The 72,089-nt window shown below is 35.6% G+C and overlaps 1 protein-coding gene and 1 pseudogene across 1 annotated transcript; one reads left to right on the top strand and one right to left on the bottom strand.

Moving 5' to 3' along the window:
* The first annotated feature begins 30,396 nt into the window (after positions 1 to 30,396).
* On the top strand, positions 30,397 to 53,424 carry FAM174A (family with sequence similarity 174 member A). Its single transcript, XM_045998673.1, has 2 exons — positions 30,397 to 31,027; positions 53,286 to 53,424. Exons 1-2 carry the CDS (start codon positions 30,588 to 30,590, stop codon positions 53,422 to 53,424), a joined length of 579 nt encoding a protein of 192 aa, XP_045854629.1. The 5' UTR covers positions 30,397 to 30,587.
* On the bottom strand, positions 52,995 to 53,148 carry LOC123939432 (annotated as a pseudogene).
* Positions 53,425 to 72,089: the final 18,665 nt, after the last annotated feature.

Genomic DNA, 72,089 nt, shown 5'->3' with positions numbered 1-72,089 from the left:
GAGCAGGAAGCTCCTTGTGGGGCTGGATCCCAGGACCTGAAGATCATGACCTGAGCTGAAGGCACATGCTTAACCACCTAAGCCACCCAGACGTCTCAACATAACTTTTATATTCACTGGGAAACAGAAATATCCATTTAACTCACTTTGTTGCAATATTCGCTTTATTGCATTCTGGAATGGAACCCACACTATTTCTGGGTATGTCTGTATTGAAAATCACCTTCTTGGAAAACCACTTTTGGTCTAAAAGGGTTCTGCTTCTTGAAGATAACTGTGGTTCAATTTCAGATGATATTGGGTAGCCTTTTTTCAAATCTTTTGGAAATTTTTAAATTTTTAAATTTTCTGTGGAGAGTTGAAGAGTGTATAGAAGTGAGAGTGGGAGTGGAAAGGTGGGAGTAAGCTGATAATAAGCTATGATTGAAGAATGTTATGCTAACCGTGAACTTCAAGTTTTTTATTCAGTTCTATGGCAAATGGCAGCAGCTTCTCCTACAGGTTATGTACATCACAGGTTTGGTAGCGGTAAAACACAGATTGGGTCGCCATTTGGCTTCATGGGTTGCAGTTAGTCCTCATAGGTTTCAATTTTTCTCTGTTCTCCCCAGCTACACATCCAGCTTTCCTTCTAGACTGATGGCCTCACTGATCTTTTGAGACTGGAGACCGAGCATAAGACGCATAGGCAGCAGCCTTGCATAGATTTCTACACCAGCTCCCACAATTGTACGAGGTAGAAGTCTCTATGATGAATCTCTACTCTACATCACTCAGAGTGATTCTATTTCTCAGGCCAAAACCTGACAGATAAAGCAGTGATGCAGTGACATGAAGAAATTAATCAAAGGGATTAATGTCCAAACACTCTCAAAGGCAGTTAGCTGAAGAACCTGGAAGCCTTTATCTTTGAGTGGATTTCATGGCCCTGAATTCATACCTCTATAGTCCTTATTTTATTTTAGAGACTATACAATAATACTGAGTTTCTCCAAAAGTAGAAAGAATATAGCTTCTCATAGCTACTCCTTCAGATATGTACTCTCAAGCCCACTGGAGTCTTCAGTCTGAAGTGACTTGGTTATTTTCTCTGCCTACTTGCAACTATTTGGAGAGATTGTCCCTCAGGCTATTTTAGCACCCTTTAAAAAACAAAACAAAACAAAACAAAAAACTATCATAGGCTTTCTCTCCATTAATTGAGTGACGTCTATACAGTATAGCAATTCACTGCAAACTTGTGAAGGAAAAGATGCTCACAATTTCTTTTCCTTCCTTAAAGAAGGAAGCCTAGCTGCGCTATCTCTAGCCGAAGCACAGTAGAGCAGTGACCACATCTTCTTGCACAGCACTAAATCACCCATAATATGGAAGGGAGCAGTGGATATTAGCCCTCTGCCTAGGAGCTACCAGACAGTCATTTCCTTTTATTTCAGCAAACCTAGTTTTTGGTAAATTGGGCACTTCATTTTTCTTTCCTGACAGCTATATCTGAGTCACAGGTCCATTATGCAGGGCCCTTCTTTTTCCTTACAGTGTTATCAATTACTCTGTAAGTATTAACTGAATACATATCATGCACCTAACTTAGAACTAAGTCTAGGCCTTGCCTGGAATGAGATATGTGATGAGGGAAGACTTTTTAGTTGGTCTGAGGACACAGCATATTCTTGAGGATGCAGGCTACCTAAAGTTTATAAACTTTTAAAATTTTACCTAACCTGTCACTGCTAGAGTTTTGTGTGGGAAACAGGACTCTCATTCTTTTCTCCAAGTTAACCCTTAAAGCCTCCATTACAGCACAATATGTAGCTGGAAAGTAGTGGTTTATAGTTGACCTCTATGGTATGCTCATTAGATAAGGGGTGCCAAAGGCATGGGCTTCAACTTATCCACTAAACATAGATTCAAATAATTATTCTATAGATTGCAATGTAGATTGGGGGATCCTTTTTAGGGCATAAAAAGAAAAATCAATTCCTTTTCAAACTTTTTTCCCTATTCATCAGCACATCCTACCACAACACAGTAATATAGTGAGCAACCCATTCATACCTAGTAGCAGCAAAGGAGCAGTATCTATGTTAACTTACAACAAATGCAAGTTTAAAACTAAAAGAAATCAAAAAAGGGATTATATAAATGACTGCAATTTTACTAAAAGACAAAGCTTAGTTGTACATACACACATCCAAAATATACTGGCGTGCACTAAAACACTTCCCAAGGTAGAAACTCATAATTCCGTTTGTAAGTAGAAGACATAGTAGACAATTTCTAAGTCGTATATTCAATTTTGTTAGAGTACCTGAATAAGCAACTGCAAAACAGTTCATTTAGTGAAAGCAGTGATACCAAAATATGTTTTGAAACCTAAAAGGGGAAAAAAAGAGCTTCCCCACTTCACCATCCAAGTAAAATACTTTGGAGCCATTTTTCAATATTGGTTCTCTTAGTACTATATTAAGAATACATTAGCAGCTTTTAAACCTAAATAATAAGTATTTACAACAAAAAACTACAAAATATGTTGTTAAAGAAACGTTTCTGAAATCATTTTAAAACTATGGACCATGTTAAAAAAAAACATAAAACAAACAAAATGATTTATATGTTGTCTCAGTCACTATTGTTATTTATTCATTTATATTTGCACTCTTGGTACTTTTGGAAATGATTTATGGCAACTTACAAAAATACACAGTACAACAAAATACGTAAGAAAAGAAGTGAAGAATTTGTGACAAAGTAAATAAAGGTAGAAATAAAAGAATAAATTCAAAAGTTACACAAAATGCATGCCCTGGAGAACAATAGCAAACATCAAGCCTCTAATTTGATAGTTCACTGTCTATAACAGTAAAACCAGACAAAACACAACCAGTTCCTTGACCCATTGCTTCAAATATAGTGAAGATAGGCTAGTTTCTCAAAAAAGCATATTTATTGTTCATATGGCGACCAAAGGTAAATATCTTCATTAGGCAAAGTGATATGTTTTGTTTCTGCTATTTTTTAATGTGTGTGCATGTATGCATAATTTTAATGTATTCAACTTAGGCACATTTAAATATGTATGCATTTCTGGAGTACTGAAGTCCAAGTACACAGCACACAGCGTTCTAGTTTTTAGCTTAATCCAATTATAGATTTTAAAATATCAGGTGAGATGATTCTTAATGATTTCTTAATTATAGACCATTTGAACATCTGGTGAAAATAAGAGACTATCCATTAAAATTCAGAAATATAAAATTTGTATACAATTTTATAAAGCTCTTGAAACTCCTTTACCCAAGGTTAAGAATCTCTGAGCTAGAAAAACAGATGGATTACTTAATTTTCAGGAAATCCTTTGTATTTATTTCCACAAAGATTTTCAGACATTGAGCAATAGTGAGTTTGAGGTTATTTTGCCTGATAAGCTCTAGTGCATGGATTCTGTGCTCTTAAACCAAAGCCAGACAGGAGTTTATAGTTAAAGCAGGGAGGAGAAACAGCAGAGCTTTAAGAGAGAGAGAGAGAGAGATAAAGACAGAATAAAAATGATACACACACACACACACACACACACACACACACAATGCTTAATTTAACAGGTCTTTCTTCTCTGCACTGAGGACATATAATAGTTCCCGGGGTCTCCACAGAGCTATTGGGAAAACATACCATTGAATGAAAGCATAAATAGTGAAAGCTTTGAGGTCTGTAGGAAAAATGATGGCAATAATATTAGTCTAGAAAAGATGTGCAGCTCATTTTAGTCACACTTCCTGATTTTTTTAAAGTGTGTATCTCTGTGTATTCTTCAGCAAATTTGTGGGTACAAAAAATATTTGTACCCACAAATATTTACTAATGAATGATCATAGTACATATTCCAATATACGTGTCATTGCTGGAAACAAAGCAGTAAATTGTTGGAACACATGTACCAAAAGGTAATATATGCCTTTGGTTCTAGAAGACCTGATGTGAATTTATTCTTTCTGACATTAATTACTTAATTGATTCAGTTGGCTCCAAACTTAAGAAAATGGATTTCTGTCGTTTGCCTAAAGAGAATGTGTCCTATTCTATCTGTAAAGGACATGCTCAAGAAAGTGGCAAAAGTGGCAGCAAGTCGAAATTTTTCCTACCAAACTCATTTTTTTAAAAAAAGGATCAAAATATGAGTTCTGCATAAAAATTGGTGATGAGGTCATCTACATTGATCCCAAATAGCGTTTATCTTAGGTATTATATATGTATGACATAAATTTAGAGATTATTCTGATAAAAACAGACTTGTGATTTACATGGACCAATGAATTCCTTTTTTAACCTTTCAAACAGATTTTATTTATTTTTCAGACAGAGAGAGAGAGCATGCACAAGCAGGGAGAGCTGCAGGGAAAGGAAGAAGGAGGAACCCCACTGATCAAGGAGCCTGATTTGGAACTCAAACCCAGAACCTTGGGATCATGACCTGGGCTGAAAGCAGACGTTTAACTGATTGAGCCTCCCAGGTGTCCCTGAATTCCTTTTTTTTTTTATTTAACTATCTTGATTTTTGGTCACTTTTAATCAAAGAGATAAAGGACAAAGTAAGGTAAACAAAAGTTCTGCATTATTTAATATTCTTGTCAACAGAAATTTCAACAGTGAGGAATAATATAGAATTCCGTAATGAAATCATTGTACTTCAAATAAAGAAGTTGACATAAAAAGGCCAGACTACAAATTGTCACGAACATAGTTTACTGAACATTTTATATGGGATATCCATGACTAGGACCATAATATACAGAAAGTAGAAGCTTGCCTTAATAAAAATGGATGCATTTCTTTCAACCAAACTTATTCTGCTTTCCCTTGTTACTATCACTCATCTTTCAGATCTATACTTAAATGTCTCTTTTTCAGAAAACCTTCCTTCACCTGACAAACTAAACCAGAGTGCTGTTATGATTTCTAGTTTTACCTTTTACTTCTGTATAGCTTTTCATTACTAATTAAATTTCTGTACCTTTGTAGAATCATTTCATAACAGTACTCCTCACCCCTAGAAACTAAGTCTTGTGAGTGTTGTTTTCTTCCTTCTTTTCTTCTTTACTAGATCACCCTTGTGCTTGCTCAAACTCTCACTCCCTCTCTTGCTCTCATTCATTCATGCTAGCTTGCATTTGCTCTCTCTCTCTCTCTCTCTCTCTCATTTGGTTTGTTTTTGGGTTTGGTTTCCATCGTATCCTCAGCACCCAATATCGTGTCTGAAACTTGGAAGGCAGTAAGTCAGTTATTTGTTAAACTGAGGAAATGAATGGAAGAATAGCTGGATGAAGAATGGGTAGCTGGTTTAATATCCATGCACTATCTCCTCCCAGACTGTAGGCTGCCTTTAGTTTTGTTCACTGTTTCTTTCACTCTGCATAAGATTTTACCTTGATATAGTCCCAAAAGTTCATTTTTGCTTTTGTTTCTCTTGCTGCAGGAGATGTGTCTAGTAAGAAGTTGCTACAACCCATGTGAAAGAGGTTGCTGTCTGTGTTCTCCTCTAGGATTCTGATGGTTTCTGGTATCACATTTAGGTCTTTCATCCATTTCAAATTTATATTTGTATATAGTGTTAAGAAAGTGGTCTGGTTTTATTCTTCTGCACATGGTTGCCCAATTTTCCTAACACCGTTTGTTGAAGAGGCTGTCTTTTTTACACTGGATATTCTTTCCTGCTTTGTCAAAGATTAGTTGACCACAGAGCTGTGAGGGTCCATTTCTGGGTTGTCTATTTTGTTCCACAGCTCTATGCGTCTGTTTTTGTGCCAGTACCACACTGTCTTGATGACTATATCTTTGTAAAATAGCTTGAAGTCTGGAATTGTGATGCTTTCAGTTTTGCTTTTCTTTCTTGGGGCTGCTTTGGCTAATCACAATCTTTTGTGGTTCCATACAAATTTTAGGATCGTTCATTCTAGTTCTGTGAAAAATGCTGATGGTATTTTGATAGGGATTGCATTAAATGTATAATTGCTTTGGGTAGTACAGACATTTTAACAATGTTTGTCTTCTAATCCATGAGCATGGGATGGTCTTCATTTCTTTGCATCCTCTTCAATTTCTTTCTTAAGTGTTCTGTAGTTTTCAGAGTACAGATCTTTTACTTCTTAAGTTAGATTTATTCCTAAGTATCTTACTGTTTTCAGTGCAGTTGCAAATGGGATCAATTCCTTGATTTCTTTTTCTGCTGCTTCGTTGTTGGTGTATAAAAATGCCCCAGATTTCTGCACATTGATTTTATATTCTGTGACTTTGCTGAATTCATATATGAGTTACAGCAAATTTTGGGTGGAGTCTTGCCATCTATAAATAGTGAAAGTTTGATTTCCTCCTTGCCAATTTAGATGTCTTTTCTTTTTATTGTCTGATTGCTCAGTCTAAGACTTCCAGTAACATGTTAAATAGTAATAGTGAAAGTGGACATCCTTGTTTTTTCTGATAAAGGATTAGTACCCAAAATCTACAAAGAAATTATTAAACTCAACACTCAAAAAACAAATAACCCAGCTAAGAAATGGGCAGAAGACATGAACACATACTTTTCCAAAAAAGACAACCAGATGGCTAACAAACACATGAAAAGATGTTCAACATCACTTATCATAAGGGAAATACAAATCAAAACCACAATGAGATACCATCTCACACCTGTCAGGATGGCTAAAATTAACCACACAAGAAACAACAGGTGTTGGTGAAGATGCAGAAAAAGGGGAACTCTCTTGTATTGTTGATGGGAATGCAAACTGGTACAGCCACTCTGGAGAACAGTATGGAGGTTCCTCAAAATGTTAAAAATAGAATTACCCTGTGATCTAGCAATTGTACTAATAGGTATTTACCTAAAGGATACAAAAATACAAACTCGAGAGATATACATGAATCCTGACATTATAGTACCATTGTCAACAATAGCCTACCTATGGAGAAAAACCAAATGTTCACTGAGTGATGTATATATATATCACTATTATATATATATAAATATTAAATATGTATTAAAAATATATATAAATGGACTATTACTCAGCCATCAAAAAGAACGAAATCTTGCCATATGCAATGACATGAGTGGAGCTACAGTATATTACACTAAACAAAATAAGTCAGAGAAAGAAAAATAACATGATTTCACTCATATGTGGAATTTAAGAAAGAAAACAGATGACTATATAAGAAGGAGGAAAGGAAAAAAAAAAGAGAGGATACAAAACCATATGAGACTCTTAACAACAGACAATAAACTGAGGTTGATGGCGGGAGGTGGGGAGGAGATGGGGTAGACAGGTTATGGGTACTAAGGAGGGCGTTTGTTAGAATAAGCACTGGGTGTGGTATGTAAGTGATGAATCAGTGAATTCTACCCCAGAACCAACATTGCACTGTATGTTAACTACCTAAAATTTAAAATAAAAAGATAATACAAATAATATACATGCCCTAAAAAAATACATATTAATAATCACTTCTCAGTCCCAGTTCCAGAGCCCTGGATTATCAAAATCAAACTAAAGCAATGATTTGACTGTATCATTGAATTTTTACTACATATATAATATGACGCAGAACAGGTGCTTTCAACAAGTCAGCTGCTATGGATCACATGTTTTTTTCATAGACTACATTTTTCCTGTTGTTTCCTCCTAGGCAAATCCTTAAATTTAAGTAGCAAGGAACAAGGTCTGAACTCACTGGGAGTAAATTAGTTGCCAGTTACTATTTGTTAAATATAAAATAGAAAGAGAAAATTGCATTGAAGTTTTAAGATTGATGCTGGAGGGATGGGAATAACATTGAGTGCATGCGGTGTGTCAGGCATATCTTATATAGTTTCACAATAAATTGTAAAAGAGGTGGGAATTAATATCCCCATTTGGTAGAAAAAGAAATCTAATTTAAAGTTTAAATAAACAGAGTGGAGCAGCAGAAGCATGCTGGGCCCATAAAGTTTAAATAACTCACCCAAATAACTAATCACTACTTAGCATGTGTTAATTACAGAATGGTGTGCAACATTTGTATGACTCTAAAATGCAAACATGAGCTTTCCACTATAATAAACAGCCTCCTTAGAAAAATTATAATTTGGATGTCTATTTTATTATTCCAATCAGCCTAGTTTAATAAATACATATGTGTGCTAATCTTTCATAGCAAAATTTAAAATGATTTAAAATTATCTTTATTAGAAATAGGCAAGAAATATAAAAGCATCTGAGGGGTGTTCACTTTTAAGGAAAGGGCAACAAAAATAAGTATTATGCAAAGAATATGTAAAAATGAGTGCAAAGTTTACAGAGCTACAAAGACAAACTCTTTTATGAATCTCTTTAATAAATGTATCCAAGTAATGCAGTACCCAGCATAACCAAAAAAAGATAGAGTTTCAATAATAGACATACACATACAAGATGCAGTGTAAATATAAAAAGCTGGGTTATAAAAGAGCATTCATTATATGATCACATTCATTACACAGATAAGGATAATGATAGAGAAATACCATATTTAATCAATTCTAAAATGCTTATTTTGCTGGTGTTTTCATGGTTGCTCTCAGATCCATTTCTCACCCATCTCTTGCTCTGCTGGCCCTGCAAACTCTATTCCCTAGGCTTCTTCCCAGCTGACTTCCTTGTTTCAACTAATAGAAGGTACCCAAGAGCAACTGGTGGAGGCAAAGGGAAAAGGCAATGCAAGTGCTCAAATGACAACACCTCATCCCATTACATGTCTACCTTAAAAGTGAGAGCAGCTTGGGGCGCCTGGGTGGCTCAGTGGGCTAAAGCCTCTGCCTTCGGCTCAGGTCATGGTCCCAGGATCCTGAGATCAAGCCCCATATCCGGCTCTCTGCTCAGCAGGGAGCCTGCTTCCTTCCCCTCTCTCTTCCCCTCTCTCTCTCTCTGCCTACTTGTGATCTCTCTCTTTCAAATAAATAAATAAAATCTTAAAAAAAAAAGTGAGAGCAGCTTTCCTCAGTGGCAAATCTCTGGTCATCTTACCTACATCTGTTTTGCCTTTTTAGTTCTCTAAAAATTCTCCAAGTAGTTTTCTATTAATTCTTTCTATTGAATTTCTTAACATTATTTCTATTTTCTGATTAGATGCTAACTGATGCTCACATTGCTTTGTTATTCTAACATCTCCAAAATTGGAGTGGATCTTAGCATTTTTGTTGATGAGATAGCAAAACTGACTTATCTGCAACTGCCTGTGTGTGCATCAAAACTTACAGAATGAGTATCAGTAGCTTAAAAGAAGACCTCAGAGAAGACAATAGAATACTTTTTTAAAAATATATTTTATTGAGAGAGAGAGAGCATGTAAGTGGAGGAAGGGGCAGAGGAAGAGGGAGAGAGAATCTCAAGCAGACTCTCTGCTGAGCATGGAGCCTCACACAGGGCTCAATCCCATCATCCTGAGATCATGACATGAGCCAAAACCAAGAGTCGGCAGCCTAACCAACTGAGCCACTCACGTATTCCAGAACACTCTTTTAAGAAACACTGCATCATCTATGCCCTTATAGTCCAGCAGATATTATGGGTAAAAGCATGTACAAGGACCCCTCTGAGACAAACAATGCATCAGCAGAATTTGTATTTCATGTAAAGACAATTTAGGAGTATCTTAACCAATTTGTTTTGCTCATATTTTCTTCCTTCTGCATGCATGTACAACTGTGATCTGTGATTGGAGTTATTTGCTAAATTACCAAAAAAGGTAAAAATAATGTGTCATGGACAAGGATTTTATCATAATTTTAATTGGAAGCATATTTATTTTCTTTCTTAGTGTTCATAAAATAATGGAACATCTTATAATTGATGGTATCTTACATTGGATAAAATATGTACAGACCCTGTACTAGAGGGATTATTTCCAAGTTCAGTATAGGGGTTTATATGACTTTGTAGTTCTCTTATAACTTTACTTCCTTAATACTTTCTAAGTTATTATGTTAAAGTATTGTAAAAGTATTTTTTTACAATAAGAAAAATCTTTTTTTACAGTAAAATCTGTATTAAAGCTATATTAATCTGTCAAAATCTGTATTAAAGCTGTATTCCAGACTCCTTGCTTATGTAGCAGAGTCTGCATTCAAACTTAGTTTCCTAATATTTTTCTGTTACTCTCTTAGGTTAATCAACTGGTGGTTCCTTTTCTCATTAAAGGACTAATCATTATTGACATTTTATTTTAATGTTAAGATGTTTAGGATGATCTCTTATTTAAAAGGTATGCTATACTTGGGCACCTGGGTGGCTCAGTGGGTTAAGCCGCTGCCTTTGGCTCAGGTCATGATCTCGGGGTCCTGGGATCGAGTCCCACGTCAGGCTCTCTGCTCAGCAGGGAGACTGCTTCCCTCTCTCTCTCTCTCTCTCTCTCTGCCTGCCTATCTACTTGTGATCTCTCTCTGTCAAATAAATAAATAAAATCTTTAAAAAAAAGTATGCTATATTTAAGTTTGACTATTATCCAATAAATTGATCCTGGCAAAGGGATGGACCCCAAATCTAGAGTGTTAAGGTAATATTTCAAGAAACACAAAGATCTTCATAATGCAGAACACATTCTAGGACAACAAACTCTGGAGAGAATTGAGAATCACAGGTTCATATCTTCCTAATAATTTCTCTGTTTGTCAAGATGATGAGATGGAGATAATACAGGAACATACAGAGTAATTGCAAAATTCCAGGCACTGTTAAAAATACTTTATATAAATTTACTCATTTTATGTAACAACCCAGTACTATTATATTATCCTCGGCTTGTATATAAAGACTACTACAAGAAGCTAGAATTACTTGGAGAAAGAAGGACAATAAAAATACTTAATAGCAGAATGTAAACCTTTACAGTTCTTGTAGAGATTGTCCCTAATCTTAGTGTCTGCCATGTATCCTGGACACTGTGAACTAAATTAAGATCAGCAAAATTACGAAAAACTGAAAGGATACAGTCTTACTCTATGAATGACAATCATAAAATGTAAGAATCTTTGTCATCATTTATTTTTAAAAAATCATTTCATAAAGGAAAAGCTTTGTTCCAGGGTAGATAAAAATAGACATGAAAATAGACCTCACTACTGCTGCATAACAAATTATTGCAAAATTTAGTAGCCTAAGAGAAGAAACTTCATAGGGTCACACAGTTTCTGAGGGTCAGAAATCCAGAAGTAGCTTATCCATGTGTCTATGGCTCAGGGTATCTCATGAGGCTGCAATCAAGTTGTTGGGTGGTCTGCATCTCTATGAATGGAACTGGAGAATCTGTTTCCAAGCCCACTCACATGGCTATTAGTAAGAGGTTTTAGTTCCTCACTATGTGGGCCTCTACAGGGCTTCCCCCAGATGGAGTGATCTGAGAGAGAAAGCAACAGAGAGTGAGAGAGTAAGAAAGTTGGAAGCTATAATCTCTTATAACTTAAACACAGAAGTGACATACCATTCCCTCTGTAATACTTGATTCACCAAGCAGACCGAGTCCACTATAATTCACAAAGCTATGAATACCAGGAGGCATTAGGGGCCATCTTTAAGGCTGGCTACACAAAGCTCTTGACATGAAATCTAAAGATTTGGGTTAATAAAATCATTTGGGTGGTAGGGGAGGATGAAACTTCTTCCCTTCCCTTCTCCCAAATTTCTATAATTAGAAAATATCATCCTTGCTCTTCCCTTAGAGGTACTGGATATACTCCCGAATTTGTCTATTCCTTGGTAGATAGTGTATTTGAGAAATGAGGCACTGAATGCTCCCTAAAATCCTGAATTCCCCTGCTTCTGTGCACTTTCCAGCTAAAGCAATGAATTTACTAGAAAAGCCTATTGTTAATCAGAAGGCGAAGCAGTTTTCTTACTGGGAAGAACTGAACAGAACAGCAGAGCAATTGCACCTTTGAGATGCTACATTCTTCATTCTCCTCAAAGTTCCCATTTATCCTCTGGGATCCATGAAATAGTTTAGCTCTTCGAGGACTTACGAATTCCTCTTTGATGTTTTCTTGAAAAGTTTTCTATATGCTTCAAGACAGAACACCGAATTAAGTTAGCCCCAAGGTGAACCTACACTCTAGGCTGAGAATTCACAATCTGTTCTTTATTCACTCTTAATTAGTAGTAGAAATGATGCAGTCTAGAATGACAATATGGTGTGTGGTTTACTATCGTATACAGAGGGTTTTATAAAGTATAACCTTGTTTTAAGCTTGCCTCTTTAAACAAGATTTTTTAATAAGATACACATTTTTCAGTGCATTATTAGGTACACCAATGCATAGAGTTTTAGAATAGACTCGCAATCCAGGACAATTGAAAAAAAGCAACAAGTATTTCTGCACTAAGCTCTACTGCTTAGAGTGACTACTTATATGGAACAAATGTAGTTCAAACATCAGCCTGTCTCTTCTTCATTATTTTAAGAGAGAGGCTCTTTTTTCCCTTATTGATTTTTCTCTGCTCATTACGGATCATTTCATCTCCCTTTGATTTGTTTCTCTTACCGATTTGGTACTTCTTGTAGGTGCTTCACTTCTCACTAATGGCAATTGCTGGCAATTGACCAAATATGACATGACTACTGAATCGAAACTTTTTACATCATTATAGCTCAATACTGGTAAATGCAGTTTTATATTCTCCAAATTAGCTCTTCCAACAGTATTAAAAAATGTAGAGGTTACCAAGGACAAAATCATAATAAAAATCCCCAACAATAAAATCACAGTTTAGATCTCTCCTGATACTGTAAGATAAAATAATTTTGCTTATCTAGAATTATGTAAAGAAGAAGATTGCATAGACATCCCTGTACTTGATGAATATCTATGTTCATTCACTGGGATTTTTATTCTACTTGGTAACAGAACTACAAAAATTAAATTAATACTATATGGAACTGTTTGGCCATTGAATAAAACCAAAGAAAGCACTGATTTTTTTTCTTTTTTAGACATTGCATTTGTCAAATCCAACTTTTTCAAAGTAATTAATTGCTAATTTAGTCCATCTTGTTAGTATGGAAAACAGATTATACCTATTGTTTCCTAACCTGTTTGTATGGCTTATCAGAGTTACTGACTTTTCATTTTTTCCTAAAGTTTGCATTTGCAATGTAACATTCTACAGAATATATGCCTGTAGCAGAAAATGGAAATACATTCCTTTGTGAAATGTGCATATTTTGGAAACATGGATAGTGAGATACAGGAAGGATGAGGCATTAAGAGATGTTAAGAGGGAAGAAGCTAAAACAAAATCTAAAAAAATCAAAGAGTATGATGTATTTCATAAGTATTTTTGCTATGCTTATGAGGGCTCTAGAAATGATATATACATCTCATAACAGGACACACTAACAGAAACTGTAGAAAATATAAGATGCAGAGCTGTATGTTGAGATTTAAATTTTTATTTGAATACAGACCTTTTCCTTTTTCTACTTGAGCATTTAAGTACATGATCATTTATATGAATGATGTAAGGCAACACCTTCTTAATGACTTCTTTTTCCATTCTCCTCACTGGTTTCATTGTACTTTACTCCCCTCCCTGAATCCCTAGCCTGCAAACATGCTCGGTCCTTTCCACTCCTTCCAGAAAATGGACAAAATGATCAATGTATTTCAGCTTCCACTTCTTTCTCCTTTTTTGAAATAGACTCTCAAGAGTAATCTACATCCACTTTTTTCACTCTTCTGTCTCTAGTGAGTCTTGAATTCACTGCACTGTATTTTTTTCCTCTACCACTCCACTGAAACTTGAAATTGACTCCTGGATTGTGAAGTAGACTACTTTTCACCTGTGTTGCTTTCTTTGTGATACCTGTTTTCCTAATTCTCCCCTCTTTTAGCTTAACTGCCAGTACTATTTTGATTTTCCTTCTTAATACTTAAAATTATTTATCTGGTGGCTTACCATCAGTTTTTCATCTGCTTTCTTGTCCACAGATAACCAACCATCTTTGTTCCTGTTTTATATGGCCCCTTCCATGATATCCACTATATAAAATTATTTCTCCATTATTAAAATTTCTCCTGAATGCAAGGCTCATTTTAGTTGACTTAATAGACTCTAAACATCTATACAGTTCTTCAATAGAAATGTCAAGTATATTAGGTACAAAAATAATATTAATAACTATTATATTAATGTTATGATAGAAAGAAATAGTATTATATTTCATATACAGTATCTGTTTTTAATTTCTATAATAATCCTATCAAAAGAATTGCTCCAAATGTTTTATCATGAATGAAACTAAGAAAGATTAAGTAATATGTACAGTGTCAAAAACCAGTAAGAGCAAGTGCAGTGATTTAAAGTTCACTATTTCATTTGAATTTCATTGCTAAATTCTACTGCTTCCCAAAATAAATTTTATGTAGAATGAAACCTGCTTTTCTGTCTTGTTTAAAGCTCAGTTAAGAGTTGCAGCATCCAATAATCATTCATACCTGAAGTCGAAGAGATCATTCTGACCACAATAATACCCACATGTAATTTATCTATGAATTTTGATAAATTGGTGCCAAAAGTGTCTTTATATAAATTCTTTCCCCCCCTACCCTTGTTGAGACTTTTATCTCGTTCTAAGTCATTTTCCACTCATTACCTGAGTTATTCATAAACTTAAAAGACTTCTCATATTATTCCCTTGAACAAAAGCTTTCAATTATTCTAATTGCATACAGGATAAAGTTCATGCTCCCAATCATCTCTTTCACATCCCCATTATCGATTCTAGTTAGATCCCTTGCCACTCAGTCCCATGCCCTTTGGATTTTGATTCACTCTATCATTGTTTGGTGTGTGAAAATGCCAGTCATTTCACACCTTCTCTTGTTCTTTTGCTAAGTTCTTCCTTCTGTCCTTATTTTCTTCCCTGACACAGTTCATCTCTATTCACTACTGATATATTTGGATTTAAATAAGTTGGTTATATATGTATCTTCCAAAATAAACTGACAAGTTTTCAGGTAAGAGTCAGCTATTCATTTTCACAGATCCCCTCTTCTTCCCCTAGAGGCTCCATTGTCTAGAATTTCTAGGACATAAAAGCTCAGACTGAGATCGTTTTTTTACTATTGTTGGATAGTAAGAGAAAGTTTCAACATTCATATATGAAGTTTTAATATCCTAGGGAGAGTATAAAAGTGAGAATAATCATAACTTTTAAATAAATTACAATGTGACAATGATATATGCAAAAATCTCACCATAACCTAGGAACATTTCAAACAGTTATAACATGGAATTGCCTTTAAACATTTTTGAAACAGAAAAATAGAAAAACAGATTGTACCTAATGGAACTCAGAAAAGCATCACATTTCTTAAAATCTATAGCTGTATTTTTTTTTTTTTTTTCAGAGAGAGAGAGAGAGAGAGCGTGAGCAGGGAGAGGGCCAAAGGGAAAGGGAGAGAGAGATTCTTTTTTTTAATAAACATATAATGTTTATCCCCAGGGGTACAGGTCTGTGAATCGCCAGGTGTAAACACTTCACAGCATTCACCATAGCACATACCCTCCCCAATGTCCATAACCCCACCCCCTGGTACCAACCCCCTCCCCACAGCAACCCTGTTTGTTTTGTGAGATAAAGTCACTTACGGTTTGTCTCCCTCCCAATCCCATCTCATTTCATTTATTCTTATCCTACCCCGCTAACCCCCCATGCTGCATCTCCACTTTCTCATATCAGGGAGATCATATGATAGTTGTCTTTCTCTGATTGACTTATTTCACTAAGCATGATACCCTCTAGTTCCATCCACGTCGTCGCAAATGGCAAGATTTCATTTCTTTTGATGGCTGCATAGTATTCCATTGTGTATATACACCACATCTTCTTTATCCAGTCATCTGTTGATGGACATCTAGGTTCTTTCCATAGTTTGGATATTGTAGACATTGCTGCTATAAACATTCGGGTGCATGTGCCCCTTCGGATCACTACGTTTGTATCTTTAGGGTAAATACCCAGTAGTGCAATTGCTGGGTCATAGGGTAGTTCTATTTTCAACATTTTGAGGCACCTCCATGATGTTTTCCAGAGTGGTTGCACCAGCTTGCATTCCCACCAACAGTGTAGGAGGGTTCCCCTTTCTCCGCATCCTCGCCAGCATCTGTCATTTCCTGACTTGTTAATTTTAGCCATTCTGACTGGTGTGAGGTGATATCTCATTGTGGTTTTGATTTGTATTTCCCTGATGCCGAGTGACGTGGAGCACTTTTTCATGTGTCTGTTGGCCATCTGGATGTTTTCTTTGCAGAAATGTCTGTTCATGTCTTCTGCCCATTTCTTGATTGGATTGTTCTTTGGGTGTTGAGTTTGCTAAGTTCCTTATAGATTTGGGACACTAGCTCTTTATCTGATACGTCATTTGCAAATATCTTCTCCCATTCTGTCAGTTGTCTTTTGGTTTTGTTAACTGTTTCCTTTGCTGTGCAAAAGCTTTGGATCTTGATGAAATCCCAATAGCTCATATTTGCCCTTGCTTCCCTTGCCTTCGGCAATGTTCCTAGGAAGACTTTGCTGTGGCTGAGGTAGAAGAGGCTGCTGCCTGTGTTCTCCTCAAGGATTTTGATGGATTCCTTTCTCACGTTGAGGTCCTTCATCCATTTTGAGTCTATTTTCATGTGTGGTGTGAGGAAATGGTCCAATTTCATTTTTCTGCATGTGACTGTCCAATTTTCCCAACACCATTTATTGAAGAAGCTGTCTTTTTTCCATTGGACATTCTTTCCTGCTTTGTCAAAGATTAGTTGACCATAGACTTGAGGGTCTATTTCTGGGCTCTCTATTCTGTTCCATTGAACTATGTGTCTGTTGTTGTGCCAGTACCATACTGTCTTGATGATGACAGCTTTGTAATAGGGGAGAGAGAGATTCTTAAGCAGGCTCCATGCTCCATGCAGAGCCTGATGTAGGGTTCTATCTCAGGACAGTGAGATCATGACCTGAGCCAAAATCAAGAGTCTGATGCTTAACTGACTAAGCCACCCACACACCCCACTATAAATGTTTTAAAAATTAAGGACAACTCTACAAAAATACAAACTGACTCAAAAACATTACAACCATGCAAGGGAATAATGGAATGAATAAAAGTCTTATTTTAGCAGAATTCATAAAAAACAAAAAAGAAAAGAACGCATAAGAAACTTAATAACATAGAATGTAAAATCAACCAAGATAAATAAGACAAATAGGAGCTTATTATAGTAAATTTCTTAAAATTAAATATTAAATAGATTAAATATTAAATAGATTAAATATTTGCTTTGCACTTAGGAGCCCCCTTAATTTAATAATAAATACATTTAAATACCAGAATAAAAAGTCATCTTAGAACTCTTCCAACAATGAGAGGTAAACAGGAATGGAGTTTATCTGAATAAAGAGATACATGTTTTCCTACATCATCCTATTTCAGAGGATGTTTGCACTGAGTCAAAGGTCAAAAAGACGCATGGGTGGCTCAGTGGGTTAAAGCCTCTGCCTTAGGCTCAGGTCACGATCCCAGGGTCCTGGGATAGAGCCCCACATCGGGCTCTCTGCTCGGCGGGGAGCCTGCTTCCCCCTTTCTCTCTGCCTGCCTCTCTGCCTACTTGTGATCTCTGTCTGTCAAACAAATAAAAAAATAAAATATTTAAAAGAGCAGAAAGAAGTGCTATTAGTTAAGATTTACTATCTAGCCATTTTGCATTTGAAGGAAACTAACTTATCATGATAAAACTATATTCGGGGGGGGGGCACTGGGCGGCTGGGTGGCTCAGTCCCTTAAGCATCTGCAGGTTATGATCCCAGGGCTCTGGGATTGAGCCCCACAGCAGGCTTCCTGCTCAACTCAAGGAGGTTGGGGGCTGCTTCTCCCTCTCCCACTCCTCCTACTTGTGCTCCTTTTTTCTTTCTGTCAAATAAATAAATAAAATATTTAAAAGAAAAAAAAAACTGTATCCAAAAAACAAATGTACACTCTGTGTATTTTACAAGTAAAACACTAGAACCAATTCCATTTAAGTGAGATGGGGGCGGGGAGGATAAGGGTGTCCATTAACAACACTAGAATTTCAGAATTTGACATTGTATTAGAGGTCATAATTGGAGCCATATATCAACTAAAATAAATATTTAAATTTTAAACATAATAAGGCAACTTTTTATTATTTCCAAGAATATAATACTTAACTAACTAAAAAAATAAAATTATGCTAAGAAAAAAATACTATTAGATGTTCTAGGAGAGTTTAGTGAAGTTCCAGGCAAATACTGATATATCTTTCAAATACTAAATCTTTTTGAAAGTGAAAAAATAATTCAAATTTACAATAACAGCAAAAACTATAAAACACACAGACACAAACCAAACAAGAAATGTGTAAACCTATAAAACAAACTGCAAATCTTTGTTTAAATATATAAAACTTAAGGGAAATATATACTACACTTTTAGATGAAAAGATTTGATATCATAAAAGCAAAATGATGCAACAGTAAATGCCAAACTCAGTAAAATTCTCAGAGGGTTTTTCATGGGAGGGAACAACAAATTTATTAGATGGCTTATCTGAATGAGTAAATGTTCAAGAATATCCAGGAAATTTCTGAAAAAGAAGAAAATTAAAATAAATCTGAAATTTTAAAAAATATGGTATTGATGTAATAATGGACAAAGAGGTCAAAAGAAGCAAGTGAGGAGTTAAGAAAAAACATACAAACATATAAAGGAGATTTGTATATGAAAAGGAGAAAAATTTACTTCAATAGGGACTAAATAATAGGGGGATAATTCCAGTCTTATGCAATAATGAAAAATAAACTATAAATGACTAATTTAAAATTTTATGTAAAACATGCAGTATTAGAAAAAATATATATTTTAATGTGCCTAAGACTTTTCTAACCATGATGTGAACAAGATGCTGTAAAGATAGATTTGATATTAAAACTGTAAACTTCTGTATATTACCAGAACTATAAATAAAATTAAAAGAAGTGACACAGGAACAAATATTTTCAACATAAATAAAAGAGTTAATATCCACGATACATAAAGTTTCCACAAGTCATAGTGAAACAGGCTGTTTTAGAAATCAAGAACCAATTTTCACACAAAACGCAGAGATGAAAGTAAAGAATGCTTATCACTGCAGTGCTGCTAATGAGAAAATATTATAAACCCTCCACATGTTCATCAGTCAGAGAATTTAGATATATTTAGCATAGTAAGAATGTTTTAAGGCATAAGTTTTGTGAAAGATTGGCTTGTTTCATATTCTTTCCAAAAGTCTGTAAATGTCTCTTTAAGTATTTTGGTGGCTATATAAGTTTACTTCATTATTATTTCGACATGCATATCTTTTATAACTATGGGGGTGAGCACTTTCTTATATGCTTATTGGTCATACTGGATACTCTCTTTTGTCAAGAGCCTATTCAAGTTTTGCTCATTTTTCCATGTTCTTTTTCTTATAGATTTGTAGGAGCTCTCTCTATATATTTAGATATAAATTCCTTGATAAAAGTATGTATTGAAATATTTCCTTTCAGAGTAAAACTTGCTTTTTCTTTCTCTCAGTGGTCTTTTCATAACAGAAGTTCTTAGATGTAATGAACACCAATATCAACAAATATTAACACCAACATCAACAGAAATGAGCACATACCCACAGAATGACATGTACAAAATTGGCCATATTAGCTTTATTCATAATAGTCAAATTTAGAAACCATTCAAATGTCCATCAGCAAGAGAAGGAATTAAATTATAAACAATAAAATGGTGTATCAATAAAAGAGAAATTATAGCTACCTGCAACAACACAGCCCAATCTCACAACCAGAGCTAAAATATCTCTAGCAGCACAGACACAGATCTATACTCAAGGACAGTGATGGACTGAACAAAGACAGAAAAAAAATGCATACCATTTAATCCACTTTATGTGAAATTCAACAACAGGCAAAATTAATCAGTGGTAAGAGAAGCTAGAATAGTGTTTACTGGTGGTTCTCAGCTAGGAGTGTTTGCGTCCCCCAGGGGACACGGTACAATGTCTAGTGGTTGCCATTTCAAGGGGAAAGGGTGCAGAGGGAAGGGCAGGCATGCTGCCTATTTAGATACTGCCTTTCCTTTTCTTATTTTTCCTGCCTTGGACAGATACCTAAGAAGCAAGGGTGAATAATTAATTTAATCCATTAATGTCTAGAAAGCAAGCATCAAAACTGGGAATGGAAAGTAGGAATGAAGAAAGGAAAAGTCTAAAACAAGGCAGAACTAAAACTCTTGTTTCATAATATTAAAAGGGAATATAGGCATTGATAAGAAGGGAGAATAGAATGAGGCAAGAGTCCATTTTTTTATACTTAGTATTTCTGCTTCTTTCTTCCTAGTAATTTTTTGTTTCTCCTTTATGCTACCAATATTATCTGTTTCCTAAGGATATTTATTACACTTAAATTGTGAAATAGCTTCTTTATTAATTCTGGTTTGTTTAGGCTGCAGTATTACCCTTTATAGATCTGTTCTTCAGACTTCTGATTAATTTTTTCCTGTAAACTGTCAGAGCTGGAGAAGAATCTAGGGATGCATTAACTCTGGCCACTCCAGATCCTCTGAATGATATGGAATGCCCAAGGCAGAGGGTGCCTGTGGTATCTCGGCATTCAAGCACCTCCATTTGCTATCCCATCAAAATGTGCCCTAATGGTTAGCAAATATCTTTATAGCTCTTTACAGGGGACTATTTTTCCAGGAGATCACTATATAAATACAGTAGTTCTTAAAATGGACCGTACTTTATAATAACCTGGGATGCTTTACAAAATATGCCTCAGTCCCAGTCCCAGAGAATCTCACTTACTTGGTTTTTTTTTTTTTTGGCCCTCACATCAGAATCTTTTTAAGTTCCCTATATGATTCTAATGTGTACCCAAGATTAAAACTAATTTTACAATCAGAAGATTCAATTTATAGAAAATAACTCATCAGCCTGTTTTAATCTTTTCTTAGTAGCCTACTGTAGTGGTTCTTAAACTATAGCATGCTTCCAGATTATGCAGTGGGCTTCTAAAATTAGAGATTGCTGGGCTCAGCCCGAAGTTCCAGATTCAATAGCTTCAACTGGCACCTGAGAACATTCATTTCTAACAAGTCTCCAGGTCATGCTGATGCTATGTGCTCCACTCTCTAATAGAACAACTGTCCTACCATTGATGATTTATACTTATGGCTAACTTATAAAAAGTACATTAATATGTTGCTGGTAATTACTTTAGCACTTTCTAAACAAAATTATTTAAGATTGTGAATACAGCATGAACATAATTTTAAGTTTATTGCATTAAGGTTTTTGTTTAAGAAAATGACTTTAAACTTTGGGGCACTTAAGAAATTAAGAAGAAAAATCCTAGAATGCTGAAAAACTCACATCAGAAGTTACTGTTCTGACCTGAAAATTTGGAAATGATACACAAAATTAATCTATTAACCTTTGTAGTTATCTTAAAGTTTTTCTATATTTTCTTAGTACTTGAAAGTATGCACATGAACACATCATTTCCTCATAAACCTCCATGAAAGATAATTTTAAACTTGCTATAATAATCACAGCAGAAATTAAGCTATTAGATTTTTATTTATTATCTGTATTAAATAAACCAAATAAAATAATCACTTTGGAGAATGTTTTGTGAGGAATATGCCTGAAATAACAAATAGTGAGAGTTTATTAAACGATCTTGAAGATGTAGGATAATTATTTGTCTTGTTACATCATAACTCTCTAAAAATGCTAAGCCATAAATTGACTTATGCACTTGGTGTTCAGATCATATAATGTAAGATTTGTGTGATGTCCTTTAACACTGCATATTGTTTTTCAGAGCTAAAAGCTAAAAAATGCTAATGAATATTAAATATTTTAGGTCACTACTGTGACCACACCTAATGACTTATTTATGTTTTTTAAGCTTTGTAAAACAGAAGCTTCAAACCTGTAAAACTTTCACTTTCCCAAGTGCATTCTGAATGAGTCAGTCTTATATGGAATCCTAGCCTGGAAGTGTATGCAATGGCATTATGCTGCTAACAATCCTGTCTTTCAAGGCGGCTGTCCAAAAATGACAATGAAGACTACAGAGCTAACACAACCATTTTACTGAATCTAAACTTAGTGGGCTAGAAACTTGAAATGGTTTTATTTTTTCCTGTTCTTTGCCTTCAACTAGCCTCTATCAAAAGTCTCTTTCTCCACTTTTCACCTGAAGAACACCTTTGAGTCCCTAGTAGGATAAAATGGATATTGTCCTTTAAATAAACTGCAGAGTATTCTGGTCTCCATGTGTCCCCAGATTTCCTTAGAACACAGAGAATCTAAGACTCCTTATCCCCAGTTTTTGTTCCTAGTTACCAATTTCCAGGTACAGGAAAGACCTATTCACCACGCTGTTATACCAGTTTTGGAAAAACAAGTGTATCAGTCTCAGAGCATGGAATTCTAATGCAACTCTTTCTTTCTACTACAAATTTTTCTTATAGATTTAATTAAATATTTTTCTGAAATATATCTGTTTAAAAGTTCAAAGTCAGTTGCTCTTAAATATATGAACTGATCATCTTGCATAGTTTAAAATATTACTTGGAAAAATACAAAATATTATTTAGATTAGGCTGGTAACATTACAAAATTGTACAATTAGGGGGTTTGAACCTCCCATACCACCATCACAGAGTTATCAAGATTCTCTATCCTAAAAAGAAAAAAGAAAAAAATAGGGGGAAAAAAAAAGAACTTAATTTATCTTAACTGTATGCTTTCACCAAATCTATGCTCTTCTGTAGAGCCATCTCAATGACAGAAGCTTAAATAGTATATTTGACTTTAAACACCACATAGTGAACTTTCAGAAGAGGTATGGATGACCTAAGTACATTAACATAGGACAGAGGGTGTATGCTCCTATTTGCAATTTGAAGAGTTAAACTGATAAAAGTTGAGCAAGAGATGTAAGCTGACTAAAGGCTAATTAGGGAAAATACACTAGAGGAAAAAAGTTTTAAATTAGATTCTGAGGGAGGAAGAAGCCAGGGAAAAAATTAAAGACGGTGTATTCTCTTTGGACAGTATGCGAAGTACATCAGGATTGACACAATAAATAGAGGCGAGAGGAAGGTCTAGGTTAAAATCTCTTATTCTCTCATGTTGGCCACTAACAATTCATTTCCCTGGTGTCTCCTCCCAGGTTTCAGGGGTGTCATTACTAAAATCAAATTCTTTCTTTTACTGAACATGTTGGGGGGTGGAGGTTGGGGAGAATGAGAGTACCCTGAGTATGACAGATTCATGAATGCAAAGGGGAGGTGGGGCTTCTTAAGACTCACTGGTTCTTCCCAAGCTTTTGAGCCCCAAGAAGACTGATTGAGGTCCCAAAGTCTGCTCTAGAATTTCTTTCCACATTAGCATGAAAAAGGATTTTTTAGCTTATCAGAGATATAGGAAACATGCACACTATGCATTTTTCTTAAACTAATATATCTGCTGTCACTTAATAACCCAGTTTTTAAATGAACATTTAAAAATCCAAATCAATTAATAATATACTTTTTCACCATTTATTATAACCTTTTCTGATAAGTGATTATTTTCTTCATAGGCATTCTGACTTCAACAGAGTAGTCTAAAATCTAATTCTGAAATTCTCCTAATGTATCTATTAGACACAGACCTTTACTTTTAACAAAAGACTACTCTCTAGTGACCAGAGAAGAATGTCTAATACTGCTTTAATCTAAACAGGCTAAGAATCTGCAGTCTATAGACACATCTCTCTATCACTTCAAAATATAAATCTGCAAAATTATTTTCCAGAATGAGATTAAATTTCCCAGACCTCCTTACCACTCTTCAATAATATATAGTATTCCTCAGAATGACTTTTCTAAATCACTAGGTTGTACAAAGATCTTTCAAACCATTTTGTGCTGCAAAAACAAAACAAAACAAAAACAAAAAAGAACAAAAATCTTAGTAGTTTTCTCAGATTCAAATATTTTGAAACCCTAGCTTAACTTGAAGCTGCACTGACTCTCACAGGCATTCTTGTATGAATCTTATTTTAATAACTCATCTTTCAATTTAAAATTCTTAAGAGCAGAGATTTTTAGAAACATTAAAATCTCACTCATATAACAGTGCCCCATTCTGGTAGGAGTACTTTATGAGGACAATAGCTTTGTGTAAAATGATATAAAAAGATCCTAATTTGTCAATACATAATACAGAAGAGTTCTACAAAATTAGACATTCTTGTTTTACCTGTTTGAGGGAATTGTTTAAGGATAAATTTATGTGAGACATATGGAATTCAGATACAATCAAGTAAAATTAAATCATGAATTCTTGTAGTAACTTACTATTTTTATAGCATTGGTGATTTTCTACCCTTACCATACATAAGCTCATACATTGTTTTTACTGTTTTTCTTTACAAAGCCTGGCAGAGAAGTTAGATATGCCAATTTGTCCAATAAAAACCAGTAATGCAGCTGAGGTTAACTAGTGTAGACTATATCACATGGAATAAGTTTTGTGTTATTTAGTCCTATGGATGAAGAGATTTAAAAAACGCATTTTGCTTATTGAAGGATAATTACTTAACTTAAAACTTGTAAAATTTTAACCCAGCATTGTACAACGGCATCTGTATTTTATTTGCCAGAAAATATCTTTATTTCATCAGTTTTTGGAAGGATTTTTTTGCCACGGTGTAATTCAAAGCTAATAGCTTTTTAAAATTTCTCTTAGCACCCTGAAGATGCCATTGCATTGTCTTCTGGTCTCCATTGTTTCTATTGAAATGCATACCTTCATTTCTATTTATTTATTTATTTATGTGTATGTAATGCATTTTTTTTTCTTAAATCTCAAGATTTTCTATTTTGGACACTGATATTTGTGACTGTCTATATGACTCTGATATGTCTAAATGTGGTTTTCTTTTTTTTACCTTGCTTACAGCTCTCTGATCTTTCTGGCACTATCAGTGAAAGTTCTTCTGCTATCATTTTTCAAAAACATTTTATTGCCGAGGTGCCTGAATGGCTCAGTGGGTTGAACCTCTGCCTTCAGCTCGGGTCATGATCTCGGGTTCCTGGGATTGAGCCCTACATTGAGCTCTCTGCTCGGCGGGGAGCCTGCTTCCCCCTCTCTCTCTGCCTGCTTGTGATCTCTCCCTCTGTCAAATAAATAAATAAAATCTTTAAAAAGAACCATTTTATTGCCTCATTATATTTGGATTTTACTTTTGGAGCTCCAATGTGTATATATTAAACTGTGTAATATTGTCCCATGAGGTCATGCGGTTGTGTTCGTTTTTCTTTTTTTCTTTTTTCATTTTTCTTGAATCTTTGTATCTCTGTTCCTGAGGCCATAATTTCTGTGTTCCAAGTCCCTCTAAACTGGAGTGGTTCAATCTCCAAACTGTCTCCTCTAAGAATCTTCTTAGGGCTTGGTTTCAAGCCTTTTTAAAGTGAGTCTAAAATGGACCTTTCTCTGGATGTGGCCTTTATTACACAGTTGTTCAGTCTGATTTCCATGTTGTTAGGAGGTGTTAAGGTCTATTCAGTACGTCTGGGTCAAATTCCAAAGTCCCCAGCACTCGTTAATGTCTTAATATCTCTGTTCTGCTCTCACCTTTGTAGCAGTCCTTCTCTTACAAGACTTGACCAGCCATGTGTATGGTTGTCTAGCTCAGCTCTCAGTCAAGTACTTATAGGAAACCCTCATATGAATTGCATGACTTCTATAGACTCCTTTTCTTAATCTCCTGCCCCACAGATTCCAACCAGTTCAGACATTCAGAACTTTCATCTCTGCCTCTTTAGATGTGTGTGTGTGTGTGTGTGTGTGTGTGTGTGTGTGTGTGAGAGAGAGAGAGAGAGAGAGAGAGAGAGAGATATCCAATTTCTGACTGAATTTCAGGTCACTGCACTGGAGCTGGGAAATATTCCCTACGTAGAGGTCCAGAGCAACTACAAGGTCACCTATTTCTTCCTCTTAGGAACCACAGTCTATTTGTGTGGCCATTTTATTTGATATATTTAATTCTAACATTTGTTCATATTCCTCCTTGCTTATGCAGTGCCCACCCCAACAGCATCATCCTCTTATTCTTGAACTGTTGCCCCTTATTTAGCTGTCTATCTGACATTTCAATTCTGCCTTCATATTCTAGCTTTCAGTAAATTCTCTTGGCCTTCTGGTTAAATAACAGTTCATATTCTCTTTTCTGGACTACTGAACTCTATTTCCTTTTGGATTTCAGTCTCCTGATATGGAAGTTTCTGCCCCTTAAAATATAAGACATTCTTTCTGTCAGATATGACTATGGATGACTATTACAGTTAAACCATCCTCCTACCTTCCGTCATCCTTAAGTGATAAGCAAGGGGATTTTGACACCAGGGAACACTTATTGAACCTTATTTGCTATTAGACTATACTAAAAATAAAATGACTATCAATATAAATTTCTTCTTTTTCTTTGCTAACAAATAGAATTTAGCTAGAGACCAGAATATGCCCATCTAAATAACTATTAAAATTCCCAGATTCCTGCAAGCCCAAAGTGGCCATTGTAACACTTCCCTTCACAAAAATGCATGTCAAGGGCATTAGGTAAGACTTTTGGGTAACCAGTTAAAAAAATAATAATAAAAAGACAAACATGGCTCCGATCACCTCTCCAATCACGCACTCTGTTTCACGAAGTTCTGGTCTTAAACTTGAGAACATGACCCAGAAAGCCATAATATCCCAGAAGAATGAGAGGTGCCTGGAGTAAAAATGAACTAAATCTGTGGCCTAAAACCAAGCCTAAACAAAGTCAGCTTGTGTCAGTCAACTTAACATAATCTTTACCAAAGATGTGAGAAATAAATGCTTATTTGCTATATGCCCCTGAGATCCTTTGGTATTGATTATGTAGCACTGATTCTAGCAAAGCTGGCTAAAACAATAAGCTAGACTCAAATATTGGAAACTAATATTGGAAACAGAAAAAATAATATGCCTTTTTTGATGAGGATTAAATAGATAATAGTTTAACATATGATAATATGAAATCTAGTATATAATAGATGTTTAATTAGTACTTAATACCAAACTGAAGGTTTTAGGTTTTTCTCAGCAGACCAGTGTTTTTAAACTATATTTTCATGGAAGACTGTTGTATGTCAGCTGAGGTGTTCCTTAATAAATCAGAATAATGGTGGCCTTTTCCCAGTAAGCAGATTAAGTAAATTCATATAAATTCCTGGTTATAAGAATTTTTCTTCCCTACGTGTTTTAAAATCTTTATTGGTTGGCACAATTTGTTTGCAAACCAGATGAAAACAAGTGAATGAACATGTGGTATTACTAGTAACAGAAACAATTCAAAAACACTAATTATACTTAGTTTGATAATGTTTTTTAAATAGACATGTGTGGCCCAAATTGTCATTTTCTATTACACAAGCAAAATACAGTATTTTCTCCCAAGAATCTTGCTCCAGGTCCTGAGATGAAATTGAAAATATTTTTTCATTATATTGCAAATAATAGTGTTCTTTGAAGAACACAATAATTTGTAGATGCTTTGCATGCTTAAGATCACTGTTGTTGAGGACTCGGAATCTCTGGGGGAAAAATCTATTTTTTTTGTTTGTTTTTGTTTTTGTTTTTGTAAGAGAGATCTGAGCTTGCAAGTTTATGCTCACAGTAATATATAAAGTTTAACTGAAGGTAGAAAGGGCTGGGATCCAAGCAGGCTAGAGGATATCCCTAGTAAGATGAAAAAATGATTCTTGTCAGAAGCACAGGAGAAAAGAGTTAATTAATTAAAAAGATACTGGAAAGTGGATAATTTGATAGCATCTGGATGCAGGTGGCAAGGGAAAGAAATGAAATTTTTGAACGTTACTGCAAATGAAAATCACTCTGAGAGCTTAGTAAAAATACATAGATAATTCTTATCACTGTTCCCAAAAATTCTAGTTCAGAATTTCTGGAAAAGTGATTTAGAACCTACAATTTAAACATATTCCATTTCTGATTCTGATTCAGGTAGCTGAGAGTCACATTTGGAGAAAAAGATAGAACATGATATACTCTAATCATTTGGAAGCATTAGTTTGACTTTGCTATTTCAATTATTTAGCACTTCATATGTCCTAGTTTCTGGCAAGGATTCATGCAAATGGTAAATCAATGGTAAAGGATGACCCCAAGATTTCACTTTTAACATCTGAGAGACAAATAATGCCATTAATGAAGATGAAGTACACACTGGTAAAATGACATATTGTAAGGAAGGAAAGGTGATGCATTTTTTTTTTTTGGATGTGTTGTATATTAGACTTTTTGAAAGGTGGAAAAGCATTAAATACCAACCCTCTTCCATATATAGCTCTGAAGAAAGTTGTGAATAAGGGAGATGGAAAATCCAAACAGCCATTTTATTACTGATAAAGGCCAGGTTGGAAGCTAAAATTAGGGTGTGTCACTAATGCTCGCTCTTTCTCACACTGCAATACAGCATTAAGATACCTACTCTTGGGGCACCTGGGTGGCTCAGTGGGTTAAAGCCTCTGCCTTCCGCTCTGGTCATGATCCTGGGATCCAGCCCAGCATTGGGCTCTCTGCTCAGCAGGGAGCCTGCTTCCCTTCCTCTCTCTCTCTCTGCCTGCCTCTGCTTACTTGTGATCTCTGTCTGTCAAATAAATAAAATAAAATCTTAAAAAAAAAAAAAAAGATACCTAGTCTCTGCAATTCTACTGGGCAGGAGCAATTGCATTATTCTATTACTTCCAGCTAAAGCATAAAGCAGCTAAAAGATATTATCCTATCCACACTAACTACAATAGCCCTTTACCAAAGTTTTACTACAGACCTTGTACTTGTCATTTATAATACACATTTCAGAATTCAGAATGAGTGCAATTACTTATTGTGTTACTTCTATTTGAACTTAAATGCTATAAGAGCAAGGATCACATCTTATTTGTCTACTGTCAGATACCCATAATTTAGCATACTGCTAAGCAAGGAGTAGAAATTCTAATCAATTTGTTGAATGGATAACCTTTCTTTTAAAAAAAAGAACAAATGATCGGCGCCTGGGTGGCTCTTTTGGGTAAGCCTCTGCCTTTAGCTCAGGTCATGATTCCAAGGTCATCTGCTTCTCCCTCTGCCCCTCCCCCTGCTCATGCTCTCTCTCTCTCTCTCTCTCTCTAATGAATAAATAAAACCTTTAAAAAAATGTTAACTGCAGGTCTGGTCAGGCGTTTTTTGTTTGTTGGTTATCTGCTAAAACCGAAGTTCCTTATTATTGATGTCAAAATTAAACAGAGGGGCGCCTGGGTGGCTCAGTGGGTTAAGCCTCTGCCTTCGGCTCAGGTCATGATCCCAGGGTCTTGGGATCAAGCCCCCCATCGGGCTCTCTCCTTGGCAGGGAGCCTGCTTCCCTATCTGTCTGTTTCTCTGCCTACTTGTGATCTCTCTCTCTCTCTCTGTCAAATAAATAAAAAAAAATTAAAAATCTTTAAAAAAATTAAACAGATAAGGAAGGTTTTATTCAAGATTATGGCAATAGAGGAGAAAGGCCACAACTCCGTTCCAGCTCAAGCCCTCGGAACTTCCTGGGGATTTTAAAAGCTGGGGTAGGGTGCATCATAGATCCTGTTTACTAATTGGCCTTTCCCAAAGGAAATGCTTACTTTTCCCCTTAATTTTGTGAAAGCAGTTTTACGACTTGGCACAGTGTGCGAGCCTGAGTTAGGCTCTTCTACCCTTCCATACTGACTAGAAGGGTGGCCGTCTTCTTTGATTACATTTCAAAAAGATGTTCCTTTAAAAAGACAGCCCTTGGCGGTAAAACCAACGTGAGCTTTTAAAAGGATTTCTATCTCAGAAGGGCAGAGAATGAATTTACAATCACGAGTTTCTAAAGTAAATGCTCTAAGGGAGATCAGGGTCTTAAAGGAGAAAGAGGTCCATAATTTGTACCTGAGCTGAGGTAAAGTCAAGCCCGTCTTGACCAATGTTTAGCTGTGTTTCTGTAGCTTTGCACCAAGAAACTCAATTAGGAACTTCCGCTCTCTCACGGTTCCCTAAAGAGAGTTGCTGTTCACTTTACACCACCATCTTTTGTTTACTTTCCTACTTCTGACAAAACCGCAGAGCTCAGCAGTGCCTTCTGGCAGGGCGCGTGCGCAGAAGACAGTACGCGCCTGACGTCATTGAACGCGCCAGCCCTTACTTGTTAGCAACCTAAAGCGTCCGTAGTATCACCGGCCGCTGAGATGTACGAACTTCCGCTTGTCTGGGCAGCTGTCGCTGCCGCTGCCGCTGCCGCTGCCCCTACCCCTACCACCTGCCAGGGCCGGGCCTCAGTTCAGGATTTGGTCACTTCTTCGTTTTCCACTGCGCCCATGGTTCCTCCTGGAGCCAGGGCGGCGGGCCCCGCGGCTCCCGCGTGGTGAGAGGGCGGTCAGGGGGACGATGAAGGTCCGGCACTGCAGCTCCTGTCTCAGCCACCTCTTGGCCTTCGCCCTCCTGCTGCTGCTATTGCTGCCAGGATTGGGAGGGCCTTTGGCTTTGCTGCTGCAGGCGGCCGAGGCCGCACCGGACCCTGGGCCTCCGGACCGCGGGCAGCGCACCCCCCCACCCCTGCCCCCCGGACCCACCGCGGCCCAGTCCCCCGGCCGCGTTCCGGCAGAAGCCGCAGGGCCGCAGGGCGCTGAGAGCGGCAATGGCAGTAGTCCCCGGGCGGGGCTTTCTGCAGACGACTCCGGAGGGAAGGCGGGGGAAGAAGTCTCAGTGGGTGGGAGCCTTGCTGTGAGCCCCAACCCTGGCGACAAGCCTATGACCCAACGGGCCCTGACCGTGTTGATGGTGGTGAGCGGCGCCGTGCTGGTGTACTTCGTCGTCAGGACAGTCAGGTGAGGCAAAGCCTCTGTGAGCTTCCCCTGCAGACCTGAGATGGGCTGCCTGGTGACCTAGCAAGGCAGATTCCTGTGACCTGGCGTTGCACTTGCTTGCCCGCATTATCAGGGATGCCTGCCTGAGTGCAGGTTTGATATTTGTGATTGTGATATTTGTCTTTAAAAGCCTGTGGTACCAATGGAAGAAGTTAAACCACCAAGTAGTTTTTTTCATTTATAAATTATAAATTTATACCTCACCTCCAAATCTCTTTACCTGGCTCAAAGGGCACACTTTCCTTGAAGACGAAGCAATCTTGTATTGACCACACTATCTTCTACTACTTTTCTCTTTCTACTCTATATATTGTTGTGTACTTTGTCATTTTGCTTATCAGAATGCAAGCCTCCTAAGGATAGGATTCCTATTAGTAATACCTGTGAGACCTAGAGTTCTTCGTAAAATACTCTCACTTATTAGAAAAATAGTATTATTTATTAATAGTATTGCAGAAAGACCTTACAAATATTTTATAAAATTTGTAAAATTTAAAATTTAAAAAATTTTAAGTTTATAAAATTAAAAATTAAAAAAATATATAAAATTTTATAAAACTTATAGGAAAAGTTATTCCTTATGAGCATTTTCTCATATTGGTCTTTAATCTGCCATGTAAGTAATTAGATTATAATATATAAAGTTTACTACATTCCACTGTTTTTGACCTGGAAAAAGTAACAACTTCCTGTGGTTCAGTCTATGCCATGTACCCAATTAATCGGAAACATTTAGCACTCATTTTGCATGGCACGAAGTATTTCAGTGCAAAATGTTAACAGTTGCATGATGAGATGGGAAACCTATACAGCAAAAGAATGTCAAATATATTCAATTTTAATATTGGAGCAAATATTTAATACCTAACAAAACTAAATATTTGACTTCAAATATACAAAATTTTGAATTTGTAAATGGATAAATTTGATATTTCACTTACCCAAAAGGCTTTATAAAATGAGTTCATCTATAAATAATAGTTCTAAGTCATTCAAAAGTTTAAATTTACAAAATTAATCATTTTAAGCCTATTCTTACTACAGAATGCTTGATTATGGAATTCTTTAAATTTCAGATTTGGAACGTATATGATGACTTAAATGACACCTTTCACCTTACCTGTGAGGAAAATGACTCAGAGGAATAAAGTGATTTATCTGTTGTCCCATGTTGTCTGATATCTTTTTTTTTTTAAGACTTTATTTATTTATTTGACACGGAGACACAGCAAGAGAGGAAACACAAGCAAGGGGGAGTGGGAGAGGGAGAAGCAGCAGGCTTCCCTGCTGAGCAGGGAACCTGATGCAGGGCTTGATCTCAGGACCCTGAGATCATAACCTGAGCTGAAGGCAGATAGATGCTTAACGACTGAGCCACGCAGGCGCCCCGAGATCTAGTATCTATGATGATAAATTCCGCTTTGTTTGAATGTTTTTCCATCTTTTTTCCCCCTTAATAAGAAGTCTAGGTCTGACATACACTCAACCTTTGGATTAAGTAGACCAGGTCATTATGTTGTTTAAGTACCAGGTTATGAATACAAGTAAATGATTGATTGCCACTTATTATTCTACTTCATGCCATATAAAGCAGAAAAGGAGTTATATAATCAAATTAATGACATTTATTACTGTTATCAGTCACCTTCATTTGATGAATTTTTTATTACTGAAGTAAAATTGTTTTATGACACCAATTATATTTAAATATTTCATGTAGTAAGATTGACTTGGAAGAGATCTATAATAAGATTATAGGGTTGAAAATCTATAATAAGGTTATTATTTAAGTGGCTTAGATGGTTACTATCTTTCTGAAGAGCTGACATAGAACCAAGACATCACTATTTGAAGAATTCAACCAAGAAAAGAGCTAAGGGAGCACTGTCGAAGTAGTTTTTACCTCTTGTGGAGTTTTGGTGTAGTATTAAAAAAAATAAACACTAGTATTTGAGAAGACTGTTAAAATGTTCCTCCCTTTTCCAGGTTCATATGTATGTGAACCTGGATTTTATATATTTCAACCAAATAACATATTGCAAATGATCAAATGCAGGAAAAAATATGAACACCTGGCTGTTTTCCTTCTTCTATTTAGTTTTAGTGGTTTAAGCCAGATATTAAAGGAATTTGAGAAAGTCTCCATCAGTGCCATTTTTCACTTTTTTCAGTCTTCTTTTTGACAAGTGTATTTTTCGTAAAAGGTATGTTAACATGTAATGGATTTATTATTTTAAATGATAAATATTATAAAGTTTCTTAGGTTTAATATATTAACTATTGATATGTGCAATCCACATATAAAATAAGTTCTCTGGAGTTTGGAATAATTTTTGAGAGTGTAAAGGAATCCCAAGACCAAAACATTTGAGAACCAATGGTGTAAAGAGCATTATCTAAGCTAGATACTATTGATTCACAAAGCCAGCAAATCCAGGTCCACTTTCTGTTAAAGGGGAGGTGAGAACATGTTCATAAAGTGTTAAAGACATAGCCACGATATGATACTTTCTTCTTGATACAAAGATTAGAACAAAATTGAAGGAGACATTATTTTTTTCACTGTTACTTAATGCTATATCTATCGTTCCTCTAAATCTCCGGAGTTCCCTTGAATATTATGTTTCTTATACTTGTAAATTATGGGCCTGATGATAACTTTTTTGGGATGATTCTTATCTTTTCATTTTGCTTCTACCTAGTTTATAATCTTACATATAAATGTTTATTGCCATTGATTTTCTATCTTCATTTCTGTAAAGCTTGGAAGGGTACAGTCTTCAGTATGATTCCATTGGATGACACACTAACATATTACATGTTAATAGCCAAATTCTGAACTTTGGCTAAGAAAACATGCACATAATCAGTTTAACCAGCATCTAATATATTCATTTATTCGTTCTGAACCATTATCTGATAGATGAACATTCAGTTCAAGTACTAAATTTAGGTGGCTACCTGATGTTCCAGGCTTGATTGATGCTAACAGTGTTTGGGCAGTGTTCAGAATTCACATATTTGCTCCAGGATGAAAACTATTTTGATGAATGCCCATTTTGGCTCCCCACTTTGAAAGTATGTCTAACAGCATATCAACATTAGTTTATTTGTGCCAGGGAGAAAGAATGGGCAAAAATCATTTTGCTAACTCTTGGGTGGTAACACTGAGAATATTTTATTTGTAAAATACTTGAACTCCATGAAACTTAAAAGTTGTTTTGTTTTAATCTAATTCAATTATAACAAATATGTGACTGGAGATAATAAAATAATAAAATAAAATAATAATATAATAATATATATAACATATAATATATAATAATAAAATAATAAAAAATAAAAATTTTGAGGCTGAAAATACTCCAAAAAAACTAGATTGTCTCAGTAGAAATTGAAAAATATATATAAGGAAAAGAGTAGGCTTCCTAAGATTAAAATATATAGTCTCTATGAGAAAAGACTCCTTCTCTGTCTTATTCGGTACTATATCCTAAGTGCTGAACCTTATGTACAACATATGATAGGCACTGAATAAGTAGTTGTCTAACGAATGAGTATTCTTTCTTTAATATTGTTATAGGTCGGTGGTAAAGATTTGGAAATTTCATGGTAATTGCTTCTTATTGATAGAACAAAGAGGAATGAAGATCTCAATAATACTTAGATTTCCTTCCTCTCTGTAAGACATTCTTCTCACAGTAAAATCAATAAAGCAAGAAAAAAATGGCAGGGTTATTATTTTTTTTAGCAGGTATTTGATTATTTTAAAAGCAATTTTGGTATAACTTTGTGAAGAATGGTCCTTGCTTTAAAAACAAGGAATTAGTTATTTTTTCATGCTGTGGCAGTGATGCTTTTCCATACTGTATTCAGTATGGTGTACTAGGAGACCAAGACTTGGATTCCAGTCCTGACACTTTTCTCCTTTCTGATTTTAGCAAGTCACTTAACCTTTCTAGTTTAATATCTCTTGATGTAAAATGGGGGGGAGGAGCTATTTTATATAGTGAGATGAGCATGAAATTTAGTACACTAGCCTTCATTCAGGCAGTGAGTATTTATTCAGCTGCTCAGAACTGGGCATTGGGGATCCAATGTGAGAGAAATAGATGTTTCTGCCTCCATGGCACTTATAGACTAGAGGAGCAGAGAGACACACTAATCACCCAATCAGATAATAAATCACCCAATCAGATAATACAGAATGTGCAGGATCTCTGGAAAAGTAAAAAAGTCAGGTCCTATTAATACTTAATGTTGACAAATACCCAATACTAATTTAATTTTAATGGTTCCTATACCTATAAGCTAAGACACTAAACTAGTTTTCTTTAAAAGAACTTTACTTTGTAACTGAAACATTTTTGAAATTTTACTTATCATCATGCTACCTAACATTTGTTACTTATTTACGTACCAGATACAATGCCATGTACTTTATGGACATTTTCCATCTTAATACCCGCCAAAAACCTTCAAAACAAATAATACTATTCTTGTACAGGTAAAGAATTTGAGGTTAAATGATTTGTCCAAGTGAACAAAATAGCCCTTGGCAGAACTGCATTGAAATCCAGCCCTACCTGCCTAGTTACTATACTGCTTTCTGTGATTACTTAAAGTCACCAATTTAAAGTGATACTGCACATAAGGATGACTAGCTTATTTTCGGACAAAAATCAAGAGAATATTATATGCACAGTACCTTTCTATTTAAAACATAATGCTTTCTGTGAACATTAAAAAATAAATTTTATTTTTAAAAAGTGAGTTAACCTTAGCATTTATTGATAGTGTATCTCTGCCAACGTGAAATAATTTAGCATTCTACCTCAACCCCTACTTCCCTTTCCCCCATCAGAGGTTTTTTTAATTTGCTAGACACAGTCAGGGAGTAGTGATATTTTACAGCAACTTCTATTAATCTGATCATACATATTTCTACCTTAGTTCCTCCTGGAGCAATTCATTATTGAATTATGAATGTGGGATTGGTAATGATATCTTTTCCATCTGGTTGCTTAACAAGAACCTCCGTTACAGAATTTATTTTCTTATATTCCCAGAGGACATATGGTTTCAACACTACTTATAAAATCATAAGACATCAATAGAAATCACTCACTTTAGGCAAAAACAGGGAATACTTTGACTCCTTAACATTTATGTATTTACTCGCTGCCATTTATTCAGTAAATATGCTTGAGCGATTACAGTGTGCTAGTGGTAGGCCCTGTGGTAAGAATCGGCGGTGCTCAAGATGAGAAAAGCCTTTGCCTTCTTAGAACTTATATTCTGTGTGTTAATACATCCTTGGAAAGTGGATTTTTCTCAACAAGTATAAATTGTCCTGGTTTGCCATCATTTGTTCAGCTAAGTAAGATATGTTGAATGTTTAATATAGAGATTCAGAGCTTGGAAATATATTTAACAAGTATACATTCTTAAAGAATTGATATTCTTTGCACAGATGCAACTTACCTTCCCTAACCATTTAGTCATACTCTTCAAATATTATGAAATGCTTATGTGGCGTTGTGGTGAAGTGCCAAAATGTCAAGGTGATTATGTATCAGTGCTATAAGCAGAATCATTGTGAAATGAAGTGGCTGGAGAAGACGCATAGAAACCCTATGAGAACAGAGGCTATTTACTTATTTTTTTTACCCAGGACTAAGCACAACGTTTGTACCTAGATGTTTAGTAAATGAAGTAGGTTTGACCAGACAGAGAAAATAAATATTTAAGTAGGGAAAATAGTTGCTAAGTTTTTCAAAAGAAATAACGCCCCTCATCCATCTCCTGTGTACGTTTCCTTTCCTACTTCCTTCTAATTAATATTAAAGGATTAGGTACTGCTTGTATCCCTCATTATTTTGGTTAAACACATGAAACAGTCCTAGGTAACTTAAACTAAGGGGGATTTTTTTTTAATCCCCAAAAGTCAAAGAGTAACTGAAGAATTAGGTTTTGGTAATAGGTAGGAACTACAGCAGTTTAAGAGGTAAGAAACCAAAACAGAAGTTTCTTTCCACTATAAAGATGTGCAGTGGTTTTCAGTCTTTTTGTCTCTCAGTTTAGGAATTAAATTCCATGGAAGGAGAAATAAATTTTACTTACCTCTGGGCAGAGATGCTTGCAATCCTAATTATTACCTCACCAGACGTGTTTATCGTGGTACAGATACTACCAATAAAGGAATATGAATGTAAGCAGGAAAAGAATACAGTTAACCAAAAACAAGAGATGTTTACCTCCCTGATCTTCCTTTGCTCCAGGTTTCAAGGAGGGATATAAATTTTTCATACCCATCTTGCTAAATATATATAAATTTTGAATACAGCAGTTTAAAGTACAAGTTCCTATGACTGGCTAAAAAAGTGTACAGCAATTTGACCCTCAGTTGGTAGTCACTAATCACCTTCAAACTACCAAGTGTTCTTTATTCTACCAGAGGAGTCTGGTATTATTCTGAACAGTTTGGCTGCATTTCTTACTTATCATTTAATTCTTGAGTTATTTTTGCTGCCTTGACCTCTCTTTCATCATGCTGCCCTGATCCCATTTCAGTGTAGCCTGATGAGCAGTCAGATTCCCTGAGTTCTAGTTGTAGCTTTACATGAGAGTTTACTTGCTGTATATCCTCATGTGAATTAAATGGCATATCTAAGGTTCAGCCCAGGTTTTGTAAAATAGAGAAAACGATAGGATTTATCAGAAAGGATTGTTTCAAGAATCTATACAAAGTACTTAGCACAGTTCTTGGCACTAGTAATTGCTCAATGAATTTTAGTAGTGATAATGACTATTATCTTTTTCTTTCATTACTATTTTCTGATCTCTTCCACTGGTCTTGTCTCTTTTTTTCTCGTGGAATAATCCTGGCTTCAGGGAGTGCTTTTAAAGCTGTCTCTCCACTCTTGTTTTTCTACATGTGATAATAGGACTTTCTCTACTTAAGCAGTGTTCATCAGGTATACAGTTTTAGGAGATAAAAGTAAGGCGGTTAATTTACTGGGGGTATTGGGCCCAGGGCAACCCTTCCCAACCTTTTTCATGTCATGCCCCACTTAGAAATTGATATCCATGTGGGGTGAGTGTTTGATAGTATTTATCCTGTCTCTGTCTACCTTGGACAACCAAGGGCTGAGGGGTTTTTTGTTTTGTCACATCCGTAAATCATTTGCATTTATGGTGCGGTTGTTAGGAGAATGTTTGTAACGTGCTGAATGTGGACTATGCTAAGAAGTGGTTGGAGAAGTTACTATGTTGGCTACCTTTAAATTCAGTCAGGGTATCAGGTAAGTTTGAGTGACATAACAGCCTGGGTAGGGGAACTTAAGGGATAACTAAGATGTTGTATTTTTCCTCAAGGAGCTTAATATCTAGTGGAAGAGTATCACTACTTTTTGTGATAAGAAATTGAGCTTTGAGGAATACAGTGGCAAGAAGTTAAGCTAGTTGGGAGAGGCTGGACAAGGCTATTTGGACAGTCAGTTAATACAGCAAAAACTATTAAATTTGTATAGAAGCCTGGAATCCTTATTCCTAATCAACATGAATGATCTAAAAACTTTATAACTGAATCTGCTTTTCAGTCGGCCTTTTCTTTTTGGATATGTTTTGGTTACTCTTAACAATTTTGGCTATGCTGTCAGGGAGAAGTACTGAATACGAGGAGGGGGTGTTTAAGAATATAATATTGAAGTATATTCAGATGTTTGTAGTAGGAAAAGAGCCAATAGAAAAAGAAATATTGAAATTAAAGGAAAGGCAGGTCCTTGAGAAGACATGGAAAGAAGGAATCTAAATAAATCCTATGTGGTAGGAATAACATGGGTGAGGGGGAGAGATATCCTCTATTGAAATGCTCCTATTCTGTACCTTTCATTTGCTTCTCTGGTTGCTGCAGTCTGGTTTCTACTTCTACTATTCTAAGTCTTTCTTTTTTTTATTTTTTTATTTTTTATTTGAGAGAGAAATTGAGAGGGAGAGAGCTTGAGTGGTGTGGATAGGAACAAAGGGAAAGGAAGAAAGAGTGCTGGGCTTGATCCCAGGACCCTGGAGTCATGACCTGAGCCAAAGGCAGTTTAATGGACACTTTCTTATCTTTCCTGTAGCATTTGATATTTTATCATTTCTTTCAGCTTCTGATTTTCATAACTCTTCCAGTATTTATTCTCCATGTTTTCCATGAACTTCTTTCTCCACAGACCCTTCTTCCTATTACTAGCGTTCTTTTATACCTCTGACCTCCTGGAGAACAGAATCTGCATCTTACTCATCTTTGGTCCCTAAAAGCCCCTGCCTTGTTTCTAGAAGACAAATATTTATTAAATGTTTGTGGAGGAGAATGACTTTCACCTCTTCTCTATCTGGGTATTCTCTGGGTGCTTTCCTTAACTCTGCAGTTTGACTGCCTACGTGTTCTGAGTGTTCGATCCAAAATTCGCTTCTTTAATAACCACCTCTAAGCTATTGATTGCCTTCTTAGTTTCCATCACTTATGTCCAGCCAACTTTTACTGGAAATACGATTCAAACTCATAAAGTTCAAACTTGAAACCATCATTTTTATCCCCAAACTTTCCCTGCACTGTTCTGTAAAGGTAAATGGCATCACCACACACATGGTTTCTTGAACTGGAATCCTGAACCACCCCAAGTCTCCCTTTTGTTTACTCTCTACATCCACTCAATGGATGTGAAATGAAAATGAAAATGCAGTTTCATTTTCTAAATAGCTCTTTTTTTTTTTAAGATTTTATTTATTTATTTATTTGACAGAAAGAGATCACAAGTAGACAGAGAGGCAGGCAGAGAGAGAGAGAGGGAAGCAGGCTCCCTGCTGAGCAGAGAGCCCGATGCGGGACTCGATCCCAGGACCCTGAGATCATGACCTGAGTGGAAGGCAGCAGCTCAACCCACTGAGCCACCCAGGCGCCCCTCTAAATAGCTCTTGACCACAGTTACCACTTGGCTAGCTCCATTGATACCACATTCCTTTAGGATCACATCATTTGGCTACTCTGCTACCATCCTAAGTTATTTCTTCCCCCCTAAGCCTGTCTCCCTTTCAACCCACCATCCTCACTGAACAGGTAGTCTTCCTTCTGAAATGTAAATCTGATCATGCTTACACTTGTGCTTTATGGCTGTACAGTATGGTAGTCAACTGGCTGCATGTGACTTTTTTTAAAAACTCCAGTACATTAAAATTGAATTCAGCTTGTTAGATGCACTAGCAACATTTTAAGAGTTCTCTAATCACCTGAGTCTCCTGGCTGGCTGTCATATTGGACTGCATAGTATAGAATATTTCCATCATCACAGAAAGTTCTATTGGGAATTGTTATTCTATGGCATCTGATGGGATGAAGTTCATATTATGTAGCTTAACATTTAAGGTCCTCCTCAGTCTAACTTTTTTTCATAATTTTCCATGTTTGTTTTGTTCCAGTCAAGTGTGCCATATTTTTATGGAAGTGCATTTTTCAAACAGAGAGTTTACATGCTTTTATCAAATCCTAGATATCTTTGAAGATGAAAATAAAACATCAGCTATATCAAAAAACCTCTGTGGTCCCAGATGACTTTGTTGTCTTGGTCCATTCAGCGCACTATAACAAAAGTACCACAGACTAGATGGCTTATAAACAACAGACATTTTCTTCTCACAGTTCTTGGGTCCGAAAGTCCATCATCATGATACTGATGGATATGGTGACTGGTGACAGCTTACTTTTTGATTCATAAATGGTGCCTTCCAGCTGTAACCTCATGTGGTGGAAAGGCAGGGGGACTTTCTGGGGCTGCTTTTATAAGGGCACTAATCCCATTTATGAGGACTCCACTTTCATGACCTAATCACCTCCCAAAGACCCAACCTCCTAATAGGATCACCTTGGGGGTTAGGTTTCAACATGAATTTTGGAGGTACACAAATATTCAGGCATAGCACCAGTATAATGGCAGTATTTCCAGTAAACTGTAATAGTTGGTTCACCCGTCTGTCCTCTGTACACTATTTATTCCTTAGACCTTTTTCTAAAATAGGTATTCAGATGTTTTCTAAATAAATAGCTGAAGGAAGTAGGAAGAATGTATGGAAAAACTAAAGCAAAGCATGGAAGTGAAGATCAGAAATGTGAGGTAGTTGGTGCAATGGGTATTAACATCAGCTCTGTAATAATCCAGTTATTTTACTTTACTTCACATACTTTCTATATTTGAAGAGCTGTGGACTCATGATCTGTGGCTCTCCAGAAACATCAACTGGGACTGTTTAAAATACATAAATATAATGCATATATTTACCCAAGATAATATGCATTATGGTTATCTAAGGTAACTGCAATCATCAGAATGAATTGCGTAAGTGTAACTGGGAGATGCATTTGCTGGTAACTAAAAAGGTTGGATTTGGGACAAACGGGGGAAACTTGATTGAGATGCATCTGGTTAGTTACTACAGAGTTTTCCTGAAAGTGAAATAATCAAAAAATGTGAATTTTGTAACTTTAGTACTAATATTCAGATGGTATATATCAGCGCACTGCACTAGTATACTTGGGCCAGTTGTTAAAGCCATTATCCGTCTTGATTAGTTGATTTTTATGTCCTGCAGTTGTTAAATAGCTAAATATCTTGAATGTGACCTCTGCTTCTCCTCCTCTTCAAAGTTTGAGTTGTTTTATCATGATCTCCATTGCCCATGTTAGTTGATTTTTATGTCTTGCAGTTGTTAAATAGCTAAATATCTTGAATGTGACCTCTGCTTCTCCTCCTCTTCAAAGTTTGAGTTGTTTTATCATGATCTCCATTGCCCATGTTTGTATATATCTTTTATATTACAACATTTGCCTTTAATTTTATTTTTGGTAAAGAAACTCTCAAATCTGTATTTTTAAAATTACTTATGCTCTGTCTTAAGCATGAGAAATAAAATAAAAAGCTAAAATTGGGTTAAAACGTACATCTTGATAAGTTGCATTGGTCAGTATGATATAAAACAGCATGAAAAATACTTCAGTCATAAATTTGGAATCTTAAAATCATTTTCTTAAGAAATTACTTAGGGTTTTCCTAGTCATTTCTTAGAGATCTTTACTCTTATTTTCTTTAATACAATTTTTTTTTCCTGTAATAAAAAGTAGGCAGAGACTTGGCAATTCTCAGAATAACATGAAGATACAGAGTCTTCTTAGGAGATTTTGGTTGGCACATAATGTTATTCCTTCTTTGCAGCCAAATTGTGTTGTTTTTCTAAAGTAAAAAATATTAAAATATACTTTGGTTTGTCTCTAGTTTATATTGTAATTTTATTTATTCACTGATTTTCTCAGTAATATGACAAAAGATTGAAAAGATAAAAAATAAACTTCCTGTACTAGTTAATTTACATACAGGTGTGTACATGTGTACTGCCCCATGTAGGCTTATATTCCTCCAGTTAATGTGATAGTTTTAACCTTCTTTTATTACCCAAGTCTGTAAATGTCAATTCATGTTAGCAACATACTACATTCTGAATATTTATAACCTTATGTTTTTATTTATACACTTTTTCTTTTCATTAGGCATATTAGACACACACCTTTATATGGGTTTATACAGAATTTTTATAAAGGTTTTTTAAAAACATGTTAGTCTATTCTAACCTCTGAGGTAGATGATTTTATAGACATTGGAATGGATGTGAGAATCTGAATATTTTAATCAGGGCAATATAGGTTATGCTGAGGCAATAAACGATCTCAGTCTCAGTGGCTTAATGCAGTAAAAGTTTATTTCTCCTTTAGAAAATTCAGCTGCAGGCTTGGGTTGTCAGCAGTTCAGCTGACCTTGCTTTTAGGATTTTACCATTTCAGCCCAAGCCCTCCACAGTTGTCAGAGCTTGGTAAAAGAACCTAAAGAATGTACAAGGGCTCCTGACTGGTTTAGCCTAGAAAGGAGCCTAAACTGTATGAAGAGCTGGAAAGTAAGAGGGAGTGGCTTCTACTTTTTACTTTCTTAATAAAAGTTAAGTAATTTAGTAATTTAGGGCTACTGTCACCCATTATTTCCTTTACTATGTATGCCTTGCAGTCTGTCCATGAGCTAATCTCCATCACAGCTTCAAATTTTCTCATGTTCTTGTTTGCACCTATGTGCATGTGTTTTCTTCTACATTGATTTCCTATGGTATATATTCTAATTGGCTTATCTTTGTAGACTAGGCCACATCATCTGTCATAATTCAATCTAGAGATTGACAAACCTTAGAAAAAGTGCCTATCAGAGGGTCATGTTAGTTGTGGTTGAGAGTAGGGGGTTCTGCACTGTAGAACACACCATTAACTGCTGTTAGCCATTCAGAAGAGCTTTAGACAAAGTAATTTTTCTTAGAGAGGCTAGGGCTAGCGGACATGACAGGTCCCATGATGGGAGGCCTTGTGCATTGTTCTAATGTTGAAGTCTTATCTTTTTTAGTGGTAGAGACCAGCTACAGTTTGACTGAAACACCTAGGTCTTCAGAGTCCAGTTTAAAAACAGTTGTGTTCATGAATTTGGGCTGCTGAGTCTCTGAGGAGAGAAAAAAATGAAAAGGTTATGATCTAGATGGAAATGAGACTACTGGGTTACTGAAAAAAAAAAAGTGTAGAATGAAACTGAAAAGTTTTAGTGGACTTTTTTTGTGGCACTTTATTTTTTTATTGAAAACTGCAAAGAAAAAAAAGTGATTATTCAGAATGGGGGGATTGGTAATAGGACCTGCCTAGAAGATTCTTAAAAAGAAGAAAGTTAGAAGCAAATGCATATTTGAGTGGTGAAAGATTGGCAACCTAACTCAGAGAAGCTAAAATGCTAAGTGCTGTGATCGGTTAGGAAGTTTTTACCTATAAGTAATATAATCTCCTATTAAAAATGACTTTAATTTAGGACATAATTTTTTGTTGTTATTTACTTATGAATATGGGCAGACTGAGAGTTAGTTCAGTGATTTTGTAAGATTATCAAGAACTATGTTTTTTTCCATCCTTTTCCCTTTATAAGATGGCTACCTCAGCTTTAACAAGACACAAAGTAGTGTCTCAAACAGGAAAGAAGGGGGCCTGAAAAGAGGCCTTCTCTTCTATATTCTTTTTTTTTAATCAGGGAGAAAAATCTTTCCCAGAAACCGCACTGCTACAGTCATACCATTCTGTCTCATTTGTGTGAACTGCTTTTTCTGCTCAGCCCTAGACAATGACTGGCAAAAGGAAAATTATGTTTTCATGATTGGTTTACACCAATTATTACGATCATTATGTATCTCTTAGGGCTGGGCCCAGTTGCTCTCTAAACAAAATCATGATACTGATAAAACAGAATAAGGTTTCCTTTTGGATAAACAAAAAGCATATTCTTTTTGCTGTGACCAAAACTTAGAGATGGTTAATCAGAACATAAATGCACTTGTTAATGCAAATAGCTGCCAAGTTATTACTTTTTACTATGAAAGAATGAACCAGAAAATGCAGTTCACTAAAATAATATATTCAATTTGGTGTAATGTGAGGTCATTGTATTGGGAATCAGAAGACTGTTTTGGTAGCTGATTTCATGACCTCAGTTAAAATTACTTTGATTCATTAGGAAGACAGTTTTGCTTAATGTTTAAGATCCCCGACTTAGGAGTCAAGTGTCTGTGTTGAATCCTAGCTCTACCATTTACTATTTCAAGTTTTATTTTTTTCTAAGCCCTGCCTTTCTGTGTTAAAATGAAGGTTTTTATAGGACTGTTGTGAGGATTGTATCAGGTAATGCTTGTAAGCTGCTTGGCTTAGTGCCTGATATATGCGCACACTAGGTAAAAATTAACATTATTACTAATTTCGTATGTCTAGAGTTGCATTTGTGATATATTTTGGGGGTTTTGCTGTAGTTTTTGGATACCTCTTCACATACTCTGTGTATGTAGTGTTTTATATGTAGAGGTAGGTCTGACAAGGTTAGAGATAAGGTGGGATATGGGGAGATTGTAAGAGAAATCTGCTGGGAGCAATGGTTGATCATAGAGTAGGAGGTGAGGTAGAATGAACATTGGAAATGCTGACTTCTAAATAGGAATTTAAAGTTGGTTGGTAGGGGTGCCTGGGTGACTCAGTTGGTTACGCATCTTCCTTTGGCTCAGGTCATGATCCCAGAGTCCTGGGACCGAGCCCCAGGTCGGGCTCCCTGCTCGGCAGGGAGCCTGATCCTCCCACTCCCTCTGGCTACCTGTACCCCTGCTTGTGCTCTCTCCCTCTTTCTGTCAAATAAATAAAATCTGAAAAATAAAAAAAAATAAGTAAATGTGGTTGGGAAATAATTCCATGCTGAATTCTTAGAAGAATTATCAAGTCGTATATCCTAAGCTTTAGTACCTGAAAAGAAAACTAGGAAATCCATGAAAAGACCAAGGTGAGAGGTGAACAAGGGGGTTATGTGCTCTGCACTCTCCTACAGGACACTTCCTAGCTAAGTTATATAATACTTACTTAGGATTTACTTCACCTATGGCTGTCTACCAGTATACCATCAAATAGAAGACAAGTCTAAACACAGGGATTGATTGTTATTTACTGAACTATAGGGAACTGGATGAGAAAAGGGATCTATCAGAGAAAACAACATTGTAGTATTCTAAACATAGATGAACATGCATTTGATTTTTTTTTTCAAAGTTTTGGGTGTTAGCAGTGAACATTTTTACTGGAGATGAACAGTGGCAGGATACCTTGTTGGGAGGGTCTTCTTTTTAGTGCTGCACTTAGTCAGGGTCATGATAGTGACAGAGCTTGATAGCTGATGGGACAGTAGAGAGGACCGAAGAATAATTATGAAAACAAGCCAAAGGAATTAAAAAAAAAAAGCACAGTAGTCAGAGAACTTCAACATGGGGTCAACAGTTCCTGAGAGCATTACTGTTTTATAATAATAATAATAATAATAATAATAATAATAATAATAATAATCTTGAGACATCAAAAAGAGTAGAATTAACTCATTTATCCTGTATGGTAAGGCAGTGATATCTTCAGCATTGGATATAGTTACATTCAAATGCCAAGAATTTAAAAGAAGGCCAAAAAAAAAAAAAAAAAAGTCCCTTTGGCTTTTGAATGGATAAACTTCAATAATTTAGAGTGTAAATGAAGTATAACTCCATGTTACACCATGGTAATCGTATACCCAAAAAATAAAAATGAAACTACTCAGAACAGGATGCAGGTTGAATATAGGTGGTTCTAATTTGGGTATGAGAATCACCTGGGCTTGACTTAAACCTACTAAATGAGTATCTGAGAAGTCCTGGAGTGAGTGCATGTTTAATATGTTTAATTATTCTAGTCCTTTTTTTTTTTTCTGTCCTAAGCCAGAAGGATGTTATCCATATTATGATTTAAAAATTGTGATGAATTGTGGAATACTACATCTGAAGCTAGTGATGTATTGGCTAATTGAATTTAAATTTTAAAAAATTAAAAAAAAAATTGGCTAGCTCCTCTAGGTTTTGCTGTGGTGTATTTTTGGAGATGATGTTCTTTTCAGGCTTCTCTTACCCCAGGGGTGATGATTAACATAAAAATTGTAGATTTTGCACACAATCCCTTAATAAAATCAATTCTCAGTAGCAAAAAAAAAAAAAAAAAAATTGTAGATTTTGTTGTTATACATAGAAAACACAATATATATTGTCAATCCACATTTTTTAGTTTATTTAATAGATAGTAGGCATCTGCTTTATGCCATTCCCTGTGTACTGGGGGTATATTGGTGAGCAAAAAGTTTCATGCTCCCATGAAACTAAGTCTAGTAGGAAAGACAAATAGGTTACACAAAAAAGTATGCAAGTGTATCATTAATAAGTACTTTGAAGGAGATGTACAGGGGTGCTATGGAAACCAATACTAGGTGTTTATTTGTAACCTAGACAGGTGGATTAGGGAAAACTTCTCTAAGGAAGCTGGAGCTGAAAGGTGAATAGGCATTAACACAGCAATAGCGTGGTGTGTGGGGAAAAGTGTGAGGCCAATGACAGAGAATACATGGCCATTATAAGGGAATACAAGTTAGAAGTCTTTGTGGCTGGAGTGCAGAAGGTGAAGCAGAATGTAGAGTAAACAGCAAGGTGAAGCTAGCAAGGTAAGTATGAGCCATCTTATGTTGAACTTTATAGGCCATATTACACAACTGTTACTCCTGAACAATAGGAAACCATTGGAGATTTTAGAGGATGGGGAGGGGAGGTTAGTGGGTGACCAGAGCAGACAGAGGTACACAGGTATTAAGCTATATCAAGTCAAGGTGATTGATAATAGCAGTGATGAATACTTTAAGTGAATTTGAATGATTCTCAGGAAGTACAATCAATAGGACTTTGTGATTGTGACAGCCCCGGAGACATACTGATCAGACTTCCCTTTAAGAGACCCTGCTGCAGGAAACATAGTTGACTGGCAGCCTCCAGCTGTCACAGCTTTGGATCCATCATTGTATCCATGCCAGGGCCATAATTCTTAGGCCTTTTCCAGCCAGTGACTGAGTGTGGCCAAACCTGGCCATCTTGATTAACAGAGGACTCCTTCCTCTAATGGGTAATCTTTCTTTGCCTAAGAACATCCCATTGGCTGGTTCAGAACTTTCTCAGAACTGCATTGTAGTCTACTGCTCTTCCTACCTAACCATTCTTTCTTCCCACTCTCTTTCACAGGCCTTAGGCCTGCATTAACCTTCATAGGATCTCCTCTTCTCCTTTTCCCTCCCTCTAACTTTGGAGACCTTCCCACTAATAAATCCCCTATGATCTATCAGTTTGCCAGGGTTTCCTGCTGTAACTGGTGACTTAAACAACAAAAATTTTTTACTTAACAGTTTTAGAGCCTAGATAAGAGAAATCAAGATATTGGCAGGCTTGGTTCCTTCTGAATGCTGTGAGGGTATGTTCTGGACTGAATGTTTATGTCCTACCACCCACCCCCCAAATTCATATGTGACTGATTTGAAGACAGGAATTAAAAGAAATGATAAAAGTCACATGAGGCCATAAGGGCAGCCTTCATCCAATAGGGCTGATGCATCTTATAAGAAAAGGAAGAGATACCAGAGCTTTCTCCCTACACACACAAAGAAGAGGTCTACTGAGCACATGTGAAATGGCGTCTGCCTACAAGCCAAGAGAAGCCTCAGAATGAAACCTGGTACCTTGATCTTAGACTTTCTAGCCTCCAATATATTGACAAATAAATTTCTGTTGTTTAAGCAATCAATTTTATGGCATTTTGTTATGGCAGCCTGAGCAGACTAATAAACAAAGTTCTGTTCAAATTTCTCTCCTTGGCATGAAGAAGGCCATCTTCTTCTCCACTTGGTATTCTTTTTATATGTGTGTCTGTTTTCAGACACACATATCTTCTTTTTCTTTTTTCCCCCAACATCATACTGGAGTAGAACCCATTCTGATGACTTTTTATATTATCTTGATTGACTGTTAAGACTTTATCTTTTTTTTTTTAAGATTTTATTTATTTATTTGACAGAGAGAGAAATCACAAGTAGGCAGAGAGGCAGGCAGAGAAAGAGGAGTAAGCAGGCTCCCTGCAGGGCAGAGAGCCTGATGCGGGGCTCAATCCCAGGACCCTGAGATCATGACCTGAGCCGAAGGCAGTGGCTTAATCCACTGAGCCACCCAGGCACCCGAAGACTTTATCTTGAAATAAAGACATAGTCTGAGGAGCTAGGGGGTGGGATTTCAGCATATGAATTTGAATAGTTCAGCCCATGACATAATCTTATTTCTTACTGGTATCTGCTTCTTGAAGAACTTGAAATGACAACTGATGGATTGGGTTTTGGCAATGAGGAATGAATATGAGAGAGGTATCAGATTAAAGTATTTTTATATATACATATTCAGTTGAGTTGGATTTCTTGATAAATCATAGACAACTAAAATTGTGTCTCACTAATTTTTATGTGTATTATGTTATAATGGCAAAGTAATTAGCTTCAAAATCATTCTTGATCATTATTTTACTGTTTTCCCATAAATAGCTAAGACAAAACTTTTTTTATCAGTTTTTATCAGTTTATCACTTTTTTTTATCAGTAGTTATACTTTTAGTTATTAAGAATTATTCTGCTTTATCATTATGCCTCTCAGATAGGAGAATGTATGTATATAAAATACCCAGTAAATAATATATTCCTCAGTTTAGTTTTGAATGTGCTATAGAAATTAAGGAGTTAAGGAAATTAAGGAATATTACTTAAATCTTTCCATACTTAATACCCTATAGGCTTTCATTTAAAAGAAAGGAAAAAGAATAAAACCAGATGGGCACAGCAAGTTATATTGATCAGTTTTCTCTCTTTCATAGAGTAGTAAAATGAAATGGAGTTTTATTCTGTTGTGTTTATTTTATGTGGCCTCATACATTTTTACATAAAATTTTATCAAGCTTACTTTAGCAGTTCGGTTTTATTTTTGTACTGTAGCTTTTACATGCTATTTAAACAGAAATAATTCTTACCAACCTGAGTATAATGGAACATTGAGGAATCTACAACTATATTAGAGAGTGATTTGAATGATAACAGGATTATTTGCAATGGATCTGATCAAGATCATATACCTTGTGCATGCCTTGTGAGGAATGAATATCACTCAGTATAATCAACTATATAGTTATTTTCTTTTGCCCTTTTAATCTTCCATATTTTCCTCTACACATTTATAAAGTCCCTACTTTTTTGTTAAGAGCCAACAAAATTTGTTTTCATACTGCAGTATGCATTTACTATGTCTAATAGAAAAGTGTCATATCTATAATTATATGTGTATAATTGTCAACACACATAGACAAGATTGTCATCAACTTACTGAAAACACTCATTTGTGAGAAAAGAACTATAGCTGTTAAAATGTGTGAATTTTAAAAGCCCTCTTACATCTTTGCTTAAAAAAATAAGGCACACTGCATATTAAAAAAGAAGAGTAGTCTTTTTACTTAAAATTTCAGTATACTTTTATTATTTTATGTTTGTATTTTATGCTTAATATTTATTATTTTAAGTAGATAGTTCATTGAATCAGCTCAGTAATTTTGAAGCTTTACAGATTTTTTGATCCTCCCTGAGAAAAATCACTGCATATGGATATATTTGATGTTTTTATACTCAAGTTGCTGTCACAATCGTGTAGCCATCAGTGCCTAGATCTTTGGATTTAGGGAACTTTTTTTTTTTAGAAATTGCATTTCAACTTTAAATTCTATTTAACATTATACAGGTTTTTTTTTTTTTACTTGTATGAATTAGTAACATTTATTAAAATGCTGACTTCATTTAAATTGAACTGCATTCCCCCACTTACTTGGTGCCTAACCGTGTACTTTCTGTGTATATGAAATAGGTTCTTGTTTTTAAAGAGGTTAGGAAGCTCTTTATGTTTGGAAGATACTATTTTATATAAATGATTAAAGGGGAGTGCAAGCTAGAATAACAAAGCGCTCAAACCAATAAAGTCAAACATTTACACCATACAAAGATAGACAATAGCATTGCTTGCCAGATTAGCCACTCATTGAAAGATTGGGAATTCAGTCAAGAGAGGATGAAGACCTTGGGAATGGAGAAGAATGTCAGCTGAGAAAACCGCAACAGTCCTTAAGGTCTATATTTGTATCCTTCTCTTTTTAAGCCTTGCCAGAGTATCCTGTGACTGGCAATGACTAGGATATTGACAGATCGACTACTTGGTATATATGACCTGGAAGGATCTTGTTTTTTCTGAAAATAAGTCACATGACATTAATTTCTTCTTTGTTTACTGAAAATGAAAGAATGTTTGAAAATCCATATATGGTGTAGAAACTTGAGTGGAAACCTGGCAAAAGGGAAGAGGAGAAATTCTGACTCTGAATATCCTAATTTAGACTGCCAAGTGGCTTAACTCACTCTTGTGTATAACTTTTTTAAACCAAAGGAATGCTTGAAGACGTCATTCAGTTATGTGGTTCAAAAGGACTAATAATGAACTGTAATTCCCCAGACCTTTTTATTCCTTCTTCCTGGGTCAGTATTTTTCTTAGTTTTTCTGTGAATTACTTTCAGAAATAATTCTGTTGTGTTTATTTTATGTGGCCTCATACATTTTTACATAAAATTACATTTTACATTTTACATAAAATTTTTACAGAAAATCACAGGTTGGTACACTGTGGCCCATCAGCCAGATCTGGTTCAATGATTTATTTTTAAAGACCTATGAACAAAGAATTTTTTTTTTATATTTTTGAAGGATTATGAAAAATTAACAACAAAAAATTAAGGTGACTATGTGTGGCAAGAAGCCATATGTGATCTTTACGTCTACAATATTTACATTTGATCTTTTGCAGAAAAAGTTTAGATTTCTGATCTACATAGGGTGTTAGTATGTGTAAATGTGCGCACACACACATACATACAAACATGCACACATCTATGTACTTGTACATTTAAGTTCTCACTATATAAAGACTAGCTTATACTTCTTACTGCCATTTTTTAAGTCTTAACATTAGTATTAACTCTTATACTGGTTACATTTGTAGTTTTAAATACTGTACTTAAACCTCTTGTTTCCTGTCCCATCACCTTTGGGTAGACATATAGATAGATCTATAGGCAGTGACAGGTGGAAGCTTTTCTTGGTTTTATCCAGGCTTAGTATAATTTTCTAAATTTTCACCACTGAGACCAGGTGCTTCACACTCAGAAGCTAGCACAATGCCTGATGCTTAATAAAATTCAAATATCACTTGAGCAAATGTTTGTGTATATCTGTGTCATACGTGTATGTATGTGTAGGACAGTTTTCTCCCAGGGGATTGCCATGGTCACGTTTGCAGAAATTTGTATAGATAGCTCTTCAGAGTTGGCCCTGTAGTCATGGTATTTGTTATCACACTGTTACATCAAATAAAGTGAGTAAATTTTCATGTTGTCACTTACTGAAATATCTTCTGTTTTTTTCTTAATCTCCCATAGATATTTGTGTAAAACATGTTTTCTTGTGTGTGGATCTGAGGTTATTTCATTGGAGATAACGTAGGCACTAATTATAGAGTAGGATTTGGAGCACTGAGCTAGAATATGATATCCCTCAGACCCTGAATGAATATTTAAAGAGCATCTGAATCAGACACTGCTACAGAGTAGTAATAGAGTGGTGAACAAGACATGCATAATTGCCCTCATGGAACTTGGTGGGAGAGAGGCAAATGAAGACTCAAATAACCATATACATAAGCAAATGTAAATGCAAATTGAGGTGAACAATTTGAAGGAAAAAATCAAGTTATTTGAGTTCTCTAGAGCAGTGGTTCTGAAACTTTAGCATGCATCTTACTGACGAGAAGTGTTTGTTAAAACATGAGTTTGTGAGCCTCAAGGTCAAAGTTTTTCATTTACTAGGTCTGAGTGGGCATGAGGATTTGCATTTCTAAAAAATTATTGGTTGATAGTAATTCTGCTGATCCAGGAAACCACACTTCAGGAACCACTGACCAAGGATCGTGGTTTTCAGCACATTGGAATAACTTGTAGAACTTCAACAAAATATTGATGCTTAGTTCCTTTTCCTTGGAAACTCTGAACTAATTATGTGGAAATAAGGACTAAGTATGAAGCTTTTTAATATACCCAGGGTGATTCTGACGTGCAGCCAGGTTTGTAAGCTACTTAGTGCAGAATTTGAACATGTATATACATAATAGGTTTCTTAGTGGGGCAGAAAGTACCTAATCCTGTACAGTGGTAAGAAGGCATGAGGAAGGTAGGGAAAAGGCTGAAATAGAAGGCTTTCGTAAGTATATGGTACCTTAAGGATTTATCTGTCCACACCATAAGCTGATAGGGATGAGAATACGTCAGACAGAAAAAGTGGTACAAGACAAGTAGGATAGATTTTGTTTCATAAATAATCCTAGATAGTAGTAAATTGTTTACATTTCTGAAATGCAATCATTCTGTTAGCAATAATCGCGCCTCGGATAAACCTCATTGGCTACGATACTGCCACTGCGCAAAGCTGAAATGCAATCATTCTGATGCTGAGTGCCTCCGATGTCAGCAACCGAGGGATTTTGTAGTTTATAAAAAAAATAAAGTAAGGATCATCAATGCTGTATTCAAATAATTTTTATTGATCAATATGTTCCGTTTAATAGGATGAGAAGAAGAAACCGAAAGACTAGGAGATACGGAGTTTTGGACACTAACATAGAAAACATGGAGTTGACACCTTTAGAACAAGATGATGAGGATGAAGATAACACTTTGTTTGATGCCAATCATCCTCGAAAGTAAGTAACTGTTGGGCAGTTTCATTTCATGAATTAGGGAGGCAAATCCTGGATAACTAAATTGAAAAAATAAAGTAAAAAAATACAGTATTTCATTTAGCAGTGTTTATCCTAATAGATTTTATTCGGTTCTATTTCATGATGTTCTTTGTGCTACCCAACCAATAGTTCACATGTATATTGCTTTGCTGAAATAGGTTTAAGTAATAGAATACCATTCCAAAAAGAAATCTATGTTAATAGATCCCCTTGCAGAGCTTTGTCCTTTTAACTGCTACATACTCAAAGTAATATGTAGTAAGTCTATGTGTGTGTGAGAGAGAGGGAGAAAGAAATGTTAGTAAAATTGGTTTTCTTTTTGCATTCTGAAGATATTTTGATTTTAGTATGTGCTCTTTTATTTGTAAATCATACTTTCACTCAAAATTGTGGGACTGATAGTCTGCTAGTTTTGCTGTGGTTTCTATTCTCAGATCTGTTCTTGCTGAGTGTCAAGACCCTTCCTAAGAGATTTGTATAAGCAAAATTACATGGTTATAGACTTAGTTTCAAAGCAAATGGAATAAGGAAAGGAGGTAAGGAAAGATTCCACTCAGTAGGAAAGACATGTTGGAATACAAGGGAGACTATTTGGCTAAAGGAAAACCAGAGTCCACAATCATGTACAAAAAGTACCATGAGTACAGAAATCTTGGGTTTTTATACATGCAAGGTTGGGAGGATCTGGCAGGACATAGGGATATGCAAGCTTTCGTTGTTGTTATTGTTATTTGTTTGTATTTGAGGGAAATATGTAGAGTTTTGCAATCTGCTAAAGAGTTTGGTATTACCCTGCTGTTATTGGAGAACCATTGGTCTTGTTTATGTGGAATGTATGTAATCAGATAATCAGATTTGTGTTGTGGAATAATACTTCTTGTATTAGTGGAAGTTGGCCTAGAAAGATGAAGGATGGAGAGAGACAGACCAGGGAATGTAAGAGGTACATAAAGAAGGGAATAAGTTCCACAAGATGTAATTACCTATAGTTATCTTTTATTTTGCAGCCTGCATCATCACAGACATTTCTCCAGTACTTATCCCTCTCTTATGCCCCACTTTTCATGAATTTTGTATTCTATTAAGGAGCTAGACATTAATTAGGGTTACATGAACAAAGTATAGGGTGATATGAGAACTTGTAGCGGTGACATAGAACAAATAACCAAAAACTAATGGTCCAGTGAAGCCTCTTGGATATGATATGTTATTTGAGACCTGAAAAAATGAGTAAAAATGAGCAGAATTAAAAGTGGATATAAGGGTGGGGGTTGGAGAGAGAACAGTAGGTACAAAGTACCAGAAGCCAAAGAGAATATAGAGTATTTGAGGAACTAAAAGAAGTTAAATAGATGCTATATTAATATTTATAAGAATAAATGATTGCGTGAATGAATGGTTTTTGAGCTTTAAATGCAAAAATAAGAGTGATGGGTAACGCAGAACAAAGAATCAAAAGACAGATCATGATCCATGGCAGTCAGTGAGAAGTCACTTGACAGGTTATGAAAAGTCACCTAGAAAATTTTAAGACGGGGAAACATAATCAAAGTTCTGTTTTGAAGATTGCGTAGATTGAAGAAAAGCAAGACAAGGAGTAAGGTAACCAGGAAGACCAGTTAGATGGTACAAATACATGGGGTGACTGGCACAAGTTCATGGGGTATCCAGTACCAGAGCAATAGCAAGAGAAATAGAAAGGACTAAATTATTAACGAGACTTTGAAAGATATTATGAACACAATTTAGTAATTGTGTTTGGGGAGTAAAGGAGGGAGAAATGGCTATAATAATGGAGAAGCATGTTTCAGGGGTAATGATAATTATCAGTGATATCAATGATAATTGATAATGGCATCATCTTCAGACTTTTAGTAGTGTGACCCCATATACTTAAAAAAAAAGACTTAGATAAAAACTTTAATATAGATATGTTTAAAGTAAGAACAGCAAATAAATGGTGCTTACTTATTCATTTATGCATGCATGCATTCATTCATTCATTCATCTAAGGAATGAATGATGGAGCAGCTATTGATATAGGAGCTGTTGAATGTCTGGCACTGATCTGACCACTTGGGATACACTACAGTCACAAAATAGAAAAGAAAAAGAAAAAATCCGGACTTTGTGAAGCTTAACTTCTAGTTTGAAAAGGTGAGATTGGGAGATTGACAGTTCATGTTTATTTTCATTTGTCCTTATATAGCCTTCTGTGTTCATTTTTTTTTTCTCAAAGATCACATATTTATGCATTACTTTAGAAAAAATTTGCCTTTTTAGGAATAATTTCAGAGCTTCAGAAAGTTATAAGAATAAAACTAGTACAAAGAATATCCTGTTATTCTTAAATCTAGATTTACCGACATTTTACTTCATTTGTTCTCTTGTATGCTCTTTTTCTATCTTATAATATAGATACAGAAGAATGCATATTCCCCATTTTATATTTACCTAATATTCTGATGTTTCCTTATAATTAGATTCAGATTATGCATTCTTACCTGAAATACTGTATAGATCATGATATGTCTTTTTCAGGGTATCCTGTCTGGAGACTCACAGTGCCCTTCTTTCTTTCATTAGCAGTAGTAACTTTGATGCACCTGCTTAAGGTTTTCCCAGTTTCTCTAGTATGTTATTATTTTCTTCTCCATTGCGACTAATAAGAGGTTTTAAAATCATGAAAATATTCTGTTTCTATCAAAAATTTGCCCTAAGTTTAGCAGTCATTAGTCTTGATTCTTGCCTCATCTAATCTTCACTGTGACAATTAAAAAATAATAATTTTCCAACTTCAACATTTCCTTCATATTTACCAATCAGTGTTGATATTGTAGTGTAAGCAAGAGCTCTCCCTCATTCCTTCTGTTTCATTAACTATTGACAGTATGGACTGCTCTCCGTGCCAGCAAGAGCCTCTTCAAGCTGGCCTCTGTGCCCTTGTGACTTCCTTTCATTTTTTTAAAGCAGTTCCTCACATTCTGGCCTAATAAGATGTTCCAGGCTCATTTTATACCTACCCCGCCATAGTGGTAGAATTAGCCATTTCTCCAAAGAGCCTTGGTTTCTTTGAGTGGCCAAGTGAGCTCTTCGTTACTAGGGTGTGTCCTTGCTTCTTGGCCCCTTCAGCTGACAGGTCTATGAACTATATGTGTATGTGCACATACACATGTGTGTCCATGCGCATGCATATTCACATATGTATGCATACTTTACATAGTATTACTTCATACCTCCCATTCTTCCTTGCTGGTCTCTTGTCACTGTGTTCTTGCCTTCTTCCTTTCCATAGTGGCATTCTCTTTGTTCCGTCATTAGAGTGACTTCCAACAATCTTTTGGATCCCAACATCAGCATTTATTCATTTACTCAATTCTGTAATAAAACTAATACAGTTTCAGAATCGCTTTTCCTATGGCACTAAAATAAACATAAAATAAATATGGCACTAAAATATATAAAATAAATAAAATAAAATAAGAAGGTTTAGTATTTGTTCTCACTTTACAGCCCCATCTTGCCCAAAACTGAGAGTTTATTATTAGATATGTAACTGATTTGACCTGGTTTCTTCCTCCCTCTTCAGTGTGTTTATCATAATCACTTGAAATATAATTGAAGTAATTTGAACTTGCTATCTGTTTTAGAATTTTTTCCTCCCCTTCCCATTTTCATCGTCATTTTTTTAAAGATTTTTTATTTATTTGTCAGAGAGTCATTGTCATTTTTAATATGAAAAATACCAACATGCCTCCAAAACTAAAAACTGTACACATTTTTTTGAAGATTATACATGCACATACACTCAGAGAAGTATCTTTCCCTCTTGTATTCTTTCCTCTCCATTCTCATCATCTTACTTCTTGTAGGTAATCACTTTCATTATTTATCTGGTCTATCTTCCCTGTGGTTCTTTTGATAAAAGTTGATAAAAATATGTATTTCTTAACACTTTTCTTTCTTACACAAGAGGCTCCGGGGCATGTTCGGGAGTGGAAAGTCAGGGGTCTCTGTGGATTCTCCGACCGTGGAACGTGAGCACCTCTGACTTTCTGACACTGTGTCTTCGGCCACGTGGCTGCGTGCGATTGGTAGGAACTCCTGGCGAGTGTGTGTCTCAACCACGCAGTGATGGACCTCCTCAGGGTTCGAGCTAGGATTCCATCTTCAGTATCCTTGGGCATGTCACTGCCCTGCTCGGCAGCCCCTTTGTGCCACTTCCAAAATGTTTTACTATTAATGATGTATGTTCTTTTATATATGTTCTTTTATACTTTTTTGTTGCACTTTGTGATATCTCCTATAACTCATGCTGTATAAGTTCATAGAGATATTTTTCAATTTTAACATCTGCATAATGTCCCATGCTGTGTAGGTACCGTGGTTTATTCACTCCATTGCCTATGCTTTGACATGTACGTAATTTTCAGTTACTTTGCAATTACAAGTTATACTTCAGTGAATAACCTTGTGCATATGTGTTTTTGTATTGTTGCAGGTCATTTTCAGGGTAAATTTCCAGAACTGGGATTATAGGTCAAAAAGGGTGAAATCAGTTTTAACCATGAAAATGAGAGGTGACTATGAGGCATCCCAGTGGACATAGCAAATTGCATGGATTCATTTTTTTCATTAAAAATAATGAAAAACTGCCTGTTTGTCCCCAAATACTTTACTAAGCTATGGGGATACGGTGTTGAACAAAATTAGACGAAACACCCATCCTCATTTTAGTTAACAATGTAGTAGATATGCATAGGCCAGAATAGAGAATGAAGACATCCTGGCTAGACTTGGGATTCCCTTTACTATTTTTGACCTTGCCAAAATCAGGGGTAATGTTCTTTTCTAGGGCACACCTACTTTTGCCTTTTCTAAAATGAGCGATAAGATGGATATTTCAAACATTGAGAGGCAGTTTTTCTCTTGTTCTCCTTTTTTTTATTCTTCACACAATATTAAATATCATTTAAATAACACCTACACAGGGGTGCCTGGGTAGCTCAGTGGGTTAAAGCCTCTGCCTTTGGCTCAGGTCATGATCTCAGGGTCCTGGGATCGAGCCTCGCATCAGGCTCTCTGCTCCACAGGGAGCCTGCTTCCTCCTCTCTCTCTGCCCGCCTCTCTGCCTAGTTGTGATTTCTCTCTGTCAAATAAATAAAATATTAAAAAAAAAAATAACACCTACACTGATTCTAGACCTCTGCTTCGATTTTTTTTTTCATAGTCTGTGCAATTACAGACCCCTTTTTCTGACTCTCACTTATGGGACGGTAGACACATTACTACAGTCTCATGGTAGAAAACAGTCATTTTCTGCTGCTGACAACAGTTTTGTAGAGGTGTGTTAATATTCCTATTACCATCTGTAACTTAGAGATTATTGTCTGTGATAAGATACATGGTCCAAACTCTGCTACTTTATTTGAAGCTGATTCATTGGGCAAGACTCTCTCTGATCTTCTAATGTTAGTATTAGAGATTAAACATGCATTATGCCATCAATTTAGTCAACATTTCTAATTTATCCTGTGGGAAAGGTACATTTAGATCTTATTGTGACTGACTTAAGTAACATTATCAGGGTTAATGCCATTTGTTTCTCCCATTATTAAAGGGGGAAAATCAATACTTATATGAAGAGTGTATTATAAGGTATTTTTAGGCCCTGAAAGAGGACTTCCACCAAAGACTTCCCAGCAGTCTTATATAAATGGTAGAAAAAAACAGGAGAATGGATGATGATATTGGTAGAGTCATCTTTAGAAGGATAAGATCAGAGGATTTATCACTGAGCCCAGGGGAGAGCCTGGACACAGTGAAGTAACAGAACTACACTAGGAGCAATTAAATAGTCACTTGTTTGTATCTACTTGAGTGCAGGATATACCGACACTGTACTAGGCTCCTTACATATATTATGGAATCATCGAGATAGTCTTATAAAGTTGTTTCTTTTGGTCTTATTTTAAAGATAAGAAATCTGAGGCTCAGAGAGTTGAAGTAATTGAGGCTTTTCTTCCTGCTGTAATTCTACTTTTTAAATATTTATTTGATTTATACCTTTATAAAGAGAATAATTGTAAATTCTCTTCATTCTGTCTTCTATATCAGCTCTTGCTCTTACTCTTTATTTTGCAAATGAGGACCTAAAAATGAGGAATGTAAATATTATGATTTGCCTACCGTGCCAACTGCAGTGCAGAATCATATTAGTTTACAATATAACTTTTGGTAATTCTTGTGGAATTAGCTCTTACGGATGCTGCCTTCATTGTTTAAGTGCTTTCTAAAATTAGTTCCTCTTTATTTTCCAGATTCTATCCACAGAATAACAGGAAGCAAGTTATTTCCAGAGAGGCAAATGAATTTCCTTGCCTATAATTTTATCACAGCATAAAACTATCCTTTTGTAGTCAGCTCTTTCTGAGAGGAGTGTTTTTATTGTGGTTTTTAATACATTAGAATTTTAACGATTGTTGTTGGTAGTTAGAATTTGGGGTAATTATTTTCACTGTTTCTTTGTATTAGATGGAACCATATGAAACTGCCAATATATGGTTTAATCTAAATTTCAAGGAAATTTTTTATTTCATATAATAGTATGTCACAGATAGGGCTGACTCTAAACAGTATATCAAGGCTCTGACCCCTTTTCTTTGCAATCCCCTTGGCTCTGCACACCATGTGTTGGCTTCATTTTTAGGCTGATTAATAGGATGGTGCGAGCAGTTCCTATAATTATACCTAGAATGGTAACTTTCAGTGGAAGTTAGGGACTTGCTCTCTTGTGTACCTTCCTTAGGAATGAGAAAAATCTCCCCAGAAACTCTTAACAGAGCTGGTTTTTTGTTTGTTTTGTTTGTTTGTTTGTTTGTTTGTTTTTGCTTTCCGTATCATTGGCCGTGTGGCCATTTCTAAATTAAAACCTGGGAAGAAGGGGCGCCTGGGTGGCTCAGTGGGTTAAGCCGCTGCCTTCGGCTCAGGTCATGATCTCGGGGTCCTGGGATCGAGTCCCGCATCGGGCTCTCTGCTCAGCGGGGAGCCTGCTTCCCTCTCTCTCTCTGCCTGCCTCTCTGCCTACTTGTGATCTGTGTCTGTCAAATAAATAAATAAATAAATCTTTAAAAAAAAAAAAAAAAAAAACCTGGGAAGAAAAATGGAAGTACCCTGATTAGCTCAGAATTATCATTTGTGTTTGAATAGATACTGAGGAGTTAACCACCATTGCCACTGTATCTAGCACTTTAAGCATTGAGGTTAATTTAATCAAATTGGGAAAATGTAGGAATGTGAAAAAAATATCTCGAGAAACTTGGTTAATATAATTTTTCTCAAATTTGCTATTGACATCTTAATTTTGTATATTAGGATAATTTCTTATGTTTGATTACTGAAACATTTTGCACAAAGATTTTATAAAACTTAAAAACGAATGTCGATTCTTATCTGTTTTGTTGGGTGTATCAGCCCTCTTGGATAGAAAAGCTAATGAGGAATTAGCATATGCTGACGAAGAATTACCTTCATTTTCTCAAAGAAAAATATTGGAAACGAATACTCATAACCAGTCCCTAACACAGTTTAAATCAGTGCTTTACAACACAAAACAACAAATGGGAACAATACTCTTTTGCAATTTTGTTTGATTTCTCCTGAAAAGTAAAATTATTAGTATTTTATGATGATGTATGCTATAAGACATTTTAACAGTCTTGGTAGCAGCTTCTAAAAGCTGACACTTACGGGGTGCCTAGGTGGCTCAGTCAGTTGAGCATCTGCCTTCGGCTCAGGTCATGATCCCAGGGTCCTGGGATGGAGTCCCACATCGGGCTCCCTGCTTGGTGGGAAGCCTGCTTCTCCCTCTCTCTGTCCAGCTCCCCCTGCTTATGCACATCCGCTCTCTCTCTGTCAAATAAATAAATGAAATCTTTAAAAAAAAAATAGAAGCTGACACGTATCATCACTTCAAGGCCATTTTAGTAATTTTTGTCAAGTATATAATTTTTAAAACCCTAAATTTGCTTTTTAGCTGCTTTTGTTCTGCTTCATTAAATTTAATACTGTATGTCTTCATTACATTTGTGCTCAGTGTTACTTGACCACAAAATATTTTCTGACAATTAACCTCAGCATATCAGAATTAGAAAGCAGATTTGATGAAAGTATTTAACCAGAAACACTCATTAAGATCTTATTCAAAGAATTTCCAATTGGAAAACAGTTCTAATTTCTAAAACACTACTTTCAATGTGAAACAACATTTTATCAGAATAAACACCAAGGTTATTCAAAGTAAATAGATTATAGGAATGTGTCAATTATTTACATTTATGTTTTTTAAAAATTAGCATTTTAGGATGTCTAGTGGTGTGTTACTGGTAGGATCATCTGTACTTTTTCTGCTTTAAAGGGTGTTATCCTATATTTGTCATTACTTGAATAATAAAAAATAGTAAGTGATAAAAGGTAAGAAAAGAGAACTGTAATGTTGTTCTTTTTTAGTATGTTTTACCTTTCTGTGGACATCAAGCCTTAGAAGAAAATTTGCCTTGCTCCATTAATAATTAGACATTGCAATGTGCTTATTAGTTAAGAACATGAATCATTTGTATATTATTTTAACAAATACTGTGTAACATCAAATTTTATTTGATAGTGCTATTTTCTCCCTCATTGCATGATCTAGAGTTGTCCTGTCTAATTTGATAGCTACTGGCCACATGTGGCTCTTGAGCATTTGAAGTGTGACTAGTGTGACTGAGGAACTGAAGTTTTAATTTTATTGAATTTCACTATTAATTGCTAAATGTGGCTATTGTGTTGGACAAAACAGACCTGGAGCAAAGTATGTTTGACTGATCTGGTTCAAATTAATTCTATTAAATGAAAGCTTATCCAACAGTTAAATCACAAGTTTCTTTTTTTTTTCTTTTTATTATTATAATTTTTTAAAGATTTTATTTATTGGAGAGAGAGAGAAAGCACAAGCTGGGGGAGAGGGAGAAGGAGAAGCTGGCTCCCCTCTGAGCAGGTAGACTGTTGCGGGGCTCCATCCCAGGACCCCTGGATCATGACCTGAGCCAAAGGCAGACACTTAATCAACTGAGCCACCTAGGTGCCCCAGCAAGTTTCTGTTTGTATAGCAGTCAATCCATTTAGTGAAATGTTTACTGATTTGTTCAGGATTTATATTCTGTGATTGATTGGACTGCAGTCTCTCTATGGTGATATAGATGGATATGGGAGGCAGACCACAACTGCTCATGAGGCTGATATGTGTGAATAGGGCTAAAGACAGTACAGGGACAAAGATCTCAAGTTTATGGACAGAAAAGTTATAAACACAATTAGGTCATTAACCTTTCCCAGTATTCTCAGGTAGTGTTCTTTAAAATCCACACTCTATCCATTCTTTAAAATCCTTACCGTATCTTTAAAAGAACTTGAGAGAGAAAACAAAACAAAAAAGCCCCGATAGCTCCAGGCATCTAATATTTGCAAATTTATTTAAGTTATTAAAGAGTAACAATACTCTTGTCTCCACTAGGACAGTTTTGTTTTGTTCCCAAACCTGATATGCATTTGTAGCTATTTTTATAGTTTAAGATTTTCTGAGTTAGCTTTTAAGTTATCCTTGAAAATAGTGTCTTTTCTTTTAATCATTGTATCAGTGTATAGTATGAAGGGCAGAACATTCTTGAGGTTTGAAAAATAATCAAGCAGAGGTTTCCATAAAATTTATTAATAACTGCAATTCACTTTACCTCACAGAAAAGCATGGTGATTTTTTTATTATGTTAAGAATACTTAACATGAGATCTACCTTCTTAAATTTTTAGGTGTACACTACAGTTTATTAACCATAGGTGCAATGCTGTTGGACAAATCTTTAGAACTTATCCATCTTGCATAACTCAAACTTTATACCCATTGAATACCAACTCTCCATTTCACTCTCCTCTCAAATGTAAGCAACCACTAATGTACTCTCTGCTTCTCTATGATGGACTATTTTTTTTTTACTAGGTTTTTAGTTTTGTCTATTTTAATAAAGAGCATAGAATTACAGAAATTTTTCAGGAGTTTTTTTTTCCAGAAATTTTCCAGAAAAATTCAGGAGTTTTTTTCAAGTCGTAAGAAGTCTGTAGTAGTTAGCCCCTGGTATCGATTCAATGGCTATTTGATCATAAGGTCTACAGTTAGGCAGTTTTCTTCAACCTTTCCTCATGCTTGTCTTATCTTGCTTAGATGACTGCCATAATTTCAGCCGTTGCATCTGTGTTTTAGGCAACAAGAGTCTGGGAGGCAAGAACCCATCTCACATCAGGCTCTTTATCAGGAAATCAAAATTTCTCAGAACTATCCTCTTCTTCCCAACAGTCTTTTACCCGCCTTGCTAGCAGAAACAAAAACAAACAAAAAGTCAATATTTTTATTAGCAATCAAAAAGGAGATAGTAAGTGTTGAATAGACAGCTTATAATATGTCACCCTGATTATTCAGAATGTTTTCTGAAGGTTAAATTTGGCACCTGGTAAGAGAAATACTTGGTTTTGAAGGCCACTGCATAAAGGTATGAGTTCTAGTGAATTGTTCATGAGTAGCAGTTGTGCAGAGCTGTAAGAATAGGAATTTAACATCATAAAGAGATGAGGTTTTTGTTTTTGTTTAGTACAGTAGGAACTGTGTAAATGGCTGAACAATAGAGCATTTGACATCTGATCAATTCCTTAGACTTCAGTGATTAAATCCTCAAGACTGAGAAGTGTTATGGTAAAATAAGGAGCAGCATAATCTGATTATGTAGACTCAAGTATATTTTCCTGAGCTTCTGGCATAACTGAATCTCCTTACTTCAGTCTCTTGAATCTTGGCTCTTCCTTACCAAGTCACCTGACAAATAGTGTGATTGGACTGCATTCCTAAATGCTTTTTCGGGTCTTGGGCTCTGTAAAGGTTTCTTTTTGCATCCTGAAAACTTCCATAAAAAGATATGCTTAATCTCTTAGAAACTGTTTTATCCCATTATTATGAAGAAAGACTTACCCAGTAAATAATTGATCAGTGGTACTAGAATTCAGTCTTCCTTTCTAGGCCACATTTTTTTGTCCTCTAAGTGATTTCCGTGCTGTATTTGTGGCTCTATAATAAGAGCAGGGAATTATGGTTATTGTTTTTCTCCTTTATTCTTTTTTGTCATGATCATCTTACCCAGTATCAAGCAGTTTTCCTGACAGATAATAACTCAGTATATGTTCGGTGATTGAATGAATGTCATTTTTTAAAAAATGTGCTTAAGTATTAAACTTAGTAGCACACACACCCCAATATGTTGCACACCCTATTTTAAATAAATCAAGGCAGTAAGCATCATGGTTACCTATGCCTCCCTTCACATGAGACTATATTTGAAATAGATTTGTCTGTACTTGTTCTGCATGTCACTACCATAGAATGTGGTTGAGGAAGGATGTGATGTTCTTAGAGATTTTTAGATCTTAAATTCTAAGTGGTGAAAAACTTGAACCTGTTAATTTCAGTAGTTATTTCCAGCTTAAAAATTATCAATTCAAAATTTAAGCAATATTCATTGAAGATTCTCTATGCCTTTCCCCCCACTCCCTTTACTCTAAGGTGATAAAAGTTGTATGGAGATTTGTACCATTTAATCTAAGATATTATTAATTTTAAGCTGTTACACAAAGAAAAATAGTTTTATTATGAAATAATATGATATTTTCATGTAATGCAAGAATTGTGTATATTAGCTTCTCAATACTTTCACATTCTTCATTGCTTCTAAAGAATTGGGCAGTTGCTTCTGCCTTTACATGCATTTCTTGGTTTGTAATAGCTTCTCAACAGAAGTTGGAGTTTTATCTACCTGGAACATTGGGACCTCTTCTCGTTTTTAAAGACATGGTTGTTTCTTGGAAAATACGGAATTCATACCATTGTTCCAGTAATAAACTTTGGCTTCACCAACAATAAACTACAGCCTACTGCTTTCATTTTATGTACATATACAGTAACTTTTGCTTCAGTGATGATTTACGATATTATCTTTTTAAAGGCATTCCAAATATTAAACTCATCCCTTTTAAAAATGCTTGTAATTCTGTTGAAGTGACAACAGCTTGATCAACTTTGTGCACATATAGGCAGTGATAACTGTGTAGTAGCAATTCTGAGAAGCCTGCCATCAGTTGGAAGATGCATCTCAAGATCAGAGATGTTAAAATATGAAAAATGTGTTTTAGAAACTGTGAAATTAGTCTATCCATATAAGGAGGTAGGCTTAGAGTATTGCTAGATTTGGGGGCGTGAGCCTCTGGTCCTGCCACTTCTGCCAAAAGAGCATCAGGTCCACATGGATTATACTTTGTAATCCTGGGTCTGTCCCCAAGTTTCTTTGAGTCTCCAGTCTATCTTGTACAACTTTACCTCTCTAGACAGTGGGAACCCTTGGTTATTTTCCTCTTGCCATTCTTAGTTCCACATTTTTCAAATTGCTGTGAGAACTCTGAGAAACTGAGTTTGGAATAGAAAATAAGAGAGTTCACTGAAAAGGTGATATTTGAGTTGTAGTTATTTTTAAAACTAGTAAATTATTCAAATAAGAGACTTATGAAAAAGGAAAGTTGGATTTCAGGTGAAAGCATGTGCTAAGGGATTCCCTGTGTGAGGGCATATGCATGTGGTATGTTGTGAGTCTCTTTAGAACACAGGCTATGACCTAGGGTCACAGGAAATCAGTCAGACTTGGGGCCAAATCTAGAAGGCAATGTTAAAAATATATATATTAAGGGGGCACCTGGGTGGCTCAGTGGGTTAAAACCTCTGCCTTCAGCTCAGGTCATGATTCCAGGGTCTTGGGATCGAGCCCCACATCCGGCTCTCTGCTCAGCAGGGAGCCTGCTTCCTCCTCTCTCTCTCTACCTGCCTCTCTGCCTACTTGTGATCTGTCTGTCAAATAGATAAATAAAATCTTTAAATATATATATATATATATATATATATATATATATTAAGGATTTGAATTTTACTATTTGTGAAAATGATCATAAATCATCAACTGCTTTAGAGTAGAGTGATACCATGAGATATATGTTCTAGGAAATGGATCCTGATAACCTTATGAAAAAATTAGAGTTGGGAAGAAACTAAGGTCTAATATCTTGAAGCTGTTTCACCTGTTCACTCGAGCTTATCAAAGCAGAAGCAAAAGCTAGTTTAGGAGGGGAGGGAAATGAGAAACTGACAAAGACAGTAGTACTCAATAGAATGCAGGGAGGACCTCAGTGTCCCCTACCTCCCCCAGGTAGAATGGCGACTAGCTAGGTTTTGTTACCAATGTTTGAGTTAAAAGGGTTCAGAGGAGGGGCGCTTGGGTGGCTTAGTGGGTTAAGCCTCTGCCTTCGGCTTGGTCATGATCTCAGGGTCCTGGGATAGAGCCCTGCATTGGGCTTTCTGCTCAGCAGGGAGCCTGCTTTCCCCTCTCTTTCTGTCTGCCTCTTTGCCTACTTGCGATCTCTCTCTCTCTATGTCAAATAAATAAATAAAATCTTAAAAGAAAAAAAAGGGTTCAGAGGAAGACCAGGTTTAAGGCTAGAAGATAATGGATTTGATTCTTGATGGGTTAAAAATATTTCCTACCTGGGGAGCCTGGGTGGCTCAGGGGGTTAAAGCCTCTGCCTTCGGCTTGGGTCATGATCCCAGGGTCTTGGGCTTACGGCTCTCTGCTCGGCGGGGAGCCTGCTTCCTCCTCTCTCTTTCTGCCTGCCTCCTCCTCTCTCTTTCTGCCTGCCTCTCTGCCTACTTGTAATCTCTGTTGGTCAAATAAATAAATTTAAAAAAAAAATATTTCCTACCGGGCATGTAGAGAAAGAACATCTTCTTTAGTGTTGGTAATCTGTAGTTTAGTCATGCCAGAGAAATTAGGGAATGGTGGTTCTGCATAGCACATTTTAAGTGTTAGTCAGGATGAAACATCCAGGATGGAATTCTGAGGAAATCCCAAGTAATGCAATAGTCTAAATGGGAAAGCAGGTTGTAGAGTCTGGAAAGTAAAAACAGGATCAATAAAATGTTGGGAATATGTAAAATAATAGACAGGTATGCATGTTCACCTGTTTTGGGGTTGATTATAAATCTTAAATTGCATTCCTGAAACTGTACATTAAGAGATTCTTCATGTACTAGGTATTTCTTGATTCCAAAACATTTTATAAACATTGTTAAATGTTGCCTAGGTTCTCAAAAGTGGTCTGAATTCAAAAGTCTATTTAATTCTACAGTGGGGAATTAGGTACCTGTCATTTTATGTTCTCACTTTGCTAAATGGAACTGCAAGTTTTATTCATCTAATTTTTTCATAGTCTATAAAGTTCATTATCAAAATGATCAAGAGTTTCAGTCATGCAACAAGAGTTGTGTAAAAATGAGGACTAGGTTACATTGTTTTTTAATAACCTTAAAATTTTTTGTTAAAAAAATTATCCTCAAATTAAGATATATAAGAATTTCATTAGCTTTAGATTGTTTACTAAAGATTCAGACAAAATAATAAATTAGAAGAGAGTATTCATCATTGATATCTCCAACGAGTTCTAAATGTTAATGGTGATTATGAAGAAAGACTTATTAAGTTAATAAGATCCACACACCTTTGGCTGTTCTTTTACTCTAAATACTTTTTGTTGTAATGATTTTTACCAGCAGAAGTTTTTTGGAAGCTGTGATTTAGATTAACAGTACAGCCTGTTGTGTAATTAGTATTAAACTCTATAAAGATGTGATAAAAAATAATAACCTCATAGTACCATAAACTAGTGAGTAGAATAAGAAAATAGGCAAACCTGTGGAAAACCTCTATATGGATACATTTTGAAACTGTACTATAAATATTAAAAACATTTTAGGGGGCACTTGGGGGCCTTGGCAATTAACTGTCAGACTGTTGGTTTTGCCTGAGGTCATGATCTCTGCGCTGTGAGCCCTGGGCATGTGAGCCCTGGTTGGGCTCTGCTCTCAGTACAATCTGCTTGGGATTCTCTCTTCCTTTCCCCCTGGTGTGTATGTGCACATACGCATGTGCTTGCTCTCTCTCTCTCAAATAAACAAATTTAAAAAACACATTTTGTTTGTTTGTTTGTTTCGGAATATACTTCCAGGCCTGCAGCTTCGGTTAAATCCGTATTTCTGGGAGTTCAGAAATAGGATCAGTTAAGAATTTTATTTACAGAAACTATAGAAACAAATAACTGTATTGTTTCCTTAAGTCAATTGAGAATATTATATGAGGGTATCACTTTAGTATAACTAAAATCACTTTTGATTACCAACACATTATATATAAAATCCCTGGAAATATTAGAATCATATTTCGAAAGATAGAATCTGATATAATTAATATAGGCAAAATAATCATGTGTTTTTATGAGTACCATTCATTATAATTCCCTTAAATATTTTCATTACCTTCCTGCTGCTCCAAACCTTTGGGAATATTTTAAAATATGTATTAATTTGTTCCAGGATGAGTATTTAATTTTTTTTTTTTCTTGCAGATAAGAATGTGCCTTTTGATGAGAGGACTTCATCTTTCTACAATGAAGAGCAGAATTTCTATGTTTAAGGAATAAGAAGCCACTTTATCACTGGGGGCGGGAGGGTATTTAAGTTACATATATTATGAAAAACTTTAATTTGTTGTTGCAATAAATACTGTATCATTTTGTTATGTCTGAATGTATAGAAGTGCTCTTAATGGGCTCAGAGTTGTTGGGAGTGAACTGCACTATAATAGAAATCTATGTGAAAATTACTTTAGAGCAGGGTGTTTTCTGATCAGTTACTATTTCTTAGTTACCATATTATAAACAGTTTTAAATATTAATCAGTTAATGTTGTTTTGTTTTGGGGTTTTTTGTTGTTTTTGGGGGGAGGGGTTGCCCATTAGTTGTTTTTTCCCCCATTAATTGTTTTTTGCTGAAACTAATCCCAGCAACAAACTGATGTGTAAAAATAATTTAAAAATTTCTTTACAGAGATGTATTCCCCATTTTTGTGGGAGAAAGAAGCCAAGTTTATTACTTTGCATTTGGTTTTTTTAAATATTAATAAATGAATTGTACGCAAAAAATAAATATGATTTAAAATTACTTTTAAAGTGGTACAGACAGAATGTGTTTACAAAATAAATCCAAAGAGTATAGAGTTATATATTAACAAAAGTATTTTATATGATTTCTAGAAAAATCTTTCAAAAAAGGGTTATTGTATTTAGCAACTTAAGATACCTACTTTGATTAGATATTTTAGAAAACAGTGCATTTCAAAGCCATTTTATTTACTTATAGTATTATGAAAGATAGAAGTAATAGAATAGCCTTCTAGCAATATATTAAGGTGCAGGAGAGTAAGGAATTAAAGTGTGTAGACTCTAGAGTCAGACAGACCTGAATACAGAGATTGACTTAATAGCTCTGAACAAATTGTTTAACCCTGTTGAGCTTCAGTTTTTCACATTCTAAAATTAGAGGGGAACTTACAGGAAAAGCATGGGTCACAAATTTAGTTGCTTATAGAGGCCAGGGAGGTAATGTAAATATGTGGTGTCTGTCAAGATAGGTTCGGTCATATAGTAGTAACAGATGGTCCCCAAATCACAGTGGGTTACAACAAAGATTTATTTCTCACTCATGCTGCCCATTTGTTATGGACTATGATTTTGCTCTTCATTGTCTTCTCTTCAGGGTCAAGGCTAATGGAGAAACCTCTGCTTGGAATATTGCCTCGTAGCTAAATGTCCTGACGTGTGAACTGCATGCTAGTTCATAAGCTTCTGCTTATATATTTCATTTCCATCTACATTTTATTTTTCCAAACAAACCCTAAGGCTACTCCAGAGTTGAACAAGGCAAGGATAGGTAATCTTCTAGCAATGAGGTAAGTTGAAGTGTTTGACCACCCAAAATGCCAACTTAGTTTTACCAAGTATGCTAACTGGCTTTAACACAGTGAGTCAAGTCCTCCTGATGTCACTGTATTTTTATATGTTGTTTAAGGAGGAATTAAAGGGCAAATATATTTCCTCTTCTAAAGGGATCAACCTCTGTTTGACTCCCATAATAGTTACTTTGAGGAAACGCTGGCTTCGTGCTACTAAGTCATAGTTTTATTTCCCAAGAGAAGCCAGGACTCCAGATTTCTTGTACGTTTCCTCAGTTTGAAGTGTTATTGAAATAGAACACATTTTTGTGTGTTACCATTTTGTGATATTTGAAAATCCCATATAATAGCATATGTGATATATATGTATTATATGTAATAATTAATCTACTGACCACTATTATTTATAAACTGATATTTGCATTAAAACTGAATGGAGTTCCAGTCCCGTCCATGTTGCTACAAAAGTTGGGTATTCATCCTTTCTCTCTCTTTTTTTTTTTTTTTATAAACATATAATGTATTTTTATCCCCAGGGGTACAGGTCTGTGAATCTGAAAAACAACCTGAGGGTTTTGAAGGGTCAGGGGTGGGAGGTTGGGGGAACCAGGTGGTGGGTAATAGGGAGGGCATGTATTGCATGGAGCACTGGGTGTTGTGCAAAAACAATGAATACTGTTACGCTGAAAATAAATAAATTTAAAAGGTAAAAAAAAAAAAATACTGAATGGAGTTAAGGATCAAATCTACCCTAGAATAAGAATTCTGTTTAAGGTAAAGTAGCGATAATTTTAATAAATGATCTCCAAGTTAGGTTTAAAGATGTTACTAAAATGTTTTAAGCAGCAGCAGCAACTTTACTGAAATACACAATTTCACTAGGTGACTGACTAAAGAGAATATCCTTCAACTGAATATGGAAATTCTGGCATGTTTGTTAAATATGCTCTTATTTCATTACATTCATATAGTCATTCCTGAACTGCAAATCTACTCTGAAATAATCATCATAAATAAGCCACGCTCTTATTAAAATGCCAGGTAGTGTGCCAGAGTTTAGCTTCATTAGGTATGTAAAAAGCATGCTGATAAAATGGTTAGAATTTTCATCTACAGAGCTGTATGTACATTATAAAATAGCTGGGGATTTTCTCCTTTCCCATTTTGTATTTCTTTGTGGCTATTTTGTTAAGAGCCTAAAATAAGAATTAGAGATCAATAGAGAGTAATATAATTGTGTTCATAGTTTAGGATTAGAGTAAATTAGAGAAAGGGTATGTTTGGAATAATTTATAGATGTTATACACTGAACTGACCAATGGGGCTGGAAAAAATTAAGTAGCTTCTTTCTGCCTAATTTCTTGTAATTAGTGGGTAGATAACCACTATAGTACAGTGAAAACAAACCCTTGGGCTTGGTACTCAAACTGCACCTAGTCAGCATCTAGGCAATTACTGGCTTTAGTTCCCTCACTGAAGGTATAATCTATTACCTTGTATCACCTATCCTTTTCTTTTTTTTTCTTTTTTTGCTACTTTAGTTTTAGTTTTATTTATTTTTACTCATGTAGTGTAGTTTTATATAATTTACCTCTCTTAAGTGAAACAATAAAGGAAAGATAGTTTGTCTTTCTCATTTGGGGATGTAAAAAGAAATTATTAAAAAAAAAA

The sequence above is a fragment of the Meles meles genome, chromosome 3 (assembly GCF_922984935.1).
Source record: "Meles meles chromosome 3, mMelMel3.1 paternal haplotype, whole genome shotgun sequence".
NCBI lineage: Eukaryota > Metazoa > Chordata > Mammalia > Carnivora > Mustelidae > Meles > Meles meles.
This window is presented reverse-complemented; position numbering and strand designations above follow the sequence as displayed.

Bases quoted from the DNA above. Each gene is read 5' to 3' on its own strand.
- FAM174A (XM_045998673.1), top strand. From the start codon at position 30,588: ATGAAGGTCCGGCACTGCAGCTCCTGTCTCAGCCACCTCTTGGCCTTC. The intron at 31,028-53,285 runs GTGAGGCAAAGC...TCCGTTTAATAG, and splicing joins TTCGTCGTCAGGACAGTCAG to GATGAGAAGAAGAAACCGAA.